This window comes from Akebia trifoliata, chromosome 15 (assembly GCF_017979445.1).
Source record: "Akebia trifoliata isolate Shusen 1 chromosome 15, ASM1797944v1, whole genome shotgun sequence".
Classification (NCBI taxonomy): Eukaryota; Viridiplantae; Streptophyta; class Magnoliopsida; order Ranunculales; family Lardizabalaceae; genus Akebia; species Akebia trifoliata.
The window spans coordinates 16149721-16221809 of NC_141389.1; the positions used below are offsets into that span (position 1 = coordinate 16149721).

Sequence of the window (72089 nt, forward strand, 5' to 3'; positions counted from 1 at the left end):
GAGATTCTTTCTTGAATTTTGCTTAAACCAATCGAGATTCATCTTGAATTATTCTCAGACCTGCTTAGATTTTGCTCAAACCTATCAAGATTCTTTCTCAAATCTTGTCCAGACCTATCGAGATTCATCTTGGATTATGCTCAGACTCTACTCAGACCTGTCGAGATTCTTTTTCGGATTTTGCTCAGACCCATCGAGATTTTTTCTTGGATTTTGCTCAGACCCGCTGAGATTCGTCTTGGATTATTCTTAAACATGTTCAAATTTTTCTCAGACCTACCAAAATCCTTCTCGGATGTTGCTCAGAACCATTGAGATTTTTCTAAAATTATGCTCAGACCTTATACTCAGTTTTTTTTTCTCAGATTATACTCAGACCTTATGCTTAGTTTTTTTTTCTCAGGTTATGCTCAAACCTTATGCCCAGTTTTTCTCAGATTATGCTCAGACCTTATGGCTAGTTTTACTTAGATTATGCTTAGATTTTACTCAGTTTTATCCAATTTTTTTTCAAACGTTGCTCGGATTTTATGTTGACCTTACACAGTTTTTCATTGTTAAGATTGATATCTTACCAGCATGAATGTACTGAATGGATGTGCGCATTTTAAAAATCATCATTACACAGTAGCACACACATGCACTGGCATTGCATTTGCATTAGTCAAGGAGAATTTTTAAAAATTCAAGGATCTGACATTTTTCAAAAGAGATGTTACCCTCAAGGACTTGGATGCTTCAACAAATTGTTGAATTAGACTACAAATTGAGCTGTCATTAGCTTTGGCATTCGGATGTCGCAATATCTACCACAATAGATTGGGCATCAAGTTTGCTTCCACCCTCTGCCAAAGAGGGGCATCTGTAGACACCCCATTTTTGCATCTGTCTAATTCGACAATTCTTTACCCGATTGTTTTGGATTCCTAATGATGAGCATAGAGAACTCAAAGGCTTGTGAGTATTATTCTTGATTCTTTTTATTTTTAATTTTTTTTTCTTTTTTTATCCCCTTACTCGTCACGACTCGACATAAAAATTTACACACGCTTAGGATCGCTACATCTTACACCCAACTTAACAAATACGTACATTTAGGGTTGCTACACAGTTCGATAACTTAGAGACCATGCTACGTTAGGAAAATGTAACCTTGAAACTTTGGGACTAAAAGAGACCTCACGCTAAAATTAGTAAAAATTTGTAAAAATCACCAAAAAGATGAAAATACCCCTCGTATATTTTGGACCTCCAAAAAACTCTCGAAAGTACCTCCATTGCACTCAGAATGTGATTTTGAGTCTAATAGGACCCAAATCGACAAAAACAGAGAAATTTAGAAAAAATCATAAAATGACTAAAATACCCATAAATATCCAACTCTAGGAAAATCAAATTCAAATCGAAAATAAAAATAAAATTCAAATAAAAAATTAAAATAAAATTTAATCAAGAAATCAATTTAAAATTCAAGTCAAATTCAAAACGAAAATCAAATTCAAATCTAACCAAAATTCAAATTAAAATGTAAAAATCAAAATTAACCAATTAAAGCGTAAAATCAAATTAAAAATAAAAATAAAAATAACCAACAAAATAATAAATCCTAATCGAAATCCAAAATCAACTTAATCTATCAAATCAAATTGAAATTAAATCTTAATTAAACCATCAAAATTTAAAATCAAATACAAATTTAAATTTAAAATATCAAATTAAAATTCAAATCAAAATGTCGACTCGAATAAAAAAATTTAATCGAAATTCAACTCAAAATCAGATTAAAAATAAATTCAAAATTCAAAATCCAAAACAAAACTTATCAGCCAATCACAACTCAACGACGATAGGCTATCGTAGTATGAGCAGCATGGGATCTCCACCCCCTTCATTCTTTAAAAAAACATAAGAGAAAAAAAACATAAAAAAATGTAGGTTATCTTCTTCTCCAACTCTCTCTTCCCCACATCCTCTTCTCCAATTATCCCATTCTCCCATTTCCACTCTCTCTCCTATCTCTACCCTCTCTCCTCTCTCTCTCTCATCTCTCTCCACTCTCTCTCTCTCTTACGTTTCATGGGAGAGAAGCACAATAAAAAATAACAAGATGAACCACCATGGGAAATGACGTTTTAGGCTTGGCTACCCCAACATTTCAGCCATTAAACTCTACTCTAATTGCCCACGTTTCAGCCATTAAATTCCTCTATAATAGCCAACGTTTAAACCCTTAAACTCCCCTCTAATAGCCAATGTTTCAGCCATTAAGCTCTCCTCCAACAGCCAACGTTTATGTCCTTCACATCAACTCCATCCTTTTCACACCCACATCATCTTCTTCACGCAATCAAACAACCCCAAAAGAAGATGTTTTTGGTTGCCCATCCCAAAAAAAAAATTTCTTCCTTTCCACCGTTAAACATGCAATAGCTGTCCCTCTCTTGACATTCATCACGTTTTTATATTCCATTATTATCACCTTCTTCTTCCCCATTAAATTTCAGCAACTTTCTTCTTCCCCATTAAAATTTAGCAACCTTCTTCTTCTCCATTAAAAAATTCAGTAACCTTTTTCTTCTATAGATGAAAAAATCTACATTCCTCTTCTTTTTCTATATAAAAAAAAATCTGCACCTCTCTTAACAGACCCTTGTAGCCCCATGTCCTACCTTTTTGCTGCCATCTACTTCCTTCATCATACCTTCACTTGCCTTCTCCATTAATTTACAACAACCCATACCTTCACTCTCCACCTTCTTCTCATACCCCACAGCAGCTCATATCTTGTCCATTAAATAATCAGCAATCTCATACCATTCTCCAACGTCTCTCTCACTCTTTCTGTTCTTGGACATCTCTCTTTCACTCTCTCTACTCTCCTTACTCTTCACAAGGTCCCCAACTGCCATAATAGCAGCCATAATCATAGTCACATTTTTTTATTATCCTTATTTGGTATAACTCACAACCACATTGACTCGTATGACTCAACTCACAAGTTATTTCGACGTCTTTTTTGAAGTAATCCATGCATCCAAAATTACTCAATGAAGGTAAATTTTTTATTTTTTATTTATTATTATTATTATTTATTATTATTTTTTTTTTATTGTTTCTTGATTTCATAGGCATTTGAATTAATTTGTCGATTTTTGGGGTATACGTGGCACTAATGGGAACCTTTAAGTTTATGAATATTAATAGATCGATTCACCCATTTTTTGTTGATAGATTGAATGAATTAACTCACATATATCAAATTGGCTCATTGAGTGATCATATTATCGGATCGATTCATCGATTTTTAATGTTATTGAGCCAACTCGCTAACATTGATATTAATCAACTTATTGATTTTTGAGAACACGTAAAATTTAAAATCGATTTTCTTAATAAAAATCAATAACTAAACTCACTGATTTTAGTACATGTTACAATTCTAAAATAGATTTTCTCAATAAAAATCAACAGGTCGACTCACTGATTTTAATTACATGACAATTCAAAAAATCAAGATTTCTTTGATTAATAATTTGTGGGTTAACTCAGCGATTTTAATACATGTGGCAATTCAAAAAATCAAGAATTTCTTTAATTAAAACATGTGAGTCGACTCACTGATTTTAAGACATGTGATAATTCAAAAATTGAATTTCTTTGATAAAATGTCGTTAATAAGCCAATTCATTAATTTTGTGTACATGGCATTAAAAATTGATTTCGCATTCTTCCAAATGTGACTAAATCGAGTCACTAAATTTTGATACCACATAAGCCTTATCAATCGTGAAATTCTATTATGTAAAATTCGAGAATCCATGTAATTATTTTAACTGCAAGATTTATTTAGTAAATTCGATGTGATTTGATGATGATTGGACCTTAGTTTGACCTTTAGTCTTTGAATGTTGATCGTAGGAGATTTTTTAATCGTAGTAGAGACTGATCATCTTGATTAGGTGGGTTCGTTGCCTAACACCTTTCGAAACCCGTAATCTGACCCTTAACCCATTATTCGTGGATCAACCCGATCTATTTTGGAGTTATTTATGGTTCATTGACCTAAACTAGGTGGCGACTCCTTATTATTAAAAATCCCCGATTGGCGTAATCGAACCCTTATTCGCTATGAAGTAGACGGCCAGGTCGAGGCAATTTCAGCCTTCTTTTTTATCTTCGAGAAGAACTCATTGTTGTAAATACTTGATGTATTTGTCTATCCAACTAGGGGCTTGGTCAATCTGCATAAACTCATTTATTTGTTGGTCAATGTTTGGGCTCTGTTGATATTCTACTTGCACCATTTGTGAGACCGAATCCATGAGCATCAAAGTTACATAAGTTAATGAGTTGACATATCTATTTTCATCTCTAGGGTTCCTGTTGATCGTTACCTCAGTGGATCTGTCCAATTCTTTCTTCAGCACTACGAGATACCTTGCCATCCGTTCATCTTTCATTTGATATTTCTCGTTATACTAGTTGGCAACCAGTTGTAAATCGGTGAATACTAGCAACTTTCCAAACTTCAGCTCCCTTGCTATTCTAAACCCATTTATCATTGCTTCATACCCCATTTCATTATTTAAAGCCCTCTGCCTGAGTTTTAACATATTTTCCAACTTGTCTTTGTTCGGTATAACCAAGAGTATATTGATTCGAGCCACTGTAGTTTGAAGACCCATCCATAAACATTGTCCACACTGAGTGAGCATCCCATGCGCTTAATTCCCATGTTTCTTATACTACTGTATCATCATCTTCCTCCAAGTTTGAATCTTCGATTGGGAAGTATGCCAAGTAGTCTACTAGAACTTGCCCATTTAATATCGTTCATCCTTCAAATTGTAAATCATGCTCTCTGAGCATCGTAACCTAGTTCACCATTCTCCTAGATTTGTCCATCCTCTAGAACATATTTCTAAGGGGATAATCTATAATTGCCTAAATTTGGTGTGACTAAAAATAAGAACAGAGCTTCTAGACTGGGTAAACTAAGGCCGACCATACTTTTTTCTGTCTTTGTGTACTTTACCTCTAATTGGATGAGGGTTTTGTTGATGAATATATGGGGTACTCTCATCCCAAATCCACTCGAAACAACATTGAGCTCACCAATAGTGGTTTAACATCCAAGTAAATCCCTAACTCCTCATCTTCCTCAGGTGTATTGAGTATGGGTAGCACCCCCTAGTACTTCTTCAAGTTCTAGAAAGTTATTTCACACTTCTCGGACCAATCAAAACCCTTTCCTTCTTCAATAATCTGAACAATGGTCTGCACCTATCTAACACCCTAGAAATGAACATATTCAGAGCTACAATCCTTCTAATAAGAGTTTGCACCTACTTTAAGCTTCTTGGGCCTGACATCTCAATTAGGGATTGTATTTGGTCTAAGTTAACCTCTATCCCTTTTTGCATGACTATATACTTGAGGAATGTCCTTAACGAAATATTGAATGTGAATTTTTTTGGGTTTACCTTCATCCGATACTACTTGAGTCATGCAAAAGTCTTACCAAAGTCGTTGAGATGCTATTTTACCTACTTGTCCTTTACCAACATGTCATCAATATAAACCTCTATTGTTCTCCCGATCAAATCTCCAACCATCTTTGTAACTAGCCTCTGATAGGCTACCCTTGCATTTCTCAATTCAAATAGCATATCTTGATAATAAAATAACCCATGTTTCGTTATGAACATTGTCTTTTCTTAATCCTCAGGGGCCAGAAGTATTTGGTTGTATCCCAAATATTTGTCCATAAAAGACATCATTTCATGTCTCGAGGTGTCATCCACTAACTTGTTGATCATTAGCAATGAAAAATGGTTCTTTGGGCAGACCTTATTCAAATTGGTAAACCATATGCAAATTTTGACTCCTCTGTCCTTCTTTGGCCCCTACCACTATGTTTCCTATCCACTTCAGATACTTGACTTCTCAGATGAATTCAAACTTAAGAATCTTGTTGATTTCCTCATTTACCCCTACCTTAAGAACTGAGACAACCTCCTTGGCTTCTTTTGGACTGGTCGAGCTACTAGATCAACAATTAATCGATGATTTACAATGCGAGGATCTATCCCAGGCAAATTCTGATATCGTCGTTATCTTATCAGAAATTAATATATTTGTATTCTCCTTAACTTATAGGGCAAGTAAGTAATCAAACCAAAGAGAAAGAGGGTTGTTACCAAGCTAATAAAAATAAAGTGAATCTAACTTACAATTTTAAAATCTATTTTTGTATTTTGTGAAAAAAAAAAAAGAGAGTAAATATTGTTGGACAATAAAGCAATAGGGATGGAAATTATATTAAGAAATAAGAGAAAAAATTCATTAGTGATTAGAATAACCTGAATTAGCAAATAAAATCACATCTAAGTCTATCCTTCTTTTTACTCAATTCCAGGGGCTTGGTGTGAGCTCCTTGGGTTGGAAGATATAACATAAAGCTTGAATAAGACAATAATTAAGACTCCTTCACTCACTTATTTGTGAAGTCCCTACTATCAATTATCCAGATTAAACATGTTTTATCTTAATTTTATCTAAGTATAAAACATCTATGTTAAGCATAAGAGGTGTAGAGATTCATCTAAAGCTTTGATCCATTAGAGTTGGATAAATCTTGAAGAGAACCCAATAATTATAAAAAACATGAAAAGATAAATAACATAAACATAAAATTAAAAGCTTGTTCCTAGGCTTCCTCTTCCCACTAATGGAGAGAGTCTAGCCCATGGTCATTGTAAAGATACAAGAAGCAGTCATGAAACCAATACTCATATTAATATTGTAACCAATGTATAATATCTCTTTCTTTTGAGAAATTACAAAAAATTACATAAATAAAACCTATATAAAATTGAAAATTACAAAGGAAATACCAAGGTCATTAGGGTAGAAGAGGGAATGGACCAAAGGCCAAGGACTTTTTCTTAATTGGGAAAATGATTTATTTATAGACATTAGGTACTCTAGAAGGTCCCAAAAATAGTCATCATCACCCTTGCGTATACTATCACGTGTAAATTACACTAGAGAAATTTTAGGGCACTTCATTTGAAATTCACTACGCTACATTGATCTGGAGACATCTAGATCTTTAATTTTTTATAGTTGGTTGATCGGTCCTTTAGATTGTAATGCATACTTGATTGATTGATTGATTGATTTGGTGGTCCATCTTGATGATTTGATATTTGATATGTACGATGAACACACGTAATCAGTCTTCCAATAAATGCATTAATTTTGTGTAATTAAGCATAATTAGTATGGTAGAATATGTAATGTGATAAATTGAGGCTTAACACAAATCAAGATAAATACATGGGAAAAGTGTGGATAAATTAGTGTTTTGAGACACTGATCTCCTTCTAAACTTATCTTTTTTTAGTTCCTTAGAAAATAAATTTGCCATTTTTACAGGCATCTCGATTACATTTAACGAATGTAGTAAGCCTTTAAACTGTTAGGTTATCTTTAGAGGACGAGTTTGACTCGAGAGGGTTTGTAAAGAATATACCCCACAAAATTTGAAATAATTTTTTAAGCAATAATGGTCAAAATCAACACTTATATTTAAAAGCACAAATTCTTGCAAGATTTGTCAGTCATTTGAAAGTAATACTTGGTATATGTAAATAAGAGAATGTTCATCTTGGAACCTCAATGTTACGTTGTTTGGAGTCGCCACCATTCTTTTTTGAAAATGGGTATAAATGGGCATCCGAATCAAATTTTTAAAAAAATCATTTTTTATGGCATAGTAGTAACTCTCATTTATAAAAAAAAAAAAGGTATGGTCTACCTAAGATATGAGTAAGAGGATTCGATTAAAGAATGAGGAAAGTAATAGGCACCCCATTCTCTCTACCTATGGTGGTTATCTTTTTAAATTTGGCTATTTAAATAGTTAACAAAATAACAAAAATACATGAGATGTATGAAGTGGGTGTGTGCACATGATGGATATGTACCTCTTTCAAAGAGGATTTAATGTTAGTGTTGACATGTGGAATATCCTATGGAAGAAGACATCTAATGGAGTCATCACATTTTATATGAGTTGAAATGTTGGTTTAGGATTTTAGAGAAATTCCATTAATTGAGTTCTCTTGATTCATAATCTTGATGCATGCATGCTTGGTTAGAAACTTAATATTTTAACCCTATCAAGAAAGTTACACATTTCTTCATCATGACCAAGTATGTGTGGTATATGTGCATAGTGTACATTAGGATATATGAGAGAAAAATGGGTTTAAAAAGGGCTTCAACCTCCATCATTTCCACCAAACCACCTTAAGCATTCCATGCCCAAGGTTGAGGTTCAATCTACTCAGGATGAAAGAGGGTTCTTCATTACATTCTAAATGTTTTTTTTTTAAAAGAGGGATAGAAGAAGAATATGCAAACTTAAACATAAAGTAAATCCTAACACCTTATCCCTTGATATTCTTAAATGAGCTTGAGCCTTGAGAGATGAACTTGAGGGTTGAGTGAGTTAGTTGAGGATAAATAGTTAGAGAAGATGAGAGTTGTTGAGTTGAAGGTTGGATATGAGAGATGGAGTGGAGAGTTTGGTAGAGTATTAAGTTGAAAGATGGGGTTTTTTTAGCATGCCTTGTTTATAGAAAATAAAGGTATTTATAGAGTTTTTGAAGAACTTTTGGAGATAAAATGGGCCAACTCTAAAAATAAAGAAAATAGACATGGGGTTTAGGTTACGTTTTTTAGATTTCCTATTTTATGAGGGTAAAAGTAAAATTTATTAGATGAAATCCTAAAAATAATTTTAATCTTTATTTTTTGGTAATTAGAGGTGAAAGAACAAAAGTACTTTTTGGAGGGTGAATAGGAGAGTAACACGGTGTAAAAGTAAAGTGGTAGGTAAATAGTAGACCTTGATTCATTTGTAAACAACTCATAAAGAAATAGTGAATGTATATTTTTTAAATGAACTAATAGGAGAGCTCCATGAATGTATTTGAAGATTCTTACCTTTTGAAGGTAGGATTGAAAATTCTCTCAACTTTTGAATTTTTTACCAAAAATCCAAGTACATTTTTGATTTGACTACACTTTTTGAGAAAGGTATTCTTGGATTTTCACAAGGGGAGTTAACCCTCCAATTAGGTTAGAACATTGGGTATTGAGAGCTTATGAGAGACCAATATGTGTCATCTTTAAAGGAATGGGCTTGGCATGGACTTGGATTTGGGTGTTTGGACTAGGTTTGAAATGGGTTAGGAGATGGATAATGGATTGGTTCATGGGTTAGGGGATTGGGTATGTAATTGGTTTGGCCAAAGACAAGGTTTGAGTATACAAAATGATATGAACTAATACATGGGTGCAAGCATGCATGTATATATGAAGAGATGTGTCAAGTGGGAATTTTATGCAACGTGGGCCCGTTGAAGGGTTTTGGATTTTTAATTAAAATCAACTTGAGATGGTCAGAAATTCCTAATGGGTTCGTGCAAATTGGGACATCTACAGTATAGATTCTCAACTCTTATTTCTCTATGACAAAACTTAGACTTAAATTGACCTTTGAGATATAGTAATTCTAACTTAAAAACTTTAAAGATTCAATTTCCTAGAGTGAGTTTCAACCTTTTAACTAATCCAAAACAATTGGATCAACTTCGAATTTAATTCTAAACTTTGCAATCTATCTAGGGTAGTGAAAAGTGTAGATGTTCACTTTAATACCTATAAGAGGCTTTATTGGTGATATTCCAGCATAATCATGTTTTTACACTTGATAACTTTCACCCTACTGAAACTCTAAACTTTTCTACTTTGATTCTTTTGAATATTTCTTTCTTTTTCATTTCGAGGGATCTTTTTGTTTTCTTATTCTCTTGCCTTTTCTTTTTTCTTTATCTTTTCTACCTATTTTTTACTCATTTTATAAGAAAAGTAGGAAGTCATTTTCAAAGTACCCAGTCTAATTCAATGGTCACTACTCAAGACATATTCCACCAATTCTATTTTTCTTTTAATTAGCCAACCAAATGAATAAGGAAGTCAAAGTTCATCGAGCCCAATTTTTCCTTATACTCTACGTAGAAATATGGTAAAAAGTTCACTTAATTCAACATAAAATCTTAGTAACCTTGTTAGAAATAACTATAAATAAAAGATAACTTTGTTCTAATTTTTGCCTAAGAAAAATACAAATGAAGACTCCAGATCAAAGCTTCCAACCAAATACTAAATCAGTGTTTTTAACTAAGTGCTTAAAGATACAAGCTAAGAGATCTTGAACAAAGTACAACAAAATTGCCACCAAAATATTCATCAAAATTTTTAAATTTTTATGGTATTTTTTAAATAGAAAAGAAAATAGGTGGAAATCCGACCCCACACTCTTAAACTTAAACATAATATTGTTCTCAATATTTTGATATGCGTATGCAAATGCAAATTGAAATTGACAAAAGGAAATGATACGGGTTGGATAGCACCTGAAAATGATCCTACAGTCTTGTGATATCAACATAGTGTCCCTTAAAATGAGACAACACACCTACTCATTACTGTGGCAATATCGATTGCATCTGCCATATTAATCGTGATCATGTTGTATGATGAGCATTACAAATAATAGTATGCTCATAGTCTAGGTAAATGATTCCTAAGCAATGTCGGATAAACACACACTAATATTTTCAACCTACACTATGCCAACTAGTACAAGAAGAAATAATTACAAAAAGGAAAAGAATTTCTAAAAATACTACAAAAATTAGATTGTTTTTAAAACAAAATAGGGCTAGTACAGCATTCAGATAAAAACAACTGCTACAAAACAAATCCTAATAGCAAAAATATATAAAAACAACTACTAATAAAGAAAATCCAAATAACAGTCCTAATACTTACTCAAAAAATGCCTAGTGAAACCATCTAATCCCTATGAGCTCTGCCTCTAGAAGTGACTGTCTCAAACTCTCACACCCTCTTGAGTGGTTCAATCGCATTGAGTCATCACTCTAGTGCCTTTTGTCCTTTATGCAACTTACCCATGCTCTTGAAATTTTTTGTAAATGCCTTATGGAAGGGATGTGGTTTGACATCATCCAAGAAGGATTTGTCCTCCAAATCTGGGTTAGACGACCTATTGCTCGCCCAGCCTCATCAAACTCTATTCTTGGGCATTTATAACCTTGAACGCTTTCGTGCTTTTCAAAGTGCTCAAGTATCGACTGCCACAAATCGGGACACACTCTACAAAAGAAAGCACACCCTTGAATTTTGAAAGTTGGATCATCTCATCCTAGGGTGCTAGAACTACCATTGGCATTCTCATATGCCTTTCAAGAATCTAACAAACTAAGTATAGGAAATCTAGTGAGCACCTCTTCTTGGGCTTAACACAAGCATTGAACAGAGTCTCTAAGATTAAACGAGACATGCAAAAAATAGGATCCCTAATCTAGATTGCATGCATGATGTACATGTGTTTTGTAAAGAACAACGTGTTGTTATTCATCCCTAGGATGTTTGATGCCACCCATCGCCAACTAAGGTATTGATTAGCTCGAAAGCTTTTGATAGTAATTCTCCACTCCGTTTGCTAATGCATTATGAATCGAGACCTAATTGAGTGACATAAAACTCAAATGGACAATGGGTATGGTTAGTCTCATCCTTGACTTCCACAATACTTAAAATCGTGGTGATATCCTCAAAACCAATGACAAATGTGATGCCACGAAACTCGATGGTGAGTGAAGGAATGGCGGGACTTCTCGAAACAATGGAAGCATAAAACTCTCACTAATTTCTTGCAATAGGTTTCAAAACTAGTGTAGAGCAAATTTCTCCATCCTTATTCGACGATGGTTTCACAAAGCCACGTTCCATTGACGCCTTAGAAGTAATAGCAAAAAATAGACGCCTCAAAAATTATTCATTTGGAAGAAGTCATGAGTACCACTACAATCAGGATGGTCAAACAATCGATCTGAGAAAATTTAAATATGTTTGCTGATCAGAGGAATGTGATGGTGATGACGATGCAATAACTCTAAGTTGATCACAAATTAGTGTTGAATGCATTGATTACCTCTGATTTGCACAAAAATGACTGAGGTGGGAAATCTAAAAAATACCTCCTTGATGGCTATGGTTTTGGACAAATTTGATAATGGAGGTGGAGAAGAAAAGATTAGACATTAGGACTTCTTTAGTATTTTAGGGTTGATGGAAAATTTCCAAATTACCCTTATGACAACCTAATATCCTAAATTGTTAAAATAACAATTCTAAAATGAAATAAATACTAATTAAGTAAAATCTAAATTACTAAAAAATCCTAAAAACTTAAAATAAAATAATAATAAAAAAATTACCTAAGGTTTTGGATGGGAAGGTAGCTATGAGTATCGCTTAACATGATAAGGAATCAACTCATCATTTTTTAGCACATAGAGTTTGGGTGCATTGGGTATGCCATCCTGATTCATCAATAATTATTTGAAGAGGGCTAGCAAAGGGGAAACCTATCGATGGGTAGACCATTCCTTTCTGTTAAGTGTTATGCAACCCTAAATATATGAAACCAATTATGATTTTTCTTTTAGAACTTACTACTTTGGTTCCGAACCAATAATTATTCTCGATGAGGAAAATGGCCAAGTTCTAAGCCTAACTAAAGCGAAAAACTACAATACTTATCCAAAACTACTAAAATAAAAAAGAATGGATTGTATCCCATAAACACTAAGTTTAACGTTTTCAAATAGACGAAAACTATTTTAATCTTGATAAATTAGGTCATCGAGGAGAAAAACATCCTCCGATGGTACACACTCAATATACGGTTTGAGGTGCGAGTCATTTACTTTGAAATTGGATTCACTCTTAGGATTAAGGACTTCAACGATACCATGGTGGTAAACTATTTAGATAATATAGGAGCCAGTCTAACGAGACTTGAGTTTCTTTGGGAAAATGTGGAATCTATTGTTATACAACAAAACTTGTTGACCAGACTTAAAATTTCGTCAAAGAATATGCTTATTGTGATAAAAAAAAAATTTATATTTTTTTGTAGCATTTAGCATAATCATAAGAGTCATTTCTGATATCTTCTAATTCATCGAGTTATAGTTTGTGATTTTCATTGATTTTATCGAGATAAAAGTTAAGGCACTTGATCATCCAATATGCTCGATGCTCAAGTTCTACAAAAAGATGATAGGCCTTGTTAAAAACTAACCAGTAAGGGGACATCCCTATTGGTATTTTAAAAATTGTTCGATAGGCCCACAGTGAGTTATTTAATCTCAAAAACCAATCTTTCCCTAAAGTATTGACTATTTTTTTCAGAATGGTCTTGATTTCTTTGATAAAAATCTCTACTTGTCCACATGTTTGTGGATGGTAAGATGTTGCAATTTTATGAGTTATGAGATATTTTTTCATCAATGTAACAAAGATTTTATTGTAAAATTGTGAGCCACTATCACTTATAATAGCTCACGGAGTATCAAATCTTGATAAGATGGTCTCCTTGACTAAGTTGATCACCACCTTGTAATTGTTCATTCTACACGCTATAGCTTTGACCCATTTGGACATGTAATCAACGGCAACAAGGATATACTGGGAACCCTGGGAAATAAGAAAGGGGCCTATAAAAGTTATGCCTCAAACATCAAAAATCTCGATGATTAGGATAGGATTCTGATGTATTTCATTTTTTTTAAATTGATTACAAGATTTACTAAACTCGTGGGCATCTCAGAAAATAAAAGGTCAAAAGAATCCGTATTACAAGATTTTTACAACGATTTTCTTACTATTGAAGTGCCCTCCGTAGGCATGACTATGACAAAACTCTAAGATATTGGCTTGCTCACAAGTTGAAACACAACGTCTAATGATTTGGTCGGGATAGTAGTTTAATAAGTATGGTTCGTCCTATAAATACCACTTGATTTTCAAAAGGAGATGGAGTTTTGCTTGCCTAGTCATTAAGACTGGCAATTAACCTGTTACTAAGTAATTGACAATATCAGCATACCACAGAGTATTAGACTTAGAAATTTTCATAAGTTGCTAATCGGGAAAAGATTCAAAGATGGGTTAAGATTCTTCAGATGACTTAGTAACTATCCTTGATAAATGATCGGCTACGGCATTCTCTGCACTCTTTTTTTTCTCGGATCTTGAAATCAAACTGTTGCAATAGCAAAATCCAATGGATTAACCTTAGTTTGCTCTTTTTCTTGGATAGAAGGTACTTCAATATGGCATCATTTTTATGTAGACTACAACTTTCAATCCTATTAGGTAGGAACGAAATTTTCAACGACATAAACCACTACTAACATTTCATTTTCTATTGTAAAATAGTTAAGCTAAGCATTAATGAGTGTTTTACTAGCAAACTGGATAACGTGAGAATGTTTATCGATTTGCTGACCCAAAACAACGCCTATCGCATAATTTGAAGGATCGTACATAACCTCAAATGGAATGTTCAAATTTAGAGGTTGAATGATGGGTGCTGAGGTTTACTTTGACTTAAGCTGGTTGAATGCCAAGAGACATGACTATGAAAAGTTGAAAGGAACATCCTTGCTTAAGAGTTCACATAACGACTTCGAGATTTTTCCAAAATATTTAATTAATCTACGATAAAAGTTGCATGGCTTAGGAATGACTTAATTTTTTTGACTGTTCCAAGAGGTGATAACTTCTCAATTATACCTACTTTTGTTCTATCTGCTTTAATTCCTCTAGTAGAAATAATGTGTCCTAACACAATTTCTGATGTTATCATAAAATGACATTTTTCTAATTGAGGACTAGGTTGACTTCTTTACAATGTATGAAAACTAAAGTCAAATGATAAAGACATTCTTCAAAACTTGATCCGAAGATTGAAAATTGTCCATAAATACTTCGAGATAACTTTCTAGTATGTTTGAAAATATGCTCATCATACACCGTTGGAAAGTAGCAGGTGCATTGCACAACACATAGGACATGCGATAATACGTGAAAGTTCTGAAGGGGGAGGTAAAAGTTGTTTTCTCCTCATCGGTGGGAGTAATGTACATTTAGTTGTACCCAGAATAACCATCCAAGAAATAATAGTAAGAATGTTTTGTAGATGCTTGAAAGCGCCCTCGATCCGCGGGGTGCGCGGATCCGCTTTTGACCCTTGAGGTTTGGGAGTCGCCACCTAGTTATTATGGTCTAGGAACCAAACTAACTCTAAAAAAAGGCAAATATTACTAATCTATGAAAGAAAAAAAGGGTCAGGGGATCACGTTACGGGGTTGGAAGGTGTTAGGCACCAACCCCGCCCGGCAAACGTCGGTCTCTACTAATTCCCAAATAACCTATATCGCTAAAAAACCTAAGTAATAATAAAAAGTTAAGAAATCTATACCTTTTCGAAGACAATGTTCTCGTTCTCTCAGATCTGATAGAGTAACTCCTTGTACAGAATTTCTTCCTTCGGTCTATCTCCGGATCTGATTTCTGATCTCCAAGGCGAGGTATCATTTCCTTAGATCTAGGTTCTTCGGATTGTTTATAGATTTTGAGGTGTTTTTTAAGGGCGTCTAGGTGTTTTTCAAGTTAAAATCGAAGTATGCGTGTTAAGTAAGGAGTTGGGACTTCAAAACTAGAGTTTATGGGAGGCTAGAGGGACCTTTTGACCTACTTCTCTTGGGGTTTATGATTTGATACGAAAATAGGGTGTGAGGATCCCTATTTATAGATTTTTTTTAAGGGTTGATTTAGATAGAATTAGTGTTTAATTAGAATTCTTTTAGTTAAAGTTGTATTTTAGTTAGAATTATTTTAGTTAAAGTTGTATTTTAATTCGAATTGTTTTAGGTAGAGTTATATTTTAGTTAGAACTCTATTAAATAGAGTTATTATTTAATTAGAACTCTATTAGGGTTTTGACTTTTGGTCTTATTTGATTGACTTTAGTCTTTATTGATTGACTTTAATATCTTGACTTTAGTCTTACTTAATTGACGTTAATTTTGACTTTAGTCTTATTTGATTGACTTTAATTTTTTGGAGAACCCCCCTCTATTATATCTTTAATTCTTTGGACCCCCAAATGGAGGGGTCCTTAAAGAAATATCTTGCGAACCCTCAACAATTTTGCCTGAGAGCCTGATTGATCGATTTTTTAGTTCAAAATTTTGAATTAATTTCATTAATGTTTCACTTTAATTATTTAATATTTTATTTATTAATTTCAAAATTTTTAATTATAAAAATTGTGAAATTATCGTTTTACCCCTGAAGAGGACTTTTCACGTTTTAAGTCAGTTTTTGATGTTCTAGGATGTTTTAGAAATAATTTTTCGTAAAGAATTCAATGGGAATGTTGGTTTTTATCATTTATGAAATTTTTTGTGTGAAATGGTCGTGAACTTTATGAGGGGCATTTTTATAATTTTATCAAATTCTATGAAAATTGGTGAAATGATTTATTTGATTTCGATTTGTTGTTTTATGTGTTCGAAAGGGTTTTCCTAAGCGTAATGTAGGCTCTAGGGATATTTTAAGGTTAGGGGTATTTTGGTAATTTGATCATTTTTTAGTGATTTTTATCGTTAAGCTTCTTTTTGTCTAAAAAATGATGATTTCCTAGTGTAGCGTGGTTTCTATGATTTTGTCAGTTCGAGATAACTCATCCGAATTTCTGAAACATTTCTGATAACAAAATAAAATAATAGAATAAACATCCATCATTGGGAATCATTACGATCAGGTTGACGAGTGAATTTGATTTTAATTAGTTTGATTGGGTGACTAGTGAATTTGATTGTCCTAATTAGATAAAGGAATTGGTAATGACCTCCAATCCTTATCTTATGGTGCCATTCCTAAGAGACGGGTGGTCTTTACTAACTTAATTAACTAATCCAAGTATGTACAAAGTAAAAAATTAACAAAGGCAATAAGTAAACCCACTATCAATGAGAAGTGTAGGTGAATTGAATTTACCTCCCGTATTAGATGGGGTAAAGATGGGTTGAGTTAACTTTGGCCACCAACTCCGATTTTGGTGTGCAAACCTTAAGAGTCGTGACGATATCGTCAAACCGTTATCCTTCCCTAATCTATTACCATCTAAACCTTCTTAGATAATTAATTAACTAATTAAATTTTTACAAAGTTCATAATACAAATTGATTTAAAATGGAAAAGTAAACATAACTAAAAATGTAAGAAAAATAGAAAACAGCAAGATGGAATGAATCTTGGATCTAATAGATTGACCTTGATCTTTTTGTCCAAAAATTCTCCAACCGACAAAAGAAAATGGAGTTTTAGAACTGAATAGAATAGAAAAATAAAAACAAAAACTAAATCTACTGTTACAATCTAGAAACAAAACTAAGAAGTACGTTAAAAGCAGAAGACTCGGATTTTCTAGACTCAATGTGGTGAAATGAATATTGACTACGTCACATTGAAATCTCGGGATCTATGTTCAAAATTGTTTCACAGATCTTGGATAATCTCCCTAGTAGTAATGAAGACATTTTTTTATTATCTGAAAATAGTTTTTCAATAGAAACAAAAAAAAAATTGAAGAAAAATAACAAAAATAACTTCAACTAAACTTAAAACAACTACACATTTCTCCGGCAGCAGTGCTAAAATTCTGATACTACCGTCATCTTATCAGAAATTAATATATTTATACTATCCTTAACTTGTGGGGCAAGTAAGGAGATCGAATCCAAGAGAAAATGGGGGTTGTTACCAAGCTAAGAAAAATGAAGTTAATCTAAGTTATAATTTTAAAATCTATTTTTGTATTTTGTGAAATAAAAGGAAGAGTAAATGTTGCTAGAAAATAAAGTAATAGAGATAGAGATTATACTAAGAAATAAGAGAAGAAAGTCATTAGTGATTAGAGTGACCTAGGATTAAAAAATAAAACCACATCTAAGTCTATCATTCTTTTCACTCAAGTTCAAGGGCTTGGTGTGAACTCCTTAGGTTGGAAGATATAACATGAAACTTGAATAAGACAATAGTTAAAACTTTTTCACTCACTAATGTGTGAAGTCCCTACTACCAATTATCTAGATTAAGCATATTTTATCTTAATCTTATATAACCATATAACATCTATATTAAGCATAAGAGTGTAGAGATTCATTTAAAACTTTGATCCATTAGAGTTAGATAAAACCTTAAAGAGAACCCTATAACTATAAAGAACATGAAAAGATAAATAACACAAATACATACAGAAAGCTTACTCCTAGGCTTCCTCCTATCACTAATGGAGGAAGTCTAACTTACAATCATTGCAAAGATATAATGAGAATTCATGATACCAATACTTGTATTCATATAGTAACCAATGTACACTATCTCCTTTTTTGAGAAATTATATAAATAAAACCTATCTAAAAATGAAAAATTACAAAGAAAATACCAAGGGCATTAGGGGGGAGAAGAGAGAATGGATAAGGGCCAAAAACTTTTTCTTAATTGGGAACATAATCTATTTATAGATATTAGGTGCTGTAGAAGGTCCCAAAAATATTCGTCATCACTCTTCCGTATAGTATCACGTGCAGAGCACACTAGAGAAATTTTAAGATGCTCCATTCAATTTACTACGTCATATTGATTTAGTAATATCTAGATTTTCAATTTTGCATGATTTTTTTATTGGTCTTTTAGATTGTAATGCATACTTAATTGATTGATTTGGTAGTCCATCTTAATGATTTGATATTTGACCTGTACGATGAACATATGCAATCAATCTTCTGATAAATGCATTAATTTTGTACAACTAAGGCTAATTAGCATGGTAGAGCATGTAATATGAAAAATTGAGACTTAACAGAATTATTTACCTAATCTAATGAAATAAATATGGAAATAGAGATAAATACCTAGGAAAAATGCGGATAAATCAGTGTTTTGAGACACTAATCATATCCTCGAATAACCATCCATTTGTCAATGAATACTTTACATTAACTCCTCTCTAGATAGAGAGGTCCCGATATTGGTTGTTCATAGTCCATCTTCCCCAAGGTCCACCTCTTCCACCCTTTCGATTGCTGCCACTCAAGCTAACTGCACTCCCTCCATAATTTATATTGCTAAGGTCTTTCTAAGGGATCGTCCTCCCTCTTCCTTCTTTGTATTGCCTCAGATCCCCTTCCTGCCTTTAGTGTTGTCGTGAAGCATCTTTATGACATCTTCTGGTTTCTCCTAATCTCTATTGGCCCTTCCCTATTCGAAAACCATACAATTTGATAGTATGTTGATGGGACTACCCTTATCCTGTGTTTCCATATTCTTTTCAATATTGCATTGTGAGTTAGTATGTTGATGGGACTGCCCTTATCCCGTGTTTCCATATTCTTTTCAATATTGCATTGTGAGTAGGGTTTGCTTTTATTACAATGAACCTTGCCATGACTACCTTGGTCCCTACAATGACTGGTAGTGTTATCTGTATGACTAAGATGGTAAGAAATCCGTTGAATTCGAACACGGTTGCCTACGCTAGTTCGAGGCTCTCTATTACCCCCATTTCCTTTGCAGCCTTTAAGAAAAGAATGTTGACCGTGCTCCCAACATCCACTAGGATCCTCCTTAAGTTTACATTCCCAATCGTTAGTGTCACTACTAGGGTGTCGTAATGTGGTATAACGACTTTTTAGAGGTCGTCCTGGGTTAACACTGTTGCTTTATCCCCTTGATTGACTTTGGTACCCTTGCAACGCTCACCCTCATTGAAACCTGATACACCTTGACCTCATGTCAAATCTTCTTGACCATCATTCTTGCCATGTTCCATGTCTGCCTTCCAGCGTTATACTCCCTGATGATTGTGTGCACTACCCTTCATTCCTATTGTTCTTGGCGGCGAGGAATGAGGCATTCATTCTTTGTACCGATGCTTTCTCTAACCTATCTCTGTTTGGCAGTTGCAAAAATAAACCTTTGAAACTTTCCCTCCTCTATCATATCTTGGATGATGTGCCACAACCTGTAACAATCGTTCGTCGAGTGATCTTTTGCCTCATGATATTCATAATAAGGTTTCCCTAACTTTCCTTGGTAATTTTTGGGTAGCTATACAAAACTCAGATCATCACGTATGTGCCTTAGAATTTCATACATCTTCTTGTTCAAAAGTGTGCAAACTCACTTGGTCCTCTAACTAGATTGACCATTTGAATCTCGACGTCGCTTCCTCTCAACCTTCTTATCCCACGATCGCTTAAACTTCTTCTAAAGTTTAGGATCTATGGTGTTGACAGTAGTAGTTCACGCCATTTGTCCCCTATTTTTCATCGAATCCTTCACCAGAATATACATTTTCACTTCAATGTGGAGGTCTTCGATCCATGATGGGTCAAAATTAATCAAAGTTTCATGCAATCGAGTCCCCAAGATCACCGTCGTCATGTACGTTGTGCAAGCAGTTGCCTCATCTAGATTTTCATGGCCAACATTTTTTGTTGAAAACTGAGCTATGAAAGATCAGATACTTCCCCTTCTTCTTGACTTAAGTAGAAAAATGTGTTTACTTTGACCTTCCATTTTCGATTGTACACGAACTGCTCGACAAAGGCCTCTTCTAATCCAACAAAACTCATGATAGAACCTGCATGTAACCTTTAAAACTAGGACACAACTCCATGCCTCAATATTGAAGGAAAAAAAACTTGAAGAGTAATGAATCATCCCCTAGTACAACACCATTTGGTTACAATAATAGAGCAAATGTTCCGATGGATCCTTTTTTCCATTGAATGTTTCGATCTTCAGTTGATCAAATACTCGGGGCGGCCAGCTACTATTATCATAGACGAGAATGATGATCCCCCGAGTCCTTGAATCACATCTGGAAACCTTTCCACAAGTGTTCTCATTATCTCTTTTTATTTACAATTCCTCAACTTTTTCCCTTGTTATGGTATTTTAAGCTTTAGAGCTTCCTTCCTGTGCTCCCACACGTCAGCCGAATTAACAGTCCTCTTGGTGTTGGTTCATTCCACCTTAGGTTGTGGATGTCTTTGTCTACCTTCCCCAACCTCTAGATCTCTTCCAATTTTAGTTCTTCGCTTAGCCTCTGCTTGAGTTTCTCATTCTCCTTTCTTATGGCCAAAAGTTCATCGTTTTGTCGCTCAAGTCATTGTAGCATCTCTACCATCATCTTTGTTAACAAGAGATGTATTACTTGCAACGGGTCCTGTTGGACGGGTTGCTGGTCTTGTTGAGGATTCTCTACTTCCCTATCTCCATTCTGTCTTGTCTTCATCATTATAATCCTTTCTCCTTATAATGTATCTCATGGACGATGCCAAATTGTAGATGCAAAACTAGCACTACTTCAAGATTCCTTTTGAATGATTGATTTTCTCCTCCTATGCACCTAGGTGTGCCTACAACAACAACTTTTCGATGTCAAAGTGAAAGCACCCTCGATCTATAGGTTATGCGGATCCGCTTTTGATTTTGAGGTTTGGGAGTCGCCACCTAGTTATTATGGTCTAGGAATCGAGCATTGACTCAAAACGAATAAAACAACTAATCTACAAAAGATACTAACTCCAGGGATCACGTTACGGGGTTGGAAGGTTTTAGGCACCAACCCCGCCCAACAAACGTCAGTCTATACTACTTCCCAAGAATATTACATTACTGAAGACCTTAAATAAATAAAAAAGACAAGGAGATTATACCTGTGACGATCGCAACGACTTGTTCCCTCAGATATGGTAGAACAACTTCTCGTATAAATTCTTCTTGCTTTGTTCTATCACCGGATCTGCTTCGGATCTCCAAAACGAAGTATCTTCTCCTTAGATCTAAGTTTTTCCTAGTATTGTGATGGGTTTCTAAGTGATTTTTGGGGAGTTTTGAGAGTCTTTTTTATAAACGTTAGGGTTTGGATAATAGGTAAGGGGTTAGGGTTTCAAAATCAAGATTTTTTGACCTAATTTTTCTAGGGTTTTTTTTGACCTACGAAATTGGGTTGTGGAAGTTCTCTATTTATAAAATTTTTTGGGTGGAGTTAGTGTTTGAATAAGTTTCTTTTAGGATTTTAATTAAAGTTTTGACTTTAGTCTTATGAGATTGACTTGGTTTTTTTAGATTATGATTTTAATTAGGGTTTTGACTTAAGTCTTATGAGATTGACTTGGTTCCTTTAGGGTTTTAATTAGTATTTTGACTTAAGTCTTACGAGATTGACTTGGTTAGGATTTTAATTAGGGTTTTGACTTAAGTCTTATGAGATTGACTTAGTTAGAGTTTTAATTAAGGTTTTGACTTAAGTCTTATGAGATTGACTTGGTTTAGATTTTTAAATTATTTTATTAAGATTTTATTTTACGTTAATTAATATTTTATTTATTAATTTCGAAATTAAAAATTTTTAAAATTAAAAAATAATCGTATTGTCCCCGAAGAGAACTTTTGCGTTTCAAGTCAGTTTTCGATGTTTCGGGATGTTTTAGAATCAATTTTCCGTAAGGAATTCAATGGAATCGGTGCTTTGTGTTATTATAAAATTTTTTGGCGTGAAATGATTGTCAACCCTTATGAGGGGCATTTTCGTAATTTTGTCGAATTTAGTAAAAATTGGCGAAATGGTTTATTTGATTTCATTTTATTGTTTTATGTATTCGAATGAGTTTCCCTAAGCATAAGGGGGGCTCTAAGGATGTTTTGATTTTAGGGGTAGTTTGGTAATTTAGTTTTTTTTAGTGATTTTTAACATAAAGCTTCTTTTTGTTTGTGAAATGATGATTTCTATGTTTTTGGGGTTATATTTTTTTTAGCGTAGTATAATTTCTATAGTTTCGTTAGTTTGAGATATCTCATCCGAATTTCTGAAATATATTTAGTAACAAATAAAACATTGGAATAATCATCCATCATTGGGAATCATCGCGATCAGGTGGACGAGTTGATTAATCAGGTAAGTGCGAAATTGGGGTGTCTACACCAAGTCAAGACATTAGAACAAACATAGTGTAATTCTTCCAAGATTTCATTCCTAAACTCCCCTTTTTAACTATTTTAGTACTTCCCTTTTATTAGGGATGTCCCTTAGTTCATCCCTTCCAAATAGGGATCTTCCCTTATCTTCGCGAGCTCTTGGTATTATTGTGATTAAATCCCCCCTCTATGTTCCAATCTATCTCTTTCCAAATTCTAGAGTCAATCTTCCCATGCATCCGAGTTTCTCAATCATTCGACTTTCCATCTTCCGACCTGATTAAGGAGATTTAATAGTTTGGATTCTTCTTGTGTTCGGTATCTCTGATGCTTTTTCTATATAGTCGGCACTCGAGTGTCGAAGTTTGGAATTACCCAATTGTGTTTTCAATGCGCCATGAGTCACTCTCTGATGCCATATGAAAAATCCACACTATCATTTCAAATTCTAGTGGAATTGTAAGGGCATAAAATAAATTCAAAATGCCATGTGTCTTTTACCGAGGAGGGTGCATAGGAATAATATCTGCCTATGTGTTACGTTTGGATTGAAGAATATGCATATTGGGTTGCAGCTTGGTTAGGTGCCCTAGATGTTTAAACTCTAATTGAATGGCAACACAAAGACATGGGAAGTGGACACGATATTAGAACTTAGATCTTTTCTATATGACAGGCAACACCACGTGATTCAGATCCAATCAAAATTGTCAGTCCCATGAGCTCAAAATCAAATCAAAATGTGCCACTTAGCATTGTCTGTAGCCATCGACAACGGGACACTGCTCCGATCGTGACTTTCCTTTCTGAGTCGTGCTAGGGTGACACAGGATTTACTATGATTCTCACAATTCTGACATGGACATCTATAAATAATCGTAAATGATTTTTACTCGTATCACGAGAAAACACATCTATGGTTATGTATAATCCCACATCAAACTTGTGAGAATTGCAGTAAATTTTTTTTTTTTTTGTCATTTCAACATTTTCCCTTCTAAAAATACTTCAAAACAAGTATTTCTTAAAAGGAGGACCTTTTATCCAGGCTCTACGTGGGACCAACAAGATGAAAAAGGAATAATTATTTTTTTTGCAACACGTCTAACGGCTATATTGTCGGTGACCGAAACATTTTCAAAAATAGCGGATCCGTTAACTTAAATGACGTAATTGCCCTCAATTATCAAATGAGCAAAATACGCTCATGGCCTTCATTGGGTAATGGGACAACAACGTGAGCTACTAGATTTGTGCCACGTACGCCACGTCACAAGTAGAGATCGACCATTCCTCCCTCCCTCTCGAACTTCGAAACCATAAAAGTAAAGGAGATTGAATTTAAAGTAAAAAAAAGGTAACTGAAAAGAAGCTTTTTTTGCTGAGAAAAAGATCCCACACCTTTTTTCCTCTGTTTTTAGAATTCCCAATCGTTTCAAAAGGCTATTTGAATCTTACAGCCGTGACGATCACACCTTCCCAAAATTCTATTTTCACACCGTTGTTATCGGTGGTTTTGTCTAAAATAGTCGTTTTTTAATCCATTATTTTCCTCTTCTTTATCATTATTCGACTGAAAATTTTGTTTTCATTCAATTTATTTGAAAATCCAAATCCAAAAATCCGATTTTAAAACTGTTTTTTGGTGGTGGTTTTGTAGGGTTTACTCTGTATCCTGTGTTCTTCATATCTTCCATTTTTATTCTTTAGAGCCCAATCTCTCGGAATCGATTTCCCTGTCTGGGGTTCTTGGATTAATATTAACGAATCTTCTCCCAAATAAGCTTTTGCATTGTTTTTCTCATTAAGTTTTTTTTTTTTTTTCTTCTCTCTCTCTCTCTCTGTCTCTCTACATTACACAGTTTTCTCAACATTCTCAGTTTTTGTTTTTTGTTGGAGAAAAAATTTGCTGGATTTTAGGAAAATCAGCCCGAACCCACCTGCCAATACCGTTTTCTCAGTTTCAAAAGTAAATCCATCTTTGAAAAATCTGATTTTGCAGCACCCACTTGTGGTGGGGCTTAATGGAGAGGATCTGGTTTTTATTTTTAGTTGGGATTTTGTTGGGTTATATTAATATTAATGTTGAAGGTCTTGGGGTGAACTGGGGAACAATGGCAACTCATAGATTGCCCCCTAAGGTTGTTGTTCAGATGTTAAAGGACAATGGGATTCAGAAAGTGAAGCTCTTTGATGCTGATCAGTTTACTATGAGTGCTTTGGCTGGAAGCGGGATTGAAGTCATGGTTGCGATACCTAACGATCAACTTACCGCGATGAACGACTACGATAGGGCTAAGAAATGGGTCAGCCGAAATGTCACTCGATATAATTTCAATAGAGGTGTAAACATCAAGTGAGATTTCTAATTTTGCTTCTTCTTCTTGTTGAATTCTTATTAGTTTTATAGCTATTCTTTTGATCTAGGCCATTTTTAATTATTTTGATTTAGATTTTGGAATTAGTTTCTTCCTATTACATGATAGATAGATGTTATTTTTCTCTGTTTTGTATTATATAATGTCCTTCATCATATTTGTTTAATTGAGATTCTTAATATATATCATATAGAAGATCAGCTTTTGCTGCTCTTTATTTATATGTAACCAGGTAACGTGTTTTGCTATTAAATGTATGCAACACAGATTTCTTTCTGGCATTTAGGACTTTTTTAGTGAATGATTGCTTTGTTGCACCCATTGATTGATTGGTATTAGTGCTAACTCTTTTACTTTTAGAATTCTAAAGGGTTGTTGGAAATTTCATGGGCATCTACTCTTTTATTTTCAATTTTTTCTTTGTAATTCGAAATTTTAAATTATATTTGTTTGAATTTCCTCTGTTCATGGTGGATGTGTCAAGTGGGAACTTGATGTTGGAGAATGTAATTCTATAGAATTTCGTAGGAATTGGTACACCATATTACCATGATGCCAGCTAGTTTTATTTGTTGTGAATGCCAAGTTTGCGATAGCTAGAATAAGGAACAATTCATAAATGGCAAACTCATATATGTTATGCGGACAACACAATAGAATAACTAATCTCTAATGGTATTACCCTTATTTATTTGTGAATCAAAAGAAAATATCTAGCTAGAGGATATTTTTTGCTAGAACAAAGAACAATGCTTACAATTTCAAAGTTGAACTTATACACCAAAGATTTGGGTTACCTAAACAAGCATGTTTCTTTATTCCCCTTTTTCCAAAGTAAAGTCTTCTGTTATTGAAAGTGAATTCATATTTGCTTTCATTATATTCATCCACATTCTTTTGGATCTTTCTATTGCTCTTTTAGGACCTTCACCTTGAATATTTATTTATTTGGTCCTATAAATCGGCCTTCTTTGAACATGACCAAACCATCTTAGTTGACTTTTTGTTACTTTATTGTCTATTCTGCCATTTTCTTGAATGTGTTCCTTTCCGATTTTATATTTTCCACTCATCCATCTCAACATTCTCATCTTTGCTACACTAAATTTAATAACATGATGCTTTTGATTGCCCAACATTTAGCTCCATAAAGCGTAGTCAGTCTTACTACTAGATTATGAAATTTTCTTTTTAATTTGATTGATGTGCATTTGTCGATGAACACTCTAGAAGTGCACTTCCATGTTAACCATCCAAATCTAATTCTATGGAAACGTCTTCCTCATTCTCTTCATTTTTATGTATAGTGGATTCAAGATAATGAAATGGGGTGGGGCCATTTCTCTTTATAATTCTAGTTTTTTGTTGATTCAATCTCTAGTTTCAATTAAAAATACTTCATCATCTGCAAATAACATACATTGAGGTATATGTTCTTGAATATTAGTTATTACTTCATCTATAATTAGAGCAAACAAATACAAAGTCAAAGTTGATACCTGACGTAGACTGTGGATGCAATTTGTTGTTGCACCTCTTGATTGTTGATTGTGTCTTTGAGATTTGTACTCCTAGGTGTGCTTGCAATACATCCTCTCCGACACCCAAGTCAAGTAGTAAAATTGGCAAAATTTCAGTATTAGAAAGAGGAAGACGTAAATTTGATTGTCTTTAATCCCCTTTTTATAGAGAAATACCCATGAATTTCCTTTGATCCTTATTGGTCTTTATCCCTTATGGTAATAGAACTTGATGAGGAGTATATCTAATCAAGATCTTTTCCATAATCATTTCCTAATGAATCAAAATCCTTTCCTTATTAGGAAAGAAGGGAGACTTGAAATGGAGGAAAATAGAGAAGACACGAATGAGTTCTTAGTTACAATAGGTCTATGTGGAGGATAAAAACAGCAAGATAGCAGATGGGGGTGCGTATCTGCTAGGTATCCTAGCAACATACATGATCCGATCATTCAACCATGATCGGTCATACATGACTGAGTGATCTTGACTCGATCAAGTCAGTCATTAACCGAAGGGCAACGTAACTCAGATGGTCAGGGAATGCTAGTAGGGTTAGCTGATTTGGCAAATAAACACAAATCTCTAAAAATCAGGGATTTGACCAAATCAGTAATATGAACGCACTCGGTTGTCAATATCTTCTCTTTTTTATGTTATCTCTTCTCTATTTCTATATTATGTTTTGTTTTTACACTTTAATTTTAACATTTCTTAGAAGATTGTTTATATTAAACCCTGGGAGGTTGATGACTAGGTACTGTAAGCCTTAGTCCTGCCATTTACTGATTAGTTATTTGAAGAGTGCATAATCTGTTGGAAAATTTGATTTGATTTGATTGAGTATTTCCATCCACATGGAAAGATGCATTCCAATACAATTATGGAAGACTATCATCTATTATTTTTAAAAGAACTTAAAAGGAATACTATCTTTGTAATCATAGTGTAGGCAACAAAACATGAAATAAGATCTTAGACAGAGTGATACCAAAAAACCAAACATTGCAAAAAGTTCATGCAGGTTTCAGTTATAGAAGTCAGAAGTATGTAGAAACAACCCTACTTATAAAAAAAATAAAAATTAAGAAGATAGAACCTCCATGTAGAAATTAAAAAAAAAAGTGGTTTGTATATATTGGAAAAAAAGATGAAATATACAATAAATCAGGTATTGAGTTTATTGTAGCTCCAACATGGAAATTTTTTTGAAATTAAACCAAAGTTTTGGATAAATCTAACGTCTATTAATATTTCCATTAACCTCAAATCTTGCTCTTGATGTGTTACTTCAATGTTTGTAATAAAGCTTTGTGATGATGGTGACTAGTGAATGTGGATAGTATCAAATAATTTTTGAGTTCTTTAACCAGGCAGTGATAGACATGTGTTGTACTCGTGAAAGGCAAGAAAAGTGTTCGAGGAAGATACCAACAAAAAGAACAAAATACGATATTTTATAACCCTAAGAGTCTAGGATGTCAGAAACATTAGTAAATGCTAATTGAAGATGCATAACTGTTTCCCACTTCAAAATTTGAAGTACCAATTTTAAAGTTTATTATTGAGTTATTCGATATCTTTTGTTGGGTTTGTGACAGATATGTAGCAGTTGGGAACGAACCTTTCTTGTCATCCTACAACAATTCTTTCTTGAATGTTACCTTCCCAGCTCTTCAAAACATCCAGAATGCACTCAACGAGGCTGGGGTCGGTGAAACCATAAAGGCCACTGTACCCCTAAATGCTGATGTTTACAACTCACCCGACGACAATCCCGTCCCATCTGCTGGACGGTTTCGGACGGACATCGGTGGACAAATGCTTGAGATCGTTCAGTTCCTTAACAAGAACAATGCTCCTTTCACGGTGAACATCTACCCCTTCCTAAGCCTTTATGCCAACGATGACTTCCCTTTGGACTTTGCTTTCTTCGATGGGGCAAGCAAACCTGTTATTGACAATGGGATTTCGTACACCAACGTCTTCGATGCCAACTTCGATACATTGGTTTGGGCTCTGAAAGGAGCGGGGTTTGGAGACATGCCCATCTTGATTGGAGAGGTGGGTTGGCCCACAGACGGAGACAAGAATGCTAATTTGCTTTATGCTGAGAGATTTTATAATGGGTTATTAAAAAGACTCATGTCCAATCAAGGCACTCCACTGAGACCGGGGAATATAGAAGTTTACTTGTTTGGGCTGATCGATGAGGATGCCAAGAGCATTGCACCGGGGGATTTTGAGCGACATTGGGGGATCTTTAGGTATGATGGGCAACCTAAGTACCCAATGGACCTCTCAGGCCAAGGGCAGAACAATCTGCTTGTGGCAGCAACAAATGTGGAATATTTGCCTCAGCAGTGGTGTGTGTTCAATCCGAATGCTAAGGATATAAGCAAACTTGGAGATAACGTTAATTACGCTTGCACCTTTGCTGATTGCACCGCACTTGGATACGGGTCATCATGTAATAACTTGGATGCTCAAGGGAATGCTTCTTATGCATTTAATATGTATTTCCAAGCTCAGAACCAAGGACATTTGAGCTGTAATTTCCAAGGGTTGGGCATGCTGACATCGCAGAATGCCTCACAGGGGAATTGTAATTTCATAATTCAGATCGCTTCCTCATCTTCTGGTAGGCCTTCATTGGTAATATTTGCGTTTCTGACACTTACATTTTTCTTGATCTAGTGAATCTTCTGCAGAATCTCACGTGTACCATCTTCCTTCCTTCATTTATTTTTTGTTTAGTTGATTATAGATATATGCTGCTACACTTTGGGTTAATGTTAATTTCCTAGATTCAATTATTTTATTAAATATACTATATTGTTTCTTCAGGGTGTATATGTTAGAGAGAACTTTTTCTTGGGAAAATTAAATTTTTTTTTTTTTTAAATGGTCGTGAGGAAATAGATTTATTAAGTAAAAAAAAGGTTACGGCTGTTTCACTACCCCTAGAAAATGTTGAAAAAGAAAGTTTTTAGTCTTAGGGATAGAAGTAAGAATGAGAGGATAATATCTTATTGGTTTGTATTTAATACATTGACAACCCTAGCTAGTGGTCCAAGACTGAAGGGGCAATATTAGGATTTTTCATTTTCCAAAAGGTTGGGCTGGAGAATTTTTTTCCTGAGAAGATAGGAAAGTATTTTTAATGAAATGATTTTCCAGTAAAAATGCATAATTAGCCACATGCAAATCACATTTTCCCAGAAAATTATTTGTTTTTCATGGGTTGTCGGACCTAGGGGTGGCAATCTTAACACGACATTTTCCCAGAAGATAGGAAAAGTATTTTTTAAGGAAATGATTTGCCAGTAAAAATGCATAATTAGCCACATGCAAATCACATTTTCCCAGAAAATTATTTGTTTTTTCATGGGTTAGGGGTGGCAATCTTAACACGACCCACACAAATTTGATTTGCGAAAGTCGAATATGAGAAAAAATGAAGGTTATTTTGGTCATTTTGTTGGTATCTCATGGAAGGCAAAAGTCAAGAGGTATGTTAATCAGTTTGAAAACCAAAGGGGATGTCTTTTAACTCTTTAATGGTCCGGAAGAGAAAACATTTTCAAGAAAAAAAAAATTTAATTCCTTAAAAAATGGTCATGGAAAGATGAGTTTCAGTGTTAACTACCAACGGATGTATGTGATTGTGATTGATTATAAAAGGAGGATAGGTGGGAAGTTGAAGGGTTAATGTGTACCTCATTCTGATATTCTAATTCCTATTTTAAGGTGGTGCTACCCAATCTTATTAAAACTTTGGTTAAACTCTCATTGTCTATACCATTTTTTGTGATTGATTTAACAAATAAAATAAATATATCTTATTGATTAGTGTTTCCACGCCAATATTTATATTTCTATATAATAAAACTTGTCTATCATCAGGGAATATGTTCTTTGTTGAGGAAAACCCTGTAGTTAGTTTTCAAATAACTTATAATTAGTACTGTTTAGCTTGGGATCATTCTCACAAAAGCAGATTATAGGCCCCATAAAGCAATAGAGGTGCGCACACGCACACATAGATATCCTATAATATATATAATTACTAAAGCACAGAAATGTACTTAACATACCAAACTAAAAGATTTTGGGTTTGATGTCTCAATGACACGATCCAATGGTACCATGAATATAAGTCATTGCCCTACATGTATGCCTAATATAAATACAAAATTAGAATCTTACATTGAGGAATGGTGAGCTAAAATAAAATATACTTGAGAGTATAAATGCATGAAGTTGTAGAACATTACTTGATAAGCACGAAGCTTCACATAGATTGCTTCTATTTCCTATTGACCAACAAGATAGATTATATATAGCTGGTAACAAACATACAATAAACCCACAAAAAAAAAGAGAATTATTTTGATATATATTAAAAATTGAGATTTTATTAGAGATGGATAGCCAAACAAAAATACCAAGAGAATAAATAATCATTCCATACAAACAGTGCATCCTTTTCAGTAAATGCATTATGAACAAAGCTTTCTCAAATAGGTTAGGAATAAAACAGTGGATGGAAAAGATTTTACCAAGGAAATGTTTTACTTACTTATTTAACAAAAACTGGTGGAGGCATCTCTTTAGTTGCTTTGAGTTTCGTTGGATCAATTTTTATTCTCTTGTATTTAACCATGAACCCCAAAAAATTTCCGGTCGTCATCTAAAAACACATTTTAGTGGATTTATCTTCAAAAACTTTTCATAGCATCTCTCCAATACTTGTTTTAGGGTTTTTATGTGATTTGGGCGAGTATTGGACCAGACTATGATATCATCAACATAATCTTCAACTTCATTGTGTAACATGTTACCAAAAATCTTTGTCATGCCCGTTGGTATGTGCCTCCACCCTTCTTTAATCTGAAGGGCATCATGATATAATAATATACTCCCATGGGAGTTATAAAAGACGTCTTTTGTACATTTTTGGAGCCATCTTTATTTGATTGTAATCACTATATATCATCCATAAAATTGAATATTTGATACTTTAAGGTGTTATTAATCATAATATCTATATATTGGACAAAGGAAATTCATCTTTCGGACAAACTTACTCAAATCGTGGAAATCAACACAAACTCTGATTTGTCTATGCTTCTTTTATTATTACCAGAACAATATTTGCTAACTACTTTGAATACTATTCCTCTCGGATGAAACCAACTTTGATCAATTTCTCAACTTCTTGTCAAATTTGTATCTCCAATTGATACTTGAACTTTCGATGAGCTTGTTTAACTAGTTTGAAGTGAGGATAAATTGCTAACTTGTGCATTGCAATATCCAACGGGATACCAGGCATTTTATCTTAATTCCAAAAGAAAATGTCTACATATTCACACAACACATTCACTAAGCCTTCTTTTTCATCATTGCTCAAAGAAAAGTGATATAAGTTATTATATTATCTCCTTCTTTTCACAAATTTAACTTGACTATGATTTTTGTTATTGATGATATTTCATCCTTTAAACATGATGGAGTTGGTAGCACTTCGTCATTATCTTCTTCTCGAGATTGATTCTCTTAAACACAAGCCTCACAAGATAGTTCGTTGTCATATTGCAAATGCATGTCTTCAAGATTGTAGGTGTTGAGAGCAACAACAATCATCACATAAATCTTTCATTAAGCAATCTATAACTATATTTCACATTGCATTTTGCACAACATTCAATCAAACTACAACATATTTCAAACAAATTTGGTAAATATTTCAGTGGGTGCCTTGGAATTTTAATCTTTCCAAAACGTACATTTTTGAAAACACTGATGATGGCGTTGGCCATTCAAAGGAACACATTGTTTATCACATATGGTAGCATCTTGTACATTGCAAATATACTTAACTGTGTTAGAAAATAAGAATGTGTTCATTTTTTAAACACATTTTTCACTTTGAAGTGTTTTCGACGGTGTTGGCCATTTGTTGGAATACCTTGTATATTACAGGTTTTAGCATCTTGAACATTATAGATGCATCCAATTATGTTGAAACATTAAAATCTCATGGAACAATTCATTATCATTATTCATTTTCATTATCATTCATTCATTGTTTTATAAAGTTTTGAGTTTTTTTTTAATCTATTTTAACTAAGTGTTCTAATTTTCCAATCATAATTATGGTAAGATTCCCTGAATTATATATTTCATTTGCCAAAATTTTCTTCTACCAAATCCTTATTTTTAGACTGACAATGTTACGATTTATTTTTAATTTTTTTAACTTAATAGGAAGTAAGGTCAACATAATTGACTTTATTCTTCAATATACACAATAAATTTTCATGGCATTACAACCTCCCCTCCTTACATAAATTTTGTCCTCCAAATTTAAATACATACCTTAATTTTGAAGCAATTCTAGATATTGAGTCTACATATCTGATTTTTTCTTCCAAGTTGCTTCTTCAATGTTGTGATATCTCTATGAAACTTTAACCAAGGGAATTACTCATTGTAGACACCTAAATTTGATCGGGCCCTCGACACAAAATGCCCAAAAAGATAATAAAAAACAAATTGGGCCCTCAAATCCCATACCTCCAAAAGCCCTCTATTTCTTTCAATAAATGGCATAAGGCTTCCCACGTGGCCCATGGACCCCAATTCCTCACCACCCTTCTACATTCTTCAACTCAATCCAACATAAGTCTAAACCCATTTTTATTCAACCCCTCACCTTTATTCTATTCATTACTCAAGTCCATTCAACTCAAATCCATTCATATTCAACTCACAACCTAAGCCCAATCCAATCCTATACCTACCCAAGCCCAACTCATTACCCAAGCCCAATTCTCAACCCAACCCAACATCACAACCAATCACCACAATCATTAAGGTGAGACACATGTCACCACCCCAACTCACCTCCCTCATCCCCAACCTATCTCATCACCTTTTCTCTAAACATCATCTACCTACACCCCTAACCTATACCTCCCCCCTAATCTACCCTCATCATTCCCTACAAAATCCACATCTACAGTCTAAACCCATACCCCTCCTCTCAAATTAAACACTCATACTCTCCCATCAATTCATCTCAACCCTTCATTTTCACCCATTTTAACACATGGCATCATCTCTCACACCCTCTCAAAATATCATCAACCACCCTCTCACACCACCCATTCTCTCAAATCCAAACACTACTCCCTAAACACTCAACCCATCCATCACTCTCTTATACCCCATCATAACCATTTATTATCATTCACCTAACACTCAACCCAAATGGGTTGAAAGATCCAACCCATTTGGGTTATAAAACAACCCATTTAACCTACTTACACAAATACCCTCCAAACACTTCTAATTTACCCCTACCTTTCTCTTAAACCCCACACTATTATACTATTCCTTCTCATTTCACCCAATTTTACCCTTAAAAACAAATCCCAAACTCTATAAAACCCCCTCTCATTCTCAACTCTCACTACCTAATGAAAATTTGAAAAAAATACTCTCTAAAAAAAAATTTTCTACTCACTTTACTACTCTCAACTCTCAAACTCTCAACTCTCAACTTACCTCCATTACTTTCAACTTCAACTCTCAACTTCTTATCAAGAAAATCCAATAAGGCCAAAGGGATTCATCAAGAAAAGACAAAGAAAGTCAATAATAGGAGCAAGGTGGATTTGGACAAAAGAACACCCCTTTCAATTCCCTTCTCCTACTTATCCCTTTCTACACACCTTCACACACACCACCATGGTTTGAACCATCAAAGAGTCCCTTTTTTCAATAAGTGTACCCTCAATAGGTTGAACCAACATCAAAGCCCCTCATACTTGAGGGCACATATCTGATTTTTTTATTCTTTTTCTTATTTTATTTTTATTTTCAAGATGGACCGAGTTTGAGGTTACCACTAGTGGTGGATGGAGTAGGATGCTTAACACCTTCCCTACTCTATAAAATGGACCCCTTTACCTTGAATCAAAAGTTGGACTAAATGAGTCATATCCATACGAGAGTCATCAAATGTTAAAAAACATGATTTTTCAAAAAAATGCAACCCGGGTGATCATTCACACCCATTTCAAATATGAATGGTGGCGACTCTAACATCTCCCAAAGTGGATGATATATTCAAAATTGAATAAATCACGTGTTCACACTCATGATCTCAACATTTTCTCTATTCAGTCAAATATCTGAACTGGCCCCTCTTCACCTAAAATATATTTTCTAATTGTAAAGACAGTTAGCCAATCATATGTGACGAATCCGATTCATATTTTCTCAACATCAAATACTTTAATTTATGGGCTTCATCAAGTATTTCTGTCATCAATTCTTTATTTGTCGTAACCCACATTTTGTTCTAAATTCAATATAATCCTTTGAATCTATCTTGCAATCTTTATCTTCTATATTATCGATTCTTTGTTAATATTCGCTCGCATCTGTATATATATTCTAAGAGTCTTTAACCTTTTGTTTCAATGTGGAATGTAGTTTCATGTTTGTTAGATAATTGCTTGACTCATTTTAAGTGCCTAGACTATCAAAAATAAAATTTGTAACAATTGTCAATATTTCTTATTCTTAAATCATTAAATGAACAAGAACTCATTTCTTACAACTAAAAACATCGGCCATTACTTTTGTTTTACCAAGATTGTAATATAGTGAAAAATCATAATCCTTCAAATATTCTATCCAATGCCTTTGTCTCATATTCAATTTCTTTTGAAAGAATAAATATTTAAAGCTCTTATTATCAGAGATACTTCAAATATCTCTCCATATAAATAATGTCTTCATGTTTGTAGAACAAAAACAAGTTATGCTAATTCTAGACCATGAATCAGGTAATTTTTCACATGAGATTTCAATTTTCTCGAAGCAAAAACATAAGCAATATCACTTGATAGCTTTCTTATCATTTTATCTATACTCTATACAATTGGTCTTAACTCCCAATATGGAAAATTTTGTGTCTAGACTCCTATAACTGAGCGTAAGGATATCCCATTTGGACCTAATGTTGTGCTTAGATACCATGTTATTACACCCTTGATTTAGGATCTAGATTTTCTTAAATCTTGAGAGTGGAGAGAAAAACAAAAAAACAAAAATTTTCAAATCTTAAATATGATGTGAATGTCTTCCAAATAATTTCAATAGAATTTACCCTAAAAATTGAACTTAAGAAAAATATTCACCTATATAAACATACATATGTAATCAAAATCCAGATATCCAACTGCATGTCAACTATTATGTCATATCAAATATATATATATGTATTATATTAGAAAACATATCTATAAGTACAATCCTAAAGTGTTATATACATCAATTACATACCACACATTGATCGACAATTATTTACATCATAAATATTAACTCCCACTCTCTAGACATATACATACAAAAAGACATAACACACAAGATGCTAACATATATAAGGAAATTCAAAATAGAAATAGTATTCAGCATCCTCGATCTTGCGATCCCTTTGTATAATATTTCCCATTAAGAACGTGTATCTAGATAGTTGAGACATCTGTAATGTTTTGTTGATAAGGTGAGTAATGGAAAAATTACTTAATAATAAATTTACATTCAAATTAATAGATCTAATATGAATGACTAAAAAAATATTATATTATAAATAATACAGATTTTTAAATAAGTAAACAAAAAGAATAAAATAAAAAATATTCTAATTATTAATAAAATGGTAATAAAATATCTCTCATCTCATAATAAAATAATATAAACATAAATATATGATAAGAATATCAATCATTGTGATGTATTTGAAATCGCCTCGACTCCCAATATCCACTAAATAGCGGATAGGGGTCTGATTATGCAAATTGAAGATTTTTAAAGAATAGGGAGTCGCTACCTAGTTTAGGTCTAGGAACCATAGATAACTCCAAAATGGATCAGGTTGGTCCACGAATAATGGGTAAAAGGTTAGATTACGGGTTTCGGAAGGTGTTAGGCACCGAACCCACCTGATCAAAATGATCAGTCTCTACTATGATCAAAAAATATTCTATGGCTAACACTCAAAGACTAAATGTCAAACTAGGGTCCAATCATCATCAAATTGTATCGAATTTACTAAACAAATCTTACGACTAAAATAATTACATTATATATCAAATTTTGCATAATGGAATCCTACAATATGGATCAATTTGATCACATTTTGAAGAGTATGAAATCGATTTTTAATGTCACGTATACAAAAATTAGTGAGTCGACTCATCAATTTTAATCAAAGAAATTTAATTTTTTTATCGTCATATGCGTCAAAATCAATGAGTTAGCCCACACATTTTTTGTCAAAACCATCATGTTTACCAAAATCAGTGAATTAACCCACAAATCATTAATTAAAGAAATCTTGATTTTTTTTAAATCACCACGCATACTAAAATCAGTGAGTTAACTCACAAATTATTACTCAAAGAATTTGATTTTTGAATTGTCATATGTATTAAAATCAATGAGTTAACTCACAAATTATTACTCAAAGAATTTGATTTTTGAATTGTCACGTGTATTAAAATCAGTGAGTTGACTCACATGCCCAATTTCATAGAAAAATTTCGATTTTTAACCTCCAATGTACACAAAATCAGTGAGTTGACTCTCGTGCCCATAGAGCAAGAGAGGTGCGCACACGCACGCATAGATATCCTATGATATATATAATTACTAAAACACATAAATGTACTTAACATACCAAACTAAAAGATTTTGGGTTTGATGTCTCGATGACACAATCCAATGGTACCATGAATATAAGCCATTGCCCTACATGTATGTCTAATATCAATACAAAATTAGAATCTTGCATTGAGGAATGGTAAGCAAAAATAAAATATACTTGAAGGTATAAATGTGTAAAGTTGTAAAACATTAATTGATAAGCATGAAGCTTCACATAGATTGCTTTTATTTCCTATGGACCAACAAGATAGATTATATGTAGCTGGTAATAAACATACAATAAACCAAAAAAAAAAAAAAAAAAAAAAAGAACTATTTTGATATATATTAAAAATTGAAAGTTTATTATAGATAGATATCCAAACAAAAATACCAAGAGAATAAATAATCATTCCATACAAACGGTGCATCTTTTTCAGTAAACGCATTATGGACAAGGCTTTCTCAGATAAGTTAGGAATGAAACGACGGATGGAGGAGATTTTACCAAGGTAACATTTTATTTATTTGACAAAAAATGGTAGAGGCATGTCTTTAGATGGTCAGCGGGAAGCTTGAAGGCAATAGACCCCACTTGTCCTCAGATTTTGGGTTGATTTGGTTGGTCGAATAACTCTTCATGGTTGTATCAAGCGCAATGGGCCTACTTGAGGTCCAAGGTCTTCAAACCATCTTGCTTTAGCTTATCGATGGATAATTTTTTTTTGTCTATTTTTTTTTTGTTTTTTGTTTTTTGTTTTTTGTTTTTTTTGTTTTTTTTGTTTTTTGTTTTTTGAAATCATTGGTTAGAAAATCCATTTTGTTTAGTTTTCCAAAATTTGGGATATTTCATTTTTTTTAAGGTGGCATTGATGTTTAAACAACAAGTGGGAGTTCCCTAAATTTAGTCTGTGCTCATTTCTCGTTCCAGATTCATACCGGTCCGTGTTTGGAGCATGGATATAACTATCATTACCTTATCCGTGTTTTAGCACGGATGGGGCATGCACTGTTCTGTCCGTGCTTCAAGTACGGATGAAATACATTTTTGGCTATCCGTATTCTGAGCACGGTCCAGAAAGAATTCTAGTTTCTGAAATTCACAGAAACTGATTTCTTGGTCTCTATTTTGAAGGTGCTTTACTGTTTTTTTTTCTTTATTTGAAAATAATGCATCAAGCACACCTTCCCCATTTACTTAAGGGGAAAGCAAAGAAATGGAAGGAAATGCAATCCTAATCTATACAAGGTTGCCTTTGTGGGCTTACATTTTGGGCTTCGAGGCCTGAATGTATTTTAAACATATATAACATTGTTTTGGGGGTTGATATGTACTTGAAAACTTGTGTCTTAAAACATCTAATCGGGCATATGCATGCGACTAATAAGTGGGTTTATGATTACTCGATCTTCAAACCTCGATGCATACAGAAGTACACACGTTATTGGTTGGTGATCGGATTTGATGTGTTCATCCCCGACACTTGAAATAACGATCTCAAGTCGTAAAACTACTAGGCATCGAGGCTAAATATATTGAGGGTGGAGTGGCTTGTGCAATGGGCTATGCTCACAAGTGCTTGTGTATTCTTTTCAATCATTTTTTTTAATTGACTCGCTTACAAGTTGTAGACACCTCATTTTTACACTCACCTGATTAATCAATTCATCAACCCGATCGCAACGATTCCCAATGATGGATATTTATTCCAATGCTTTATTTGTTACCAGATATGTTTCAGAAATTCAGATGAGGTATCTCAAACTAACAAAATTGTAGAAACCACGCTACGTTAGAAAAATATAATTTCAAAAATATAAAAATCATCATCTTGTAGACAAAAAGAAGCTTTACTATAAAAATCACTAAAAATGACCAAATTACCAAAATACCCCTTACATCAAAACATCCTTAGAGCCCCCCGTACGCTTAGGGAAACCCATTCGAATACATAAAATAACAAAATGAAATCAAATAAATTATTTCGTCAATTTTCACCAAATTTGATAAAATTACGAAAATGCCCCTCATAAGGGTTAACAATCGTTTCACTCAAAAAATTTCATAAATAACACAAACCAATAATCCCATTGAATTTCTTATGAAAAATCAATTCCAAAACATCCAAGAACATCAAAAATTGACTTGAAACGCAAAAGTTCTCTTTAGGGTCAAAACGATAATTTTTCAATTTTTAAAATTTTTAATTTTGAAATTAATAAATAAAATATTAATTAACGTAAAGTCAACCTTAATAAAATTAAAAATCTAAATCAAGTCAATCTCATAAGACTTAAGTCAAAATCCTAATCTAAGAAACCAAGTCAATCCCATAAGACTTAAGTTAAAACCCTAACCAAGTCAATCTCATAAGACTTAAGTCAAAACCCTAATTAAAACCCTAATCTAAAAAGACCAAGTCAATCTCATAAGACTAAAGTCAAAACCCTAATTAAAATCCTAATCTTAAAAGACTAAGTCAATCTTATAAGACTAAAGTCAAAATCCTAATTAAAATCCTAAAAGGAACCTAATCAAATACTAACTCTACTCAAAAAACTTTATAAATAGAGAGTCTCCACAACTTAATTTCGTAGGTCGAAGAAAATCGTAGAAAAAGTAGGTCAAAAAGCCACTCTATCCTTCCTAAAATCCTGATTTTGAAGTCCTAACCCCTTACCTATCATCCAAACCCTAACTTTTATCAAAAACACTCTTAAAAGTTCTCAAAAACCACCTAGAAACCCATCACAATATTAGGAAAAACTCATATCTAAGGAGGAGATACTTCTTTTTGGAGATCCGAAGCAGATCTGGTGATAGAACAAAACGAGGAGAATTTATACGAAAAGTTATTCTACCATATTTAAGGGAATAAGTCGTTGCGATCGTCACAGGTATAATTTCTTTGTCTTTTTTTATTTATTTTAGGTATTTTGCAATGTAATATTCTTGAAATTAGTAGAGACAGGCATTTGCCAAGCGGGGTTGGTACCTAACACCTTCCAACCCTGTAACATGATCCCCAGACTTAGTATCTTTTGTAGATTAGTTGTTTTATTCATTTTAAGTCAATGTTCGGATCCTAGACAACTAGGTGGCGACTCCCAAACCTCAAAAATTAAAAGCGGATCAGTACACCCTGCAGATCGAGGGCGTTTTTATTGGTGACTCCACTGGAGATTATTGAAGGTCAAACTTGGAAAGCCCCAAGATTGGGTACATTACCATTTTTGTTTATTTGATTCAGTTATCTTTTAAGACTGTATTATATTCTCTTAGCATTATTTAGATTAATTATTTTGGAATATTATTTGCTATGATTCAATTTAGGCTCGTTTGGGATGACCCTAAATAATGCAAGATATCTGCAAGATATCAAGAGGTTAAGGATATGAAAATGAAAGTGGTTGGTAGCCCATTTTTTATTATTTGGGATATTTTACTTTATTTTATTCAATACCCTGATTTAGCATGTTGTTGGTTCAATCGGAGGTCATTCAGAATGACCCTAAATAATGCAGGATATCAAAAGGATTTGACTCATTTGTATTGTTTGGATTATTTTTGGGTTTGTATTATCCTTTATTGGTACCCTTTGGTTCAATTTTGGATATTTTGGATTTAGTATATAATTTTTTCTTTTTTCAATCAGATGTCATTTAGAATGATCCTAAATAATGAAATATTCAAATTGACATATGAATTGAGGATGGAATGATAGTAATTGGGATGAGGAGCCATAGACTTTAAGAAACAAATTTCTTTTTAGATGAAATTTTTTTTAGCACGTTAAAATGCATGGGTGATAATTTGTGAAAATAAATTATCTGTGAGTGATGTGCTAAGAAATAAAAAAAAAATTGTCTTTTTTAATGTTGTTCGTGATGAGGAGAGGATTCTAGAAAAAAATCAATATATATATATATATATATATTTTGTGGGATGTGCCGTTAGCAGAAAACAGTTTTTACTATTTTTATCTTCTTCTCCACAAAGAAGAGGACGAAAATCAACAAGAAAAAAGAGGCATTTTTTTTGTCTTTCTCTCTCCCTCCTCACTTCGTTCTCTTTCAAAGATTTAGTAACCCTTTTGAAACCCATTCGATCTAAAAATGATTTTAACAAAAAATCAACCTCTCTGTCGTCTATTGAAAAAAGATTTCGAGGTTGCTGGTGTTGATCAATGGTAGATTCTTGATTCAGAATGAAATATTAAGATCTCGATCGAAGAAAATATTTCTTTTTGTCAAGAAATTTGCATCGGTTTAAAAAAATATATGTTTTTGGATTTTAAATTTGAATCAAGAATCGTATTAATCCAACCTGTAACATGGGAGATCTTGCAATCATTAAGTCTGAAATAGAAAGGGAATGGTGAGCCGAAGACGAATATTGACAGTGATGTTGATTTGTAAAGGCATTGCCGACGGAATAAGACCGAAGTCATGGTGTTTTATACGCCGGAGTATGACGTACACGGTGTTGTGCTCAGCTGTGGTATTACTGTGTCTGGTAATGTACAAAGCTGCATATTCATTGCAGCTTCTCTTTCACTTCTCACGCAATCTTATCAATTCTTCTTCGGTGACAGATTGTGGGGAATTCAACCTGTAAAGAGTTTTAAAAGCGGCCGCCATAGAGAACAAAATTGTTATCTTAATTACTTTGAATGAAGCATGCGCTGCTCCAAATTCGATTATTGATCTCTTTCTTAAGAGTTTTCGAATTGGAGATTATACCCAGAAGCTTTTGAACCGTTTGGAGGTGTATTTCATAACCCCTGTTTACTTGAGGACGATTTGGAGAAACAGTTGGATTATTTCAAAAGACTTTTACAAAAAAAAAAAAACGGGGGGTTGGACTTCGAAAATCAACCATAAGGGTGAATTTTAGGTGAGTTAATTCAATTAACTCGTCTTGAACCACATAAGGAATTAATTACGTGCTAATTGTTTTAATTTTTCCATAATGTGTAGCCATGATATCCCGATTTTGGTTGTCGTAAGTCGAGTTGACTCGTTTGGATTATAGACCTCATGTAAATTCCTTTGCATTCACTTTAAGCTTTATGCCAATGTTTCCATGTGATATTTGTCTATGTTATACGACGTTGAATGCTAGGAGATGAGTTAACTCAATGAGTCCATGATCGAGTGAATTAGGTGCTAGATTAGGGTGCATGGTTTCCTTTTTACCCGATTGATATGATCATACCCCTTAGATACCTTGATTGATTGAATCTTAAGTCTCTCGTGTTAATTGCTTGATCTTAGTTAATTGATTGGTCTTGATTGATTGATTTTGAATTTCTTTTGATTTACATGCCATGAGTTTGATCTTAATATACTTGATTATGATTGGCCCATTAAATATCTGATCTAGCCCATGGACCTATTTATCTGAAAAAGGCCCCGGGCACGCCTCACCCCATTTTGCACACACCACTAGCACATTTATCACTTTGTACGTTTCCATGTCCCATATAGCCAACGTGGTACTAGTGCATGGTCCGGTCTCTTCGGAGATGCGACATCATTCATGAAAATCACAACTCTAGTCACATACCTTAGGGTATATAAAACTGGGGCATCAGTACCGTTTGATCAGGTGACTCTGAAAGGTATATCGATGCACCCAGGCTAGAGTGACCTGAGCCTTTGACCTATTGTAAACCGCATAGTCACATCTCCCGATTACCAACGTAGTACTAGTACGTGAACAGTTCCCTCGTGAGATACTAAACCATTTATGAAAGCTACAACCCTAGACTCGTACCTATACGGTATATCAAAGATAATCCAAGTTCATCAATTGCACTTCTTGGTCAAAATCAGTGCTTAAGCAAGATCCTGCCCCACTATACCCTACTGTACGAGGGGGATAGACTACGTCTATTATAAACGAGAACTATTTAAGAGGGCCTTTGCTCAGCATTGTGTGCCACCTCTCAACTGGAGATTAAACTGACTGCTTTTGACTTCAAAGAAGTGAGTTGGAGTTTTAGATTATCACCTATACGGTATATCAACCAAGTCACCACATACCATCTGATTGAGTACGCTCGATAGGTATATAGGTATACTGGGGCAAGGGTGGCCAGATAAATTGCATTACACGTAGTAAACCTAGAGTCTAGAAATCTTCCTATAAGTCACGACCCTAATCAACTATGGGTGTTCCCGGGTTACTCTATTCAATCTATCCAAGAAGTAAGTGGATGAACTGGTCGACACTGCTCTAATCGAACCCGTAATTCCGATCCAACCCAGTAGATTCAACTGATGAGATATGCCAATCAATATCAAATTAAACTAATTAGCCCAATTGGTAAATGTATCTTAGGATCAACACATGGACCGGTTGAACTAATTGACTTAAAAATATTGGAAGAAGTGATTCAAGAACATTCGGATCCATTGGATCGAACTGGTCCAAACTCAATTGGGTACATAGTCCCAATCACCTTGTATCGGCTAGTTTAATTCAATGGATAGAATATTTCACAAAATTGGAATCGATAAAAAAAATCATATTAAGGGATGTACTGATTAGAACAATCTGGATCTTACTTTTAGAAAATCGTACAACCCTTAATCATGATTCAAAATTTTCTAAGATTCATGATCGATGGGTAAATCATCTTCATGTAATGTTTTTTTGATCGGAATATTACATTGGTTAGAATTTTAAATCTAGGGGTTAACTTAACCAATGCTATCAAGAGGGACCTCTATTTCTAATTGTTAAGAGCCTACTTTACCTTTGAGAGAATTTCAGGGTTATCATTACGCCCAAACTCAAACGTCCATCTCCTAGTTGGAGTCGTAAGTCTAGTCGGTTAGAACAAACGTTAGTGCCAAGTCAACAGTCAGAAATGACTTCAGAATCTGAACTTGTAGAGATCCGTAAGATTTTGACAGTCTTTGCCACTGATATAAATAGTATAAAAGGTAAGGTGGAAGCCTTAGAACAAATTTCAGAATCAACGGGCAATCCCCTTAAAGATCCAAAAGGAAAAAAGGGTAGAAGAGAATGCAACGAGATGTACACATGAGGTTTTTGAACTTGACGGAGATAAAGAACATTTCAATGAAAATTCGGTGTTAGCCAACAGGATATCTCAGTTAGAGTCTGCCCTGAAGAGTATAAAGGGTATCGATGAAATTGTAGTAGGCATTGAAACTCTGAATCGTATCCTTAGAATCCAGTTGCTAGAAAAATTTGTGATGCTTGAAATGGACAAGTTCAGTGGGGTAGGTTGTGCAAAAGCGCATCTTAAGGTGTATGTTATTAACATGCGCACTATAAGACTCCGTGATGAACAGATGACATTACTATTTCAGCGGCCTTTATCAGGATCAACTCTACGATGGTGATAATCTCAAGATCTAACTATAGTAGGTACATGGGAGAAAATGTCAAAGGATTTCTAGCATTAGTATAAGTACAGTACCGAGATTGAAACTTCAAGAAGGGATTTGAAGTCAACTAAACAGAAGAATGGGGAAACATTTACTGATTTCATTGGTCGTTGGAGAGCCAAGACTGCACAAATGTGGGATAGACCTTCAGAGAAAGAATAAGTGACTATTATCTTAAAAAAGCTCGCGCAAGGGTATGCTCAACATCTAGTCTCCCAATGCCTTCCTACATTCGAGTCTCTGTTGCAAGCCGGTAGCTAATTGGAAGATGCCTTTACTTCTAGAGTCCTTTCTAATCCTTCTGACGATAAGCTCAAAAAGCCCTTCACCAATTTCAAGCCTAGCACTAACCATGCCTATGTAGCCAGTACATTTGCTACCCCTGTCCAATCTACCACCTTGTCTACCAACCAAGTTAACCCTGGTCAACCTTGACTGCATAGAAAATTCACCGATCTTGGGATGTCTTCGAGCCTTATCTTTTTCAGAAACTATTAAGTAAATGGGTCATTGCACCTCTTCAACCTCGACCTTTACCAAACCAGCTCCCCACTTCTCACAATCCCAACCTATTTTGTGAGTTTCGCCAAAATTCCAATCATCCTACTGATCATTGTGTCGCCCTTCGTCATACAATTCAAGATCTCATTGATGCCAAAAATGTTACTGTCCCCGCCCCTGAGCAGCCAAATGTTATTAGCAACCCTCTAACCACCTACCAACCTCGTCAGACTTTGAACATGGTATCCAACATTCAACTCTTGTTTTACCCAGTCTTTCTCATCCACTTAGTTAATCATAAGTCACCCAACCCCCCTCTTACTAGAGTGATGGTCCCTAATGAGGTTCTCCCCATTAAATGTAGCCTTGTGATGAGACTATCGTTGTTCTTCTCATCGGAGTTAATAATAATCTTAGTTTTACCTTACTTGTGGGGCAAGTAGGGGATCGAACCCAAGAGAAAGGAGGAATAGAGCTAAGCTAAGAAGATAAATTCCAAATTAACTAAAAGGAATTAAAACTGTTTTTCTTTGTATTTTTGAACTTATAAGAAGATGTAAAATTACTAGAAAATAAACTAAAGTAAATGAAATTAAAAGTAAGTAAACTTATGAATTAAAACACCATTGGAGGTGGATCTACCTAAAACATGTTAATGAGCAATTCCTAGTCTCTAGCCTTTTTATAACTCAATCATAAGGACTTGGTGTTAGCTCCTTAGATCGGAAAGTTTTACAAATAAAATGAAATAAGGGAACAAAAATAAAGTAGAATTCTTTGAAAACTTCTTACTACAAATTATCTAATTTAAGCATACTTTATCTTGATCTAATCTAAGCATAAAGTATCTATATTAAGAATAAAATGTGCAATAAACTTAAAGAGAATTCATAAGCATTTTAAATAAAAGAAAGGCATAAAATTAGAAATAACACAAGAACTTACTCTAGGCTTTTCCACTCTCCAATGGAGGGGAACTTAGCCTAATGTCATTGCAAGAGAGGGAAGATAAGAGATAAAAGAACTTTTCTTCATTTCATGAAAAAAATTACAACTTCTTCTTCTTTTACTTCTTACAAGACTATTTAACCAAAAGAAAATAACTAGAAGATGAAAATACAAAAAATAAGAGAATAGGCTAAGAGCCTTAGATTAAAGGAGTCTTGGATAAGAGAACCAAGATGGGACCCTTTCTCTAGAAATGAAGGCTCTATTTATAGAGAAAATGTGTGTAGAAAAGTCTAAAAGTAGCCTCCACTTTTCTTTGCACAAAAAGACAAAAGAGGAGAATATGAGTTAAGGATTAGGGCATTCCAAAGTGGGCCCAAATACTTTTGTCTTGAGAGTTTGATTCCAATTTGTTGATTTTCTGCACAAGAAAGACACGTAATTAGATTTATCTAGTAAATGAATTTATTTATATATAATTAAGCCTAATTAACATGCAACGTAGTGATTTGAGGCTTATCATGATTATTATCTTAATATGGATAAATAGGTACAAAATTAAGATAAATATCCGAAAAATGGGTGTATAATTGAGTGTTTGGAAACACTCATCACCTTGGCCAAGAGAGAAGAAGTAAGTCTTAAAAAGGCAAAGAATCTGAAGAAAAAAAATCAGTCCTTTAGCTTGGAAATGATGTCTTGAGTTCTCAGTCTGTAATCAAGCCCGTTATGGGTAATCGTCTCTAGTTTTTGAGTCTTGAGTCCAGTTTTTTTTTTTTATCAATTTAGCAAAGTTTGTCTTTTTTTATCTCTGTTGAGTCAAGTTAGGTTGTCGAGTTTGCAATGGCGTTAGATGCCCCATCTGAATTCAATTGAATAAACGAAATTTTTGAATACCTCAAGCACATTAATGAATTAAATAATAATCTGAATTCAAGGATAAATTTGTTTCCTAAACGAGAAAATAATGGTTGGACTCAACCTTTAGGTCATTGACCTCAGAATAAAAAATTCGTAAGAAATTCAAATTGAAACCATTTTATCCTTAAATGAACACGATGGGATAATGAATTTTCTCAAAAATTTCAAAAGACTTGTCCACGTGACCCTATGAGGATATGTTAGGTGCAAGGTTGGGTGTTATCTGACATGGAATAGATACGCGCTCGATGAAATGAAAATACCAATAAAATCAAAGAAGTTGTTACAAAGCATATCAATGTTGTCCTCACTGCATCTATCATAAGCCGGTACAGAGTACCTTTGGAATTGATATCTGATAATGGGCCACACTTCAAAGCCAAGATTATTACTCTACGTTCAAAGTTCAAGATCTGACATCATCTCCCTACTGTTCTCAGACTAATAGAAAGGTTGAGCTGGCCAATAAAAAATCTCAAAACAATCATCAAGAAAATGTGTCAATCACATCGGGATTGGTCAGAGAAATCGTCGTTTGCGCTATGGGCATATCGATCTTCAATTCGATCTTCCATTGGAGCTACTCCCTACTCCTTCGTATATGGCATGAGAGTAATTTTGCCAGTTGAAATGAAAATCCCTTATCTCAAGGTCTTGATGGAAAGTCAATTGCTAGAAATAGACTAAGTTCTTTATTGGGTACGAAGAGCTAAACTTGATTGAAAAAAACAAATTATGGTGCAAACTTATCAAAGAAGAATCGCTCGCACGTTTGACAAGAATGTTAAAGTTCGCTACTTACAAGTCTAGGATTTAACCATCAGACTTCAAAGAAAACTAAGCACTCCTCCTCAAGCATAGGAAGAAGTCTGAACTTAATTGGAGAGATTCATTTGTCAACAAGAAAATACTACTTTGGAAAATCACCAGATTTTAAAGAGATTCAAGTACCTATTTTTGACCTTAGAGGGAAGTTCAAACCTAATTGGGGAGGTCCGTTCATCATAAAAAAATATTACTTGGAAAAACTATCAGACTTCAAGACCATGATGGAATCGAACTATCAGAGTCAACCAACCTTGACCAGATCAAGCGATACTACATCTAAGGACACCACCTTCGGCTGAATCAATTTTCTACTATGCATTTCCACATCTCCTTTCTCAGTCCTTTGCAGCATTTTTGAAAAAGATAAAAACCTTTTTCTTTCTCAGCCTGATCGTCCAACCTAGGGGAGAGAAAATTTGAACTACGTTTTGGTCTGATCCCAAAATTCTAGGATACATAGGCAACTTGGAAGTTATTTCAGGCCCAACCATATAAAAAAAATAGATTCCCCTACAAAAAAAAATTAAAATATTGTCAAAATGGGGAAGAAAATTCAAGGAAAAAGGGAAATTTAAGAGAAAATACCATACAAGGGGCATTCAAGTTTTTGAGCCTCAAAATTCCTTTCTTTTTATATCCAGTCCTAAGCTTACACATAAAAGTCTTTCTAAGTACCGTACGAAAAGTCAAGGAAGATAGCAAAGCATGATCAAACAGTAATTCTAGAAGTTCAGAAGGGAAGAAAAGAAAAAAAAATAAAAATAAAAAAGCCTACTAGGTTGAAAATAGGAAAATGACGACTTAGGTAAAAATTAAGGCAAACTCGCAACGTCAAAAATCTGAAAGGACGACTTTGGCAACAATCAGAGCAAAGAAAAAAAAGTTCGCTAGATAAAAAATCTGAAAAGACGTTCTAGGCAAAAGCTAGAGTATGCTCGCTAGTTTGAAAACCTGAAAGGACAATCTAGGCAAAAGTTAGAGCAACAAAGAAAAATAGAAGAAAATCTTCATAGAGTTGAAAAGCTAAAAGGTGGTTCGAGTCGAAACATCTGAAGTCCGAATAATCAAGTTCAACACTTAGCTTAAACTAGGCAAAGACTCAGAAGCCATAAGTATCTTGTCTACGATTGATCTGAAAAAGTGAACCAAAGGGGGGAAGAATAAATTCTATGATGAATTTCATAAAGAAATATTTTGTTCCAATTTCTTTGAGCCAGACTCAAAATCTTCAATAAAAAGTCAAAATTAAAAGTTAAAGCTTTATTGCGCTTGCAGTAGTCAAAGATTTAAAATCTTCAAAACAGGGGACATTTTTCTTTTCTAAAGTATGTAGTTTTCCCCTTCTTTACACTAGGGGTAGTCTTTTTCAAACTGAGTTCAACTATTCCTAGTGTAACGTTTTCTATCAAACTAGGGCCATTTTGTTCTAAAGCTTAATCAACCCCAAAGGATAAGGTTAACCCTGAATTAAAAGGTTACCATTTTGATAGCAATTTGTTAAAACCCCTGAAGTTCAAAAGAAAGTTAAATTGTTGATTGGACCTTCATAAAATCCAACTCTTTATTTTTTAAAAGAAAATGTCAAATGTGGTGTTAATCCCTCGTTTGTTTCCCCTAGAAAATTAGTTCATTACTCTTTCACCCTAAGCAGGTAGAGTAGGACTTCCAGGAAATTAGTCATTACTCTTTCACTGCGAGTAGGTATAGTAAGACTCCCAAAAAATTAGTTCATTATTCTTTCACCCCGAGTAGGTAGAGTAAGACTCCCAAAAAATTAGTTCATTACTCTTTCACCCCGAGTAGGTAGAGTAGGACTTCTCAAGAAACTAGTCATTATTCTTTCACCCTAGGTAGGTAGAGTAGGACTCCTCGAAAATTAGTTCATTACTCTTTCACCCTGAGTAGGTAGAGTAGGACTTCTCAAGAAACTAGTTCATTACTCTTTCACGCTGAATAGGTAGAGTAGGACTCCTAGAAAATTAGTTCATTACTCTTTCACCCCGAGTAGGTAGAGTAGGACTTCTCAAGAAACTAGGTCATTACTCTTTCATCCTGAGTAGGTAGAGTAGGACTCCTAGAAAATTAGTTCATTACTCTTTCACCCAGACTAGGTAGAGTAGGACTCCTAAAAAAAATTGTTCATTATTCTTTCACCTAGGGTAGGTAGAGTAAGACATTCAACTTTTACTCAGATTATGTTCAATTTATACTTGGATTTTGTTCAAATTATGCTCAGTTATGCTCAGATTTTACTCAGATTTTGCTCAGACCCTCTGAGATTTATCTCAGATTTCAAGTGTATACATGTGCACATTTGTTCTATTATTTAGGGAGAATTTTCTAAAATTCAAAGATCTGATACTGTCAGTGAAAGCTCGCGCTCCAGGACCTGACACCTTTTACTTCAGGGAGAGTTTTATCCTCAAAGGTTCGAACGTCCCGACGAATTGCTAAATTAGGCTACAAAATGAATTTTTACTAGCTTTGGCATTCGGATATCGCACTATCTACCAAAATAGATTTGCTATCTAGTTTGCTTCAACCCTCTGCCAAAGAGGGGCATCTGCAGACACCTTATTTTGCACTCACCTGATTAATCAATTCATCAACCTGATCACGACAATTCCCAATGATGGATGTCTATTCCAATATTTTATTGTTATCAGATATGTTTTAGAAATTCAGATGAGGTATCTCAAACTAACAAAATTGTAGAAACCACGCTACGCTAGGAAAATATAACTTCAAAAACATAAAAATCATAATCTTGCAAACAAAAATAAGCTTTACAATAAAAATCACTAAAAAATGATCAAATTATCAAAATACCCCTAACATCAAAACATCCTTAGAGCCCTCCTTACGCTTAGGAAAACCCATTCGAATACATAAAACAACAAAATGAAATCAAATAAATCATTTTGTCAATTTTCACCAAATTTGACAAAATTATGAAAATGCTCCTCATAAGGGTTGACAATCATTTCATGCCAAAAAATTTCATAAATAAAATAAACCAATAATACCATTGAATTCCTTATGAAAAATTGATTCCAAAACATCTAGGAACATCAAAAATCGACTTGAAACGCAAAAGTTCTCTTCAGGGGCAAAACGATAATTTTATAATTTTAAAATTTTTTAATTTTAAAATTAATAAATAAAATGTTAATTAATGTAAAGTCAAACCTTAATAAAATTAAAAATCTAAATCATGTCAATCTCATATGACTTAAAATGTAAGAAACCAAATCAATCCCATAAGACTTAAGTCAAAACCCTAATTAAAACCCTAACCAAGTCAATCTCATAAGACTTAAGTCAAAACCCTAATTAAAACTCTAATCTAAAAAGACCAAGTCAATCTCATAAGACTAAAGTCAAAACCCTAATATAAAAGGACTACGCCAATCTCATTAGGCTAAAGTCAAAATCCTAATTAAAACCTTAAAAGAAACTTAATCAAACACTTACTCTACCCAAAAAGCTCTATAAATAGAGAGCCTTCACAATCTAATTTCGTAGGTTGAAGAAAATCTTAGAAAAAATAGGTCAAAAAACCACCCTATCTTTCTCAAAATCCTAATTTTGAAGTCATAACCCCTTACCTATCATCCAAACCCTAATTTTTATAAAAAAAAACTTTCAAAACTTCTCAAAAATCACCTAGAAATCCATCACAATACTAGAAAAAACTCAGATCTAAGGAGAAGATACTTCATTTTTAAGATCCAAAGTAGATTTGGTGATAGAACAAAGGGAGAAGAATTTATATGAAAAGTTGTTCTACCATATCTGAGGGAACAAGTCATTGCGATCGTCACAGGTATAATTTATGTCTTTTTTATTTATTTTAGGTCTTTAATAATGTAATATTCTTGGAAATTAGTAGAGACCGATGTTTGTCGGTCGGGGTTGGTACCTAACACCTTCCAACCCCGTAACGTGATTTTCAGACTTAGTATAATTTGTAGATTAGTTGTTTTTTGAGTCAATGCTCGATTCCTAGACTGTAATAACTAGGTGGTGACTCCCAAACCTTGAAAATCAAAAGTGGATCCACACACCCCGCGGATCAAGGGCGCTTTCTGTAGACACCTCATTTTTGCATCCACCTGATTAATCAACTAGTCAACCCGATCGCAATGATTCCCAATGATGGATGTGTATTCCATTGCTTTATTTTGTTACCCGATATATTTCAAAAATCTGGATGAGGTATCTCGAATTGACAAAACCTTAGAAACCACGCTACGCTAGGAAAATACGACTCCAGAAACATAGAAATCATCATTTTTCAGACAAAAAGAAGCTTCACGATAAAAATCACAAAAAACTATCAAATTATCAAAATACCCCTAACATCAAAACAACCCTAGAGCCTACATTACGCTTAGGAAAACCCATTCAAACACATAAAATAATAAATCGAAATCAAATAAATCGTTTAGCCAATTTTCACAGAATTCGACAAAATTACGAAAATGCCCCTCATAAAGTTCACAATCATTTCACACACAAAATTTCATAAATGACACAAACTAATATTTCCATTGAATTTCTTACGAAAAATAGATTCTAAAACATCCTAGAACATTAAAAACCGACTTAAGACGTGAAAAGTCCTCTCCGGGGGCAAAACAATAATTTCACAATTTTCATAATTAAAAAATTCGAAATTAATAAATAAAGCATTAAATAATTAAATTTAAATATTAATGAAATTAATTTAAAATTTTGAACCAAAGAAATCGATCAATCGGACTCTCAAGCAAAATTGTTGAGGGTTCGTGAGATATTTCTTTAAGGACCCCTCCATTTGGGGGTCTAAAGAATTAAAGATATTTTAGAGGGGGGTTCTCCAAAAATTTAAAGTCAATCAAGCAAGACTGAAGTCAAGGTATTAAAGTCAATTAATCAAAACTGAAGTCAAAATTAAAGTCAATCAAGCAAGACTGAAGTCAAGATATTAAAAGTCAATCAATTAAGACTAAAGTCAAAATATTAAAAGTCAATCAAATAAGACCAAAAGTCATAATAGAATTCTAATTAAATAATAACTCTATCTAATAGAGTTCTAACTAAAAAACAAGTCCACCTAAAACAATTCTAATTAAAACACAATTCTACCTAAAACAAGTCTAACTAAAACACAACTCTAATTAAAAGAACTCTAATTAAATACTAACTCTATCCAAATCAACCCTTAAAAAATTCTATAAATAGAGGTGCTCACACCCTATTTTCGTATCAAATCATAAACCCTAAGAGAAGTAGGTCTAGAAGCCCCCCTAGCCTCCCATAAATCCTAGTTTTGGAGCCCCAACTCCTTACCTAACATCCCTCCTTCGATTTTAGCCTAAAGAACACCCAAAAGCCTTCCAAAAACATCCCAAAATCTGCAACAAACTTGAAGAGTTCAGATCTAAAAATAAGGAGATACCTTGCCTCGGAGATCCGAAATCAAATTCGGAAATAGAACGAAACAAGGGAGTACGGTACAAGGAGCTATTTTTGTCAGATCTGAGGGAATAAAGTTTGCTATCAGAAATGTATCTTTTTTATTTCTTTTTATTTATTATTATCTAAGTTGTTAGCAATGTAATTTATTTGGGAAGTTAGTAGAGACCGGCTTTGGCTGGGCGGGGTTGGTGCCTAACACCTTCCAACCCCGTAACGTGATCCCCGGACTCTTTTTCTCTTTCGTAGATTAGTTTACTTTTTTTTTAGAGTCAGTTTGGTTCCTAGACCTTAACAACTAGGTGGCGACTCCCAAACCTCAAGGGTCAAAAGCGGATCCGCGCACCCCGCGGATCGAGGACGCTTTCAGTGGCGACTCCACTGGGGACTATTGAGGATCAAACTTGAAAAACCCCAAGTATGGGAGCATTGCCAATATGACATAGTTTTTCTTTATTATTTAGTTGGATTTATTTTATTTATTTTTTCTGTTTATTTATTTTTTTATCTTGATTGTAGATGATTTTGGGTATTGCATTTTTTTTTCCAATTAAGGATCACTTTTTGATGACACCTAAATAATGAAAGATTCAAATTGACCTATGATAATGATGGAATGATGAAGGTTGGACAGAAATATTAAAATGTTTTTAGAGAATATTCTAATGAGAATTAAGTCTGGGAGCCTCTTAATAAAACATAGATCTCGTCGAGTAGATTAATTTACAATCTGAGTTCACTCAATTTCGTTATCGGGAGCCTTAGATATCATCAATGCAAGTTCAATCTGTAAATTTGGAATTATTTCTGAATGAAAGTTGGGACAGCAATGTTAAAACTTTTTTACAGAACATTTTAGTGATAATTAAGTCTGGGAGCCTCAAATAAAACATAGATCTCGTCGAGTAGATTAATTTACAATCTGAGTTCACTCAATTTCGTTATCGGAAGCCTTAGATATCATCGATGCAAGTTCAATCTGTAAATCTGGAATTATTTCTAAATGAAAGTTGGGACAGCAATGTTAAAACTTTTTTTACAGAACATTCTAGTGAGAATTAAGTCTGAGAACCTATTAATAAAATATAGATCTCATTGAGTAGATTAATTTAGAACTTGAGTTCACTCAATTTCATTATCGGAAGCCTTAGATATCATCGATGCAAGTTCAATTTGTAAATCTGGAATTATTTCTGAATGAAAGTTGGGACAGCAACGTTAAAACGTTTTTACAGAACATTCTGGTGAGAACTAAGTCTGGACACCTATTAATAAAATGTAGATCTCATCGAGTAGATTAATTTAGAACTTGAGTTCACTTGATTTCATTATCGGGAGCCTTAGATATCATCAATGCAAGTTCAGATTGTATTTTCCTAATTCACAGAAAATCTGAATTTATCTAATGTTGGCACAATTAATGTTTTTGAGAGTGAGCTCATCTCAACCATTGTCATTCTATCATCAATGTAACACCTATTGGAATCTCGATTTATTTTGGATCACCCAAAAGTGATCATTGATTGAACCTTAAAAATTATAAAAATTATGCCTATTGCAATGTTTGTTTGATCAATTATTATATGTCATTCTCATTAATTGATTTGCCATGATCTTGACAGATATATTTGTGATGTGTTTGCTTTCATCTTAATTTCGATGTGATGGGTTTTGTATTATTTTGATCAATATTCATTTGATATCCATATGTGATGACATAATCTGGCCTATGGGCCCATGTGTTTGAAAAAGGCCCCGGGCACACCCCACCCTGTGCTGCACACACCACATGCACGTTTACTGTTTTACCCACTTACACGTCCTATATAGCTAACGTGGCACTAGTGCGTGGCCCGATCTTTTCGGAGATGCGACGTCATTCATGAAAACCACAACTCCAGTCACGTACCTTAGGGTATATCAAACTGGGGGCATCAATACCGTCTGATCAGGTGATTCTGAGAAGTATATTGATGCATCCAGGCTAGAGCGACCTGAGCCTTTGACCTATTGTAAGCCACACAGTCACATGTCCCGATTGCCAACGTAGTACTAGTACGTGGTCGGTCCCCTCGTGGGATGCCAAACCATTTATGAAAGCTACAACTCTTGACTCGTACCCGCAAGTATAAAAGATAATCTAAGTATATCAATTACACTTCTTGGTCAAAATCGATGCCTAAGCAAGATCTTGTCCCGCTGTACCCTACTGTACGAGGGGGATAGACTACGTCTATTCTAGACGAGAGGTATTTAAGTGGGCCCTTGCTCAGCATTGTGCGCCACCTCTCAACTGGAGATCAAACTGGCTGTTTTTGGCTTCAGAGAAGTGAGTTGAGGTTTTAGATTATCACCTGTACGGTATATCAAACCAAGTCACCACGTATCGAAAGGTATATAGGTGTGCTTGGGCAAGGGTGGCTAGATAAAAATGCATTGCACGTAGTAAACCTAGAGTCTAGAAGCCTTCCTATAAGTCACGATCCGAATTGACTATAGGTATTCCTGGGTTGCTTTATTCAATCCAACCAACAGGTAGGTGGGCAGACCGATCCAGAATAATCAAACAAAACCCGCAATATCGGTCCTACCCAATCGGTGAAATGTACCGATTAATTTGAACCACTTAAACCAGTTGACCCAATGGACAAATGGATCAAACTGATCAATACCAAATCAGTTGGACTAATTGGTTTTACTTTTAAAGATCCAGACCACTTTGTATAGAAAGATTCAATCTTGGGATCAAATAATTTGTCTGATTAAAAGTTCAATCCCAATCAGGGGTAGACCCGCGTCTAACCTTTCTCACTTTCTTGGTCACTATAGACTTATGGTGCATTTGGATTCGATTTTCCGTCAGACTTGGACTATTTTATGTCAAAACTTTAATCATGTGGTTAAGAGTCAAACCTTTAGAGTCAATGGTTAACCTTGGTTTACTTCCAATCAGGTGATAATTGGTCCTAAACGTTCTAAACCTCCATCTGTACCACTTTGGGTCCGTGAAAAGAGTCGTCTTTCTAGAGTACCATTGCCAAGTAGTCAGTCATTGCCACAAGAAAAAATGAGTACCATGGATGAAGCTGCGCTCCATCAGATTTTAGAATCTTTTCAAGCCCAGATTATTGCCTCTGTCCAAACACAAATTGAATCCCTGAAAATTGAAAAGGGAAAAGATAAAGCTATAGAACCTCAGGATGTGTTTGACCTCGTTGAAAACTAAGAAGATGATCAGTTACACGTCGACCCTGTCCTAGCTCATCGAATAACTCAAGTTGAAACTGCTTTGAAGCACATCAAAGACCCTGATGATCTTACTCTTGGATTAGGGTCAATGACCTTATTTCCCACGGTCCGTCTATCAGAAAAGTTCACAATGCCAGATATGGAGAAATTTGACGGTATTGGATGCCCTAGGACTCACTTAAAAGTATATGTCGGCATAATGCAATCTCAGGGTCTAAGTGAAGAATAGATGGCTCAACTTTTTCAAAGAACCCTGACAGGTCCTGCACTACGCTGGTTAATGTCATTGGACTCATCTCGGGTAAGAACATGGCATGAATTGATGAAGGAGTTTATTGGTCGGTACTCATTCAACACAGATATTGAACTTACAAGAAGAGACCTAGAAACTACTAAATAGAAACCCAGAGAAACTTTCACTGAGTTCATTGCTCGATGGAGAGTTAAAGCCGCTCAACTGTGGGACCGACCTCAAGAGAAGGAACAAGTCAAGATTATCCTTAGGAATCTCACTCCAAATTATGCCAAGTACTTGATGCCTCAATACTTGCCTACTTTTCAATCCCTCCTTGAGGCTGGAAATCAAGTTGAAGATGCTTACTCTTCGGGACTTTTTGATAACTCGTCTGAGTCAAAACCCAAACATTTCAAACCTAATGTCAATTCCTTACAAGTAGCCAACACCTCCTTCGCACTATCTCCACAAGCTACTCAGCCTTCACAAGCTAAGCCTAGGAGACAGTTTGCCAATCTTGGAATGTCCCTTAGTGTTGCTTATCAAAAATTGATGAAAAGGGGATTGCTGGCACCTTTACAACCTAAGCATTTGCCTAATCCTCTTCCCTCAAACATGGATAATGGGCAATTCTGTGAATTCCATCAGATGCCTGGTCATGTTCTTGACAGGTGTATTACTCTCCGACATGCTATCCAAGACCTTATTGAGCAAGGAAAAGTCACCATACCCACTCCTACTACTCCCAATGTTAAGACTAACCCTTTGCCTACCTTTCAAAATCAACCCCCTCCTACTCTAAACCTAATATCAATATCCAAACCCGAATCAGTTGACCCAGTTTCCTTTATTCACCCAATCGATCTTAACAGTGCATTCGCTCCATGCCAGAATGAGCTCAACTACCCTAAGGCAGTGACAAAACTGAAGAACAGAGAAATTATTAAAGTAACGGGTTGTCCCGCATCTGACAGGCTTGAATCAGAATATGAAGAGATAGTAAAAACAGGCAAGTTCAAGTCATCCATCGAAGATAACTGAAGTGGCATAGACTCTAGAATTGTGTCCCTCCATTCATAATGATGTCATCTTAGTTTTTTTTAGCTTTAGTTGCGTCAGTCTTTGAATTCAGTTAGTCATCTTTATTTCTGGGTTTTAGTAAGGTTTGTCAGTCTATGTTCTTTTCAATTTCAATAAATAAAGAAGCTTTTGATTATCTTGTGTGCAATAATGATGTGAACATAAAATCTAAAATGAAAAATGACTTAAAGCTCACTAACTGAACTTAATAAATATTAGAATTAAAGAGTACACTCAAGAAGTGCAAATTGGTGATACATTATCCTCAAGAGAACATGAGAGAGTAGTAAACTTACTTGAGAAATTCAACAATATTTCTTGCATGATCTCATAAGGATATATGGATGAATTACACAAAAACATAGATCAAGTCAAGAGTGATTTCAAAGTCAAAGATTATAGGTCAAAGATGATATAGCTGAAAGCATCAACAAAGATGCTAAGACTTACAAGTGGATCTACCATGTTTTTCACTCAAGTGAAGAAAATTCTCATTCACAAAAGAATATGAGATTTCTTTTGAAGTTTGGAAATAGTTGAACGAGTCAATGTCAAATACAAAGAACTCAGTCTCACTCAACTCCGTAGAAGAAGACTGAAGATTACTCTTTCTCAGAAGAAGACTGAAGAATATTCATTCTCCAAAAGGAAATCTTAGTTGACAGAGTAATCCAGATATCGAATTCCTAAAACTTTGATCGCGTTAAGCAGCATTCACAAAAAGAGGCCTCCTTTGGTAGAATCATTTTCCTATCTTACCCAAAAAAAATATATATAACCTTCTTTAGCCCCTCGCAGTTTTTTTTTTTTTAAAAAAAAAAATCAATAACCTTTTCTTTCTAAACCATGCCGACCAACCTTGGGAAGGAATCTTAGTATGAACTACGTTTTGACCTGATCCCAAAAGGAAAAAAAGAAATATTTGGGGTACGTAGGCAACCTGAGAAGTTACTTCAGGCCCGGTCATTAAAAGAAAAATGTATTCTCTTAAGGAAAGTGTCATCCAAAAGAAAAATCTACTATTGAAATGTTCAAAAGAAAAGAATGTCAAACTAAGGGCATTAGAAAAAAGAATCAAAAGAATTGATAAAAAGAAAAGAATGCCAAACTAGGGGCATTTAGAAAAAAAATCAAAATAATTGATAGAAAAGAGAGAATATCAAACTAGGGGCATTTTGGGAAGTTAAGCCTTATATCTTTTCTTTCTAAACCATATCCTAAGCCCACCTATTAAGTCCTCCTGAAGGCTAATTGACTCGGTTAAGGTGCAGGGAACTGAGAAGTTGTCGAGTTGGTTATAGAAGATCATCACGAAAAAAAGAGAAGTCCGCTAAGTCGAAAACCTGAAAAGGCGGCTTAGGCAAAATTTAGGGCATAACCATAAAAAAGAAAGCCTGCTAGGTTGAAAACCTGAAAAGACGACCTAGGCAAAAATCAAGGCATCATCAGAAAAAGAAAAATAAAGCCCGCTAGATTGAAAATCTAAAGAGGCGATCTAGGCAAAAATTAGGGCATCATCAAATGGGAGGAAAGGTCCCGTCAAGAAGAAAAATTCAGAAGGGAGCTTGTGCAGAAACTGCAGAACCATTCAAGCCACGATATTTGTCTTTTAACCAAGAGCTCACATCTGACAAAGACAATATTGAAGTCAAAAAAATCAGAAGTCATCTTGAACATTGTAGGATCTTCAAAAGTGTGTTTACTTGTTTAAGTGTTCGCTAATGGAAAATGTAGAATCATCAACCACTTTGAAGAGGAAGATCTTCTATTCTAATATTTATCAAGATTTTTTAAGTCCAACTCAAGTATTTTTCAAAAGATACTCAAAAAGAAAATGTTCGAATTCCTTATTGCACATATGATAATCTTAAGAGTCTTAAATTTAAGAGAATGTCAGTACTTCTATCTGTCATACATTAGAGTCCAAGCGTAATCCATTCCATCAGTCTCGTAGTCAAGTCTCAGTTAAAGCCAACCTTGAAACTAGGGGCATTTTTGAAGGTCATTTAATTCCAAAGTTTTTGTTCTTAATCACATGATAAAAAGAAAATCTTACAAAAGCTTAAAAGTCCGGTGAAGCCCAATGATAATTATGAATCCAGATGCATGATAAGCCAATAAAGACTTGATCTTTCAAACTTTGAACTCGATTTTGAATCATAAAATGAATTAATAGGATTGTTTAAGTTCTTATAAATCTAAGCCCGAGAAACGTGGCTTAGTAAGTTCGACTCCGAGAAACGAGACTCCAACTTTTTGAATCATAGAATGAATGGGCTTGTTGAAGTGCCTATAAACCTAAGTTCAAGTTCGAGAAACGAGACTCCAACTTTTTGAATCATAGAATGAGTAGACTTTTGGAAGTGCCTATAAACATAAGTTTGAGTCCGAGAAATGAGACTCAAACTTTTTGAATCCTAGATGAATAGGCTTTTTGAAGTGCCTATAAACCTAAGTTTGAGTCCGAAAAATGAGACCCCAACTTTTTGAATCATAGAATGAATAGGCTTTTTGAAGTGCCTATAAACCTAAGTTCGAGTCCGAGAAACGAACTCCAACTTTTTGAATCATAGAATGAATAGGCTTTTTGAAGTGCCTATAAACCAAGTTCGAGTTCGAGAAACGAAACTCCAACTTTTTGAATCATAGAATGAATAGGCTTTTTGAAGTGCCTACAAACCTAAGTTCAAGTCCGAGAAATGAGACTCCAACTTTTTGAATCATAGAATGAATAGGCTTTTTGAAGTGCCTAAAAACCTAAGTTCGAGTCTGAGAAACGAGACTCCAACTATTTGAATCATAGAATGAATAGGCTTTTCGAAGTGCCTATAAACCTAAGTTCGAGTCCGAGAAACGAGACTCCAACTTTTTGAATCATAGAATGAGTAGGCTTTTGGAAGTGCTTACAAACCTAAGTGCGAGTCCGAGAAACGAGACTCCAACTTTTTGAATCATAGAATGAGTAGGTTTTTTGAAGTGCCTACAAAACTAGGTTTGAGTGCGAGAAGCGAAACTCCAATTTTAATAGGATTGTTTAAGTTCCTCTAAACCTTAGTCGGAATCCGAGAAATGAGACTCCAGCTTTGTTTGAATCATATTGAATTAACAAGATTATTTAAGTCCTTTAGCCCGAGAAGCGTGGTTACAATAGGTTCGAATTCGATAAATGAAACTCATTTTTCGAACTCTAAAAAAGAATTTCAAATAGGATTTAATGAAGTTCCTACAATGTTATGACTCCAATTACCACATTGTTAAACCTTGCCATGATTGTTTTCATTGCATAAGTGCATCTCAATTTTGAATCATTATTGTCAGTGAGAGAAGATCTCTAGGACCTGACACATTTTCACTCAGTAAGCATCACACCATTGCACACACGTGCACTTTTACATTAGTTAGGGAGAATTTTCTAAAATTCGAGGATCTGACACTGTCAGTGAGAGCTCACACTCAAGGACCTGACAACCTTTTAATTCAGGGAGAGCTTTACCCTCAAGGATCCGAACACCGACGAATAGCTAAATCAGACTGCAAAATGAACTGTCATTAGCTTTGGCATTCAGATATCACACTATCTACCAAAATAGATTTGCTATCTACTTTGCTTCAACCCTCTGCCAAAGAGGGGCATCTGTAGACACCCCATTTTTGCATCCGCCTGATTAATCAACTCGTCAACCCGATCGCAATGATTCCCAATGATGGATGTGTATTCCATTGCTTTATTTTGTTACCCGATATGTTTCAGAAATCTGGATGAGGTATCTCGAATTGACAAAACCTTAGAAACCACGCTACGCTAGGAAAATACGACTCCAGAAACATAAAAATCATCATTTTTCAGACAAAAAGAAGTTTCACGATAAAAATCACTAAAAACTATCAAATTACCAAAATACCCCTAACATCAAAACAACCCTAGAGCCTACATTACGCTTAGGAAAACCCATTCAAACACATAAAATAATAAATCGAAACCAAATAAATCGTTTAGCCAATTTTCACAGAATTCGATAAAATTACGAAAATGCCCCTCATAAAGTTCACAATCATTTCACACACAAAATTTCATAAATGACACAAACTAATATTTCCATTGAATTTCTTACGAAAAATAGATTCTAAAACATCCTAGAACATTAAAAACCGACTTAAAACGTGAAAAGTCCTCTCCGGGGGCAAAATAATAATTTCACAATTTTCATAATTAAAAAATTCGAAATTAATAAATAAAACATTAAATAATTAAATTTAAATATTAATGAAATTAATTTAAAATTTTGAACCAAAGAAATCGATCAATCGGGCTCTCAAGCAAAATTGTTGAGGGTTCGTGAGATATTTCTTTAAGGACCCCTCCATTTGGGGGTCCAAAGAATTAAAGATATTTTAGAGGGGGGTTCTCCAAAAATTTAAAGTCAATCAAGCAAGACTGAAGTCAAGGTATTAAAGTCAATTAAGCAAAACTGAAGTCAAAATTAAAGTCAATCAAGCAAGACTGAAGTCAAGATATTAAAAGTCAATCAATTAAAACTAAAGTCAAAATATTAAAAGTCAATCAAATAAGACCAAAAGTCATAATAGTATTCTAATTAAATAATAACTCTATCTAATAGAGTTCTAACTAAAAAACAATTCCACCTAAAATAATTCTAATTAAAACACAATTCTACCTAAAACAAGTCTAAATAAAACACAACTCTAATTAAAAGAACTCTAATTAAATACTAACTCTATTCAAATCAACCCTTAAAAAATTCTATAAATAGAGGTGCTCACACCCTATTTTCGTATCAAATCATAAACTCTAAGAGAAGTAGGTCTAGAAGCCCCCTAGCCTCCCATAAACCCTAGTTTTGGAGTCCCAACTCCTTACCTAACATCCCTCCTTCGATTTTAGCCTAAAGAACACCCAAAAGCCTTTCAAAAACATCCTAAAATCTGCAACAAACTTGAAAAGTTCAGATCCAAAAATAAGGAGATACCTTACCTCGGAGATCCGAAATCAAATTCGGAAATAGAACGAAGCAAGGGAGTACGGTACAAGGAGCTATTTTTGTCAGATCTGAGGGAATAAGTTTGCTATCGGAAAGGTATCTTTTTTATTTCTTTTTATTTATTATTATCTAGGTTGTTAGCAATGTAATTTATTTGGGAAGTTAGTAGAGACCGGCTTTGGCTGGGCGGGGTTGGTGCCTAACACCTTCCAACCCCGTAACGTTATCCCCGGACTCTTTTTCTCTTTCGTAGATTAGTTTGCTTTTTTTTTAGAGTCAGTTTGGTTCCTAGACCTTAACAACTAGGTGGCGACTCCCAAACCTCAAGGGTCAAAAGCGGATCCACGCACCCCGCGGATCGAGGGCGCTTTCACTTTCACAAGTATGTAATAAAAGAAAATGAAAGTAAATAAATATTACAACATGATATATGTCCAAAAGAGAAAAAAAAGTCATAAACAATAAACAATAAATAATGTTAGCAAACAAATAAAATAATTTTTTTTCCAATAACGATCGAGTTGACATGAGGGTTGAACACATTTCCCCAACGGAGTCGCTAGTTGTAGACGCATGATTTTCGATTTTTAAATATCACTTTTACGAAAGTTTGGAGTCGTCACTATTCATTTTTGTAAAAATGTGTGAATGGTCACCCGATGTACATTTTTTAGAAAAGTTGTTGTTTTGGCGTTTAGGTCAAGTCTCGTTTGGATAAGAGAAAATGGAAGGTGTTAAACACCTCTTTTTCTCCACCAAGTAGTGGTAACCTCAAAATAACTCAATCTTTTTAGATAAATGAAAATAAAATAAAAATATCACGTGTTGATAACTTGTACCCTAAGTAGGGATTTACTATCGGCTTAGCTTATAAAGATCATCTCATTGAAGGAGATAATTCTTATAGACATTAGCCTTGGAAACAACATATATTTGAAAAGTGTTGGCCATGGTTATAAGTCCATTCTCATGAGTTGAGAAGAACTCGAATACCGATTGTCTTAAAACTATTTAAAAGGTTTAAAAATTTTGATTTTATTTTGAAAATAGTTACAACCCCTATACTTTCAACTGAACCGAAGTCCGATCTACTGGAGATAGGGGAAGGGGAGCATCACATCATAAGTCTTTCTAAAAAGAAATTAAAGAGGTGAGGGGAAAAGTAGAAGAGGGATATGGAGAGGGCAGAATGAGGGAAAAGGGGCATGTAATGCTATCTTCAATTCTACTTTGAGGCCTTAGCTTCTTCCCTTCCTTCTTTCTTCTTCTATGCGTTCTCCTTCTTTGAGTCCTTCGTAAAGTGTGAGAGTAGATTTTTTTTAAGTAAATGAAGTAAGGAGAGTAGAGAAGAGATGAGTTGAGAGTTGAGATAATTATTTTTTTTTCTTTTTAGACTTAGATTTGGTATTATTTTTGAAAGGTAAAAGGGGTATTTATAAGTGTTGAAGATTGTTTTTTAGGGTATAATGAGGAGAAGAAGTATAGTAGTAAAGAATGGCACGGGGTTTCAAGGTGAGGAATGTGAAATTTAGAATTCGGATGAGGGTATTTGTGTAATAAAGGTAAATAGATAGTTTTCTTTATTCAAATGGGTTGTGTAGATATGTGGATTTTGCCATTATGACGACCACATCTACTAAGAATTGGAATCGCCACCATTCATATTGTAAGTGGGTGTGAATGGTCACCCGATGTATATTTTCCAAAAAAAATGATATTTTTGATACGTAGTGACTCACGATGGATGGGAACTAATTAAACCTTGGGATTCGGGGTAAACAGCTCAATTGGAGAAAAGGAAAGGTGTTAGGCACCCTTTACTCCCTGTCAAGTGGCAGTAACCTCAAAAAACTCGATCATTTTGATTTAAAAAAATTGAAAAATGAAGTGCCATGTGTCGTGCATTTGTACCCTAAGTAGGGATTTATTTTTGGCTTGATCATAGGGTCATCCCATTGATGGAGATGCCCCTTATAGATCCTTAACCCTGAGGTCCATTCTTCCTAAGTCCATCTAAAACAAAAAGAAAAGGAGAGGGATGATAAAAGAGGGAGAAGGAGAAGGTAAGGAGAGAAAGGGAGGTTATTTTTGTTGCACCCACCTTGTATCTTCAATTTTCTTTTCTTCTTCTTAAATTCTTGAGTCAATGATAACTTAGGAAAATGTAATTTTGTTTGTATGATTGAAGGAGTAGAGAAGAGGTGATGAGAGAAATGAGTAGGGTATAGTAGTTTTTTGTAAGACTTGGGGAGGGAATTTGTAGTATTTTGTGTAGTGAGAATTGGTGGGAAATTGGTAACTTTTTCTTAGTGATCATGGGTAATCCTTTTTGGGATGATAAGGGGGGTATTTATAGATACTTGGAAGGTGTTTAGGGGTATAATGGGGTGAAAGGTTGAAAGGAGAGATAATGACATAGATTTTAGGGGTGGAAGGTATGAAATTTAGAGTGGATTTGAGGGTAGTTGTGTAATGAGTAAAAATTGGTGATATTTAGATCCAAATAGTTGAGATCCTACCCAAATCCATTTGGGTAGAGTGTTTGGTGAGATGAGATGAGTGATGGTTGATGGAGAGAATGGGGGTGTAAGGTGTTAGGTATTTGATTGAGTGTTGGGTTGATGGAAGAGGTAAGGTATTAGATTTGGGGAGATGGTAGTGTAAGAGGTTGGTTGGTTGGATTTTGGAAGAATTGAGGGGAGGATGACATGTGATAAATGGGGAGGTGATGAGATTGGTTGATTGTGATGGTGGTTGTTTGATTAAAGAGAAGGCTATGGGTTAGTTTAGTGATGATGGTGGGAGGTATGGGTTGAGGTGATTTTGTTTGGATGTTTAAAAGAAAGTGATAGGTTGAAATGTAGGAGACATGGGTGGTGATGTGGGTAATTGATGGTGTTAGAGAATGGTGATGGGTTAAGGCATGGGTGGCGATGGGTTTAGGTGTGGGTGGTTGATGATGTTAGAAAATGGGATAGGTTAGGTTAGGGTAGGGTATGGGTTGAGGTGATTTTTGGGGAGAGGTGATAGGTTAGATGAATTGTGAGAGAAAGGTGATTAGATGGGGAAGGTGAGAGGGGGTGATGGCATGTGTCATTTTTTATGATAGATTGTGATTGGTTGATGTGGGTAATAGTTGATGGGTAATGGGTTGTGGGTTGGATAATGAATTGGGTATGAATAATGTCTTGTGGGTTTTGTAGTGTTGGGCTTGGGTTGTAGGTTATTTTGGCTTTGATGGGACTTGTTTTGGGTTGGATTTTTTTAGGGTGGGTAGGTTTTAGGGTTTAGGTGATATGGGATTAATTTTAGGTTAGGGGGTAAGGTGAGAAATTAGTTCTTGGATAATTGAGGGTTCATGGGCTTTGAATGGGCTTAGGGTGTTTGCGGACTCGGAGGCAGAGCGATGGAAGTAGATGAGGAGTAAGCATCCCCAGTCTCACGTTTTTTAATTTTTTTGAATTTTTTTAAGATTTTACAATCATCGATTTGATAAAAAATGTCACATGTTGGCAAATTGGGCCTTTTAGGCCCATGGGAGCATTTTATCGAGCATTGGGGTATTCTTGGATACATCGGTGGAACGGTGAGGATTGGCCAAGTGTAGGATAACTCAAACCCTTTTGGTGGGTCCCTTAGGTCATTGGGAGGTCTTAGGGGCTTCGGTTCACGTAAAATTCTATTTTTAATGTTTTGGGCCTTCGAGACCTGTTGGCCAATTTTGTCGAAAAATCTGTATTTTGAGTGAAGTGGGATAGATGGGAGCATGTTGAGTCCTTTTCATGTGGGCCCATTAGACCCTTAGGAGATCTTAGGGGCTTCGATTTGATAGAAATGCCACATTTTAATGATTCGGGCCTTCGAGGCCCGTTGACCAAGTTTATTGGAAAACTACTATTTTTGGGTCCTTTTGAATGAGAGCCTGTTCAAATTGGGGTGTCTGCAACTTCCATTCTTTGTAGGAATTGCGTGTCAAAAAATATATTAAACCCCTATTTGTACGGGCCAGATGAAAGATTTGCAAAACACGACTTTAAATCACCGATTGAATTGATGACTTTTGTAGAAAATGGTTACTCAAGCACGGGGTCTGACAGAGTTATCTTATTAATTCCTTGATCTCGATGGCGCAGTGCTCGTGTGAGATCTCGGATTTGATAAAGATTTAGTGATTTTTGAAATTCGGGTACTTCTCAGTCGTGTTTTAACAACTCATAATTGATTGTAACTAGAAAGGATTTTTGAAACTCTTTTGATTTTTTTGATGTTTTGATTTTGATTTTATTTTGATTTTGTTTTTTATTTTTTTGATTTTTGTGATTTTTTGATTTTTATTTGATTTTTTATTTTGATTTTATTTTGATTTTGACTTTTCATTTTTCCCCATTTTATTTATTGACTGATCCGTGCTTAAGTTGTGGATAACATTTGGATTAATTTCATCCGTGCTTGAAAAATGGATAGCTCTATTCTTGTTTTATCCGTGCATGGAGCACAGATAGAGTCAACCTGGCTTTATCCGTACTGGTAACACGAACCAGTATGATTTACTCCATGATTTAAGTTTGTTTCACCTTCAATTTTGTCCTAACATTTTACTTTTCATGATTTTACTTCCCTTTTTCATATTTTAAGTAGATTTTTACTCTCCTTCTTCCTCAAAGCTTCTTTTTAAACTCTATGGAGGTGCCCTCTACTCTTCCCAACTTAAAAAGGTATGGTATTGTTGATCCTTTCTTGAGTAGTTGGATAGATAACATGGATAATGATGAGAAGGCTCAATGGTGTTTGAATAAGTTGGGATTCACTCTTTTCTTGCCAAAGGTCCCATTGCAATGGGACTTGATCGAGGCAATGCTGGGGTATTGGATCCCCGAGCTCAATCTCTTTTGATTTGGGGAGCATGAAATGACTCCCATCATTGAGGAATTTGAAGTGTTATTGGGGGTTGAAATATCAGGTGCAGTTATAATTCCCCCCTTGCGTGATGGATATTGAAGCGAGACTTCCGACTTCTTGGGGATAAACAACAAATTTTTGAAGATTCTGGATGGTGGATCAGTTTTGAAGGCAATGTCCAAATCCTTCTTGATTGATTGCCTCACAGATCCCTCGAAGTCATTGATTCATTTTATTGCTCTCACTTTGATAGTGGTGAGTCAACTCTTGTTTCCGGGTGGCGGACATATCATAGATCTTTCTCTTGTTCATGTGATTCAACAAGTCCAGGAGAGATGCCGGTTGGCCCCAAATGCTTTTGAGCGAGATGTTCCAATCTCTCACAGCTTGTTCGTCCGGTCGTGATCGAGTTTTCAGAGGATGTGCTCCACTCCTACAGGTAAACTCCAAACTTAGCTTAGTTTTAAATTTAAACTTAAATTTACTAGTTTCCAAAGTTTAGAATGTTCCTGTTATTGTAACTTTGGTTTATGGATCATCTAGCTTCAACTGAAGTTGTTAATCATCCATTTTACGTTAATACTGATCTCGTACTCTCATGATGTCGAGACGAGTTGCTCCCCTCGTCTCGGGTAGCAAAGAAGAGTGGAATTCCTTTATTGGCAACCTCGATGATGAAGAAATGAGGTGAGTAGGTGCATTCCAACCTTGGGGGTCTCCCGTGATCGCATTTGATGGTGTCCGTTTTCTTGTTTTGATTGGTCTTCACGGGGTGACTCATTATATACCACTTCAGGTTCTTCATCAATTTGGTTATGATCAGGGTGTGCTCATCCCCAAGAATTTCAATGAGTTGGTTGGTCCTTTGTCGACTATATTTTTAAGTCGACATGTAAAAGAATGGGGTCGAGTTGAGGTTCTGAGTCGACCCATCTTTGCAACGTACCTATTCCTAGCATACTTGCATTGGATTTGAGAACTCATTTCTGGAAGACTCTCGGTGTCGATAGTTCCCCGAACATTATTAAGATCGAGTTGAGGAGTCTCAGACTGATCATCGTCAAATTCTGGCCATTTGGCTTAAATCTGAGAAGAAGAGGTAGAAAGAGATTGCTCGGCTGACATTTGCCCTTGCCCAGCCTGGATTTAGTAATAGCGGTGAAGTGGCTAGGCTTCGAGCTGAAGTTGCTGAGTTGAGAGACAGACTTGCCCAGTATCCTCATTTTGATGACTTTGCGGCATATTTGGTGAGTCGTGATGCTTCAGATGTCGAAAGAGTGATAATGAACCAGGCTATCCAGATTCGTGCTTTAGAGGAACGCCTTAACTCATTTTTCATTTCTTACCATGATATCTAACTGACTTCGTTGTATTCCCTCTTTTGTATTTTCTTTTCATTATCTGAATGTATACAAAATGTTGAAAGATTAATACAAAGAAAATAAGTTTTGTATTTACTTGGCCTCATGTGTATCTATTGTTCTTGAAAACATGAAGTTTTGTTGAATGAGTCATAGATTTGTCTTATTTGCCAAAATAGTAGTTTTTTGAAATTCTATGAAATGTCTTTATCAAATGAATATGATAAATTCAGAGTTTGTAAAATTTTTGGTTGTGATGATCTGGGTATTTTTGCCAAACACAGGGGATACAAACGTCAATTATTCTTTCGGTTCCTTTAGAGTCATCCCTAGTGCCTTGGTATTTGGAGGATTGTTATCTGCTCGGGACATGGGTTTTCTTGGAAAGATTTTACCGTTCACAGATTATACTCTTGCAGGCCAGGAGTTATTTATTTATTTTTATTTTTTTTTGTTCACCCTTATTGCCCCTAGTGTCCATTACGGTTTTCACCAGACCTGATTTTCACATTTTTGCGCATCGACGTCCTTTTTAGGATTTTCATCATGCCGGTGACTTTGATCTTGCCATAATCTGATTATTTTAATCATAGAGCCCTTTCGAGTTTTCACTATGTCCTTTTAGACTATGCTTGTATTTTTTTTAGATTTTTACATTGCAGTTCTTACTCTGCGTCTTTGTGGCTCGGTGACTGAAGTTGAGCTGCGAAATTGGCAACTCTACTCTTGTAGTGATACTCTTTCTTGAGTAATAGATCTAGATTCCCCTCTCGAGTTTGCTGACGACTATTTATGATTTCTGCAACTCAAGTTGAGTTGCGAGATCGGCTACTCTACACTTCGAGTACTTTTTTTTTTAATATCCAACCTGGATTCCCCTCTCGAGTCTTCCAACGACTAACAAGACTTTGAGGTCCGGACCAAGTCACAAGATCATTGGTGCTGCCACTGTCATTATGTTGTCCTAGAACATTCCCTGATCAAAAAGGACTTTAAGTAGGATGAAACGTTGGCTTAGGCTTATGGTAGTGGAAGGTTACAAAAATGTTAAGGTCTAGGTTTGTTTAGAGTGGGTTAGACCTGGGATTTGTCTATTTTTACTTCGAAAAGGTGATCTATGTCTCCTCTCAACGTCTCTCGAACTTGTTTAGGTTGGAGATTTGGGCCGAGCTTATATCAAGTGTCCGAGTTTTTTTACTTTTTTTATTTTTTATTTGTATTTTTAGCGGTTCACAGTTTATCCTCATGCGGGCTAAGAGTATTTGAATGTTTTGCTTATTTTGCCGACTTTCTCTTCTTATATATATATATATATTTATTTTATTTTATTTTTTGTTTTTTGTTTTTTGTTTTTTGTTGACTTGCCCCAATCTTAGGTTAAGAAATGAACGTAATGGCTCAAAGGGGTTGACTAGGGTTGATATTTGGTTTAAAATAGCAAAAATGGCCTTTCGTCATCTTAGGGTCGATTTTTAGGCATAGTATTTCTTGACAGTGTCAGCATTGATCGGTTGCGGGAAGACTTGTTCGTCAATCTCCGTAAGGATCAGAGCTCCTCCTGTCATTACCATCTGTATGATGAATGGTCCCTCATAGTTTGGTCAAAATTTTCCTCTGACGTCTTTTTGGATTGGTAAAGTTTTCTTCAAAACGAGGTCTCCTGGCGAGAAATCTCTAGGCTTAACTTTCTTGTTATAGGCATGAGCTATTCGTCGCTGATAGATCTGTCTATGGCAAATGGGTACAAGGCGTTTCTCTTCGATTAGATTTAGTTTATCAAACCGAGCTTCAATCCATTTAGTTTCTTTTAACTCTACTTCCTTTAAGATTCGGAAAGAAGGGATCTCGACCTCTATAGGTAAAACTGCTTCCATTTCATAGACCAATGAATACGGAGTTGTCCCAGTCGAAGTCCTGAACGAGGTTCGATAGGCATGAAGTACAAAAGGCAACATGTCGTGCCAATATTTGTACGTAACTGCCATCTTCTCGATTATTTTCTTGATATTCTTGTTGACTGCCTCGATTGCCCCGTTCATCTTGGGTCTATAGGTACAGAGTTGTGATGAGAGATCTGAAAATCTTCGTACATCTTAATCATGTCCTTGTTTTTAAAGTTTTTGGCATTATCAGTTACTAGTTTGCTCGGAAGTCCATACCGGCAGATGATGTTATTCTTGACAAACTTCAAGACGTTGTTTTTTGTGACATTGGCGTAAGACGCTGCTTCTACCCATTTAGTGAAATAGTCGATAACAACTAAGATGAATTGATGTCCGTTCAAAGCTTTTGGCGAGATTTACTCGATAACGTCCATGTCCCAGAGCGAGGAAGGCCAAAGAGTGGTCATATTATGTAGTTATGTAGGTGGGTGTTAGCATAAATCTGGCATAGATGGCATTTGCAGACATGCTGATAGCAGTCACTCTCCATTGTCGATCAATAGTATCCCATCCTCATAATCTTCTTCACTAGCATATGACCATTCATGTGGGGCCCACAGACTCTCCCATGTACGGTCTAGATTAGTAGTTTCGTTTCTGTTTCTGTC

The 72089-nt window shown here is 34.7% G+C and overlaps 1 protein-coding gene across 1 annotated transcript; it reads left to right on the forward strand.

The window, feature by feature from the left end:
* Positions 1-24351: 24351 nt before the first annotated feature.
* On the forward strand, positions 24352-29741 carry LOC147384435 (glucan endo-1,3-beta-glucosidase 8-like). Its single transcript, XM_086426505.1, has 2 exons — positions 24352-25363; positions 28508-29741. Exons 1-2 carry the CDS (start codon positions 25032-25034, stop codon positions 29601-29603), a joined length of 1428 nt encoding a protein of 475 aa, XP_086282631.1. The 5' UTR covers positions 24352-25031; the 3' UTR covers positions 29604-29741.
* Positions 29742-72089: the final 42348 nt, after the last annotated feature.

What these genes read in the sequence shown, in the direction of transcription:
- LOC147384435 (XM_086426505.1), top strand. Translation starts at nt 25,032, where the DNA reads ATGGAGAGGATCTGGTTTTTATTTTTAGTTGGGATTTTGTTGGGTTAT. An exon ending in AATAGAGGTGTAAACATCAA is followed by an intron (nt 25,364 to 28,507) that starts GTGAGATTTCTA and finishes GGTTTGTGACAG; the next exon opens with ATATGTAGCAGTTGGGAACG.